The sequence below is a fragment of the Centropristis striata genome, chromosome 17 (genome assembly GCF_030273125.1).
Source record: "Centropristis striata isolate RG_2023a ecotype Rhode Island chromosome 17, C.striata_1.0, whole genome shotgun sequence".
Classification (NCBI taxonomy): Eukaryota; Metazoa; Chordata; class Actinopteri; order Perciformes; family Serranidae; genus Centropristis; species Centropristis striata.
In genome coordinates, this window is record NC_081533.1 from 31,332,943 (window position 1) to 31,404,737 (window position 71,795).

The window sequence follows — 71,795 nt, forward strand, 5'->3', positions numbered from 1 at the left end:
TTTTCCTTCTCCTCTTTCTCCTTCTTCTTCTTCTCCTTCCTCTCCCTTTTCTCCTGCTTCTCCTTCCTGACAGGGAAGAGTAAAGACACATGGGAAAGATGATTTAGACAGAGCAATGAAGGTGAAACAAGAGTTGAGATCTGACTGAGTAGTCAGTGAGAGTTAGTCTAAATTTCATGATTACAAAAGAAGAAGAAATAACTCTTTGTTTTGTCAATGGATGGAAAGTTTAAGAAGTTTACTTACTGCTTCTTCTCCTTCATCTCCTTCTTCTCTTTCTTCTCCTTCTTCTTTTTCTTCTTTTCTTCTCTACAAGATATCAGGAAACACATCACACAAACCACCCGTGTGTAGTTTCTTCTTTACATGTATGTTTTTACAATCAGAAGTTAATAAGAGGGTTTCTGTATGTAGTCCTGTTTGTTTGTTTGTTTGTTTGTCTGTCACAATAACAATGACCACTAGAGGTCGCTGCTTTACGATGGACAACCAGCTCCTCCTGGCTCAAATGATGTGTTTTTTAATCAATTTGATTGCATTTCTTTTGTAGATATAAATACAAACAGTTGGGTGTTTGTCTTACTCTTCTTCATTGTTGTTGCTGTTGTTGGCGTTGAACAGAATTCCTGGTCCGGCTCTTTGATCGGCTCTGAAACACAGAATCAGACAACAGGAGTCAGGACGGTTCACTGTTGACTGCAGTTAACTTTATCAAACACCACAAAACCTCCTTACTGACCTCCTTAAACAATTCATTCAAGAAGTCCTCAATATTTCATCTCTGCATTCCAAAGAACATCTCATTAACATAAATCTCATTAATGACCTTTGAAAGCACCCCTAGAACCTCTTCCAGGACCCATAGAACTTTCTCTGTGATCCTCTATCTCTTGGAACCTTTAAAATACCGAGAATCCACAGAAATCCTTCACAAACCCCATTAAACTTTTTTAAGGGTTCTGAGACCTCATTAAGCACCTTTAGAACATTGTAAAGGATGTGTCCCACTTTCTCAAGAGCACATAGACTCTTCACTAAGATTTGGACCCACAGAACCTCCTGAAGAACCCATAGGACCCACCCTGAGATCTCTGGAACTTCTTTGAGGAACCTTAGATCCTTTGAAGGACCCTTATAACAACTTCAATGACCTATAGAACTTATTCTGGGATCCTTAGTCTTTTGGAACTTTTAAAGGATCCATAGAGTCCACAGGACCTCCTCATGGACCCCTTAATCATGGCCAAGGACGACTGAGAAATTTTACGGCCCCCTAAACATCTTCACAGACCCATATAACGTTCTCAATGAGTCTTAGGTTCTTGAAATAAATACTTCACAAACTTCTCAAACCTCAAGGAACCTCCTCTGAAATCATAATGAACATTGAGATCATCTTCAAGGTCCCAAATCTCTTCTTCAAAGACCACTGGATCCTTGAGAGGACCCCCGAACCTCTTCTGTGACCCTTAGACCTTTCTCTGAGATATCTTGATCCTTTAAAAGACTCCAGATTCTCTTAAACCTCTCTACACCTTTTCAAGGACCATTATAACTTTCTTGAGAACATATATACCCGTAAAGAACCAAATAATCATAGATATTTGTTGAGAAGCCATAGACCCTTTAAAGCAACTTTAGGACCTCTTCAAGGACCCCCACCCTTCTCTACCTCTATAAGGACCCATAGATCTTCCTCAAGGACCCCAGGACCCCTTCAAGGACCCATAAAACTCTTTCTGAGATCTCTGTATCAGTTAAATGAACCCTAGAACGTCTTCTAGGACCCCCATCCCTTCCTCTGGGATCCCTGGACTCTTCAGGTTAGATTTAATGATCAAAAAGCTCCAAAAGTCGTTATTTGCTTTGCATTTTTTGTCCTTTGTCTTGTTTCCATGAGCACTCACCTGCCCCCCTGCCGAACTTCGTCTGGCTCCTCCTCCATGTCTGATAGAACGATGGTGGGCGGAGTTATCCGGGAGCTGGGGGACGGGTCCAATGGAGCTACTTTGGCCATGGAGGAATTATATCCTCTGACTTCCTGTTCAAACAGAGAGAGATTATCAGACAGCAAAGATAAATGTTCATGGTTGAAGGTGTGGTGGGGGGTCGGGTTTCTGTGAAGAGTTAGAGTCTGGGTCATGGTCATCTTCTTCTATTAACAAAGTCAGCGTAACCTCCAAAACACAAGCTGCAGACTTCAGACCCCAGGTAAACCACTGTGACGTCACCCATTGGTTTTTGAATGGCGGTTACGATGCCGACCATCACCATCTTGTTGTTTTGAGCCTGAAGTGAACATATTTTTGACAAGTTGGTGTAACATATTCTCACTCCCAACTTATCACATGCGGCTGCTTGATCCGGAGCTCAGGGGTCATCAGATAGACTTCAGCACATGTGAATTCACACAGAACTACATGTTATAAAAAAGGGTTGCTGTGTGTTTCTAGAAAGCATGTTTCTTGTGTTTGTTGGATCTGTCCATCCCCAATAGACCACCCTGGTTTTCTTCAATTTCTTGTTCATTTTATTGCCTGGTACAACTAAAGGTACATTTGTTTGGGTAAATATAATGATAACAACAAAAATAGCTGATAAGAGGCGGCACTGCATGGTCAGAAGGACGTTAAAGGAGTCCTGACCAAGCGTCTGCAGTTGGGAGTGAAACAGAAACAGGATGAAGGCCATCCTGTACCGGCCGTTTGACTTCTTTCTCTCTCTGGTCGAGTCTGAACTTGCATTTGTAGAACCACAGCTGAACTGTGTTTCCTGATGTGGTGATGTCTCTAAACGAGCATGTTGGTGTTTAATGCTCCGATTGTTTCAGTCCTGCTCCTTATGTGCAGAGGTTTCTCTGATTCTCTGAATCTTTTATGGATTGTAGAGGGTGAAATCCATAACTTCCTGCAGTTGAACATTGAGAAACGCTGTTCTTAAACTGGTAACAGGTTTTCACAAAGTGCTGAACCTCGTTCCATCCTTTGGAAAAGGATCTTTTTTCTTCTTTTTTTAAAATCAATTATCTTATCAATTAACCAGTCTTTTGTAACTCCTCTCCCAACTTTTAAAAATGATTTCCTGCCATAAAATTCAGAATTAGTAACATTTACAAAAAGGAATGAAGTAAATCAGGTAAAACATCAAATATGTTGTCTTCGTGCAGATTTCAATAGAATACAAGTCAAATACGTTGAGTGATTGATTACTTTCCTGTTACTCCGAGAGATCCTCAGTTGTCAGTCTGGTTGAAGCGTTTTGTTCTCCAAAACTAAACAACATCTGTTTGTTAAGAGGACTTTCCTCTCACACATCTGACTGGACACATCTGTGGCAGCAGATAATTATCTTTCTACTGTTTCTGTTGACTGTCCGTTGTGAATATATTAATCATAATAATTGCCCTTCATGCTTTATGTCCTCACTCACCTGTCAGCTGATAATCTGTCGCCTGGTTTTCGTGGCCTAGATCCACCACCCGCCCGTCAAACTCCTCTCCATGGAAACAGAGGAGTGTACCCTCCTACTAAAACACACACACATACACACACACGCTTGCCCACGCACACACACACACACACAGCTGACTCCACGTTAAATCCTGTAAAAAGTTTGCAGAGAAAAGAGGAGAAATGGAGGGATGGGAGAGGTGAAGGAGTGTTGGGAGCGGCAGCGTCTCGTCTGTCACCCTGACGAGGATAAAGAGATTAGAGGAGGATGATACGAGGTCTCACCTGCACTCAGGATCCTCTGCACTGCTCACCTGAGAACACAGAACAGACCAGAACACAGAACAGACCAGAACACAGAACAGACCAGCACCAGGACAGAAACCTCTCAGCAAAATTATCTTTTTAAACTATTTATATTATCTGATTGTGGATGAATTATTCTGGTCAAGTTATTAGAAAAACAAATCTTGCTTTCAACCTTGTTATCCTGATGTGAATGTTTGAATTCAGCTCAGCTCAAACTTTGAGAAGCTGATCATATTTACTGTTTTTCTGCCGCTCGTTGAGCAGCAAGGCCAAAACATAAGAAAAAAATACACGAAAATGTGAATAATAACCAGGAATGTTGAGCGAGGACTTTTCTCAGAGATTCGCCAAGCTGTTTTTGCAAAAATCACAAAAAAAGTGATACATTTCCCTATAGATTATATGGGAAATCGATGTGTAGAAAGCTCCAAAACACCCCTGTTTGGGCCCATTACAATTCACCATACTTAATGTAGGAAATGATCATGTGTGAACAGTTTTAAGAGTCAGGAGACTTGAATACCTGACTCTGTCACTGGAAACTGTTTGAAAAAGGTCGGACACCTCCAAAAAATACCTGGCAGGTGATTGGATGAACCATCTGCCAATCACAGTCTGAGCAGAACCCACTTCAGCCTGTTCTCTGATCTTCTGAAGCTGTTGAAGCTGTTGCAGCATGAATGCTAACTTCTTTAGGAGCCGCAATTATTGTTTTGAGCTGATAGTCGCCTCTTTGTGTCCTCACACATAATAATGAATAAAATTAAGTCTTCAGGATATAGATTCAACTGGGCAACTTCTAATTGTTCTTTCAAGTCAGAGGAAACTAAACTGATTAAATGTTTCAGAACTTTTTCAGAAAAAGTTTCCATCTCCTGTTTAGAGCATTAACTATTTTTATAAAAAGACAAAAACACTTTAAGACAGCTTAAAAAACTTTTGTGCGCATCATGAGAATCTAATAAATTTGCACAGAAATTTGTTGCTGGAAATAAAACTTCTGATTGATCAGAAGTTCCAAGTTCGTCTTGAACGCATCACCCTGCAACTCTCATGATTTCATGAGAATCCAGCTGCTGTGTGAGGTTAAAGACTTTATTGACCAAATGGACAATTTGATCAGGAACACAGTTTTTACTATAAAATAAGACAAGATCAGATATTCCTTCATTAGTCCCACAACGGAGAGATGTTCAGTGTTACAGCAGCTGAAGTGTTTTGCATCTAAACAAGGAATATTATTAACAATTTAATAAAGAAGAAATATAAAAATTAGGAAAACTATTACAATATAGACAGACTCTACAGTTGAAATAGAGTAGAAATAGAAGGAATATCTTATCTTATCTTATCTTAAATTGCACCATTAGACAGAGAAAGATGTTTATATTGTTCAATCTCGTACTCTTCATACTTTATTTTAGGGGAAACTGTGCAGGTCACAGACTTGTTACTGTCGAGTCAGAACAACTTTTCACAACTTTTTACTGAAGGAACATTTTCAATTCAGATCTTTAACTGAGACAGAGTGTTTTTACAGTGTGGTGTTAGTACTTTTACTGCAGTACTTGATGTAAATACTCCGTCCACCTGTGGCAGGAAGCTGTCAGAGAATAAAAAAACCTGACATAAAAAGAATTGACAGGAGAGAGAGAGAGAGAGAGAGAGAGAGAGAGAGAGAGAGAGAGAGAGAAAGAGAGAAGGAGAGGATTAATCCATCTGATCCTTCTGAGTCAGCACACACACTAATACACACACACACACACACACAGACACACACACACACAGGCAGCTTTGATAGGCTTATCAGGACTTAGTCTTCTCTGTGTGTAAGTGTGTTAGCTCGTCTTTAAACAATGTTCAACTCAAAATGTTCATTAAAATGACAAAACAAAAACATATATTATTATTATTATTATTTCTGTTTTAATGGAGTGAAACTCTTCACTGTTGCTGTCAGAGTTATTATCTGAGTTATTGAAGGATCCTGTTCATTTGTTTTGTTCCTTTTTATAATTGTTTCTATCTAATGTTTCTGTGAGGTTATTTTGTCATGTTATTGTTGTGTTTGTTAGTTTGTTGTTTTGTTTTGCTAGTTTTAAATAAATTCTTGACCATTTCTAAGTGTTGTTACATCATGTGTGGATGTGAGAGACGAGGCCCTCTGCTGGAGGAGACAACACACACATATTATTATTATTATTATTATTATTATTATTATTATTAATAATAATGTTATTGTGGATTGCTGGATGTTTTCAGCCTGCTGCCGGTTATCAAACAACACATACAGAAGTAAATCACAGCTTTCTCTATGTGGCTGTTAAAAAGTTTTCATTTAATTGCTTTTCAGGTAGCTCATACAAAGATACAAAATAAAATAAAAATACAAATCTTAAAATATTCATTCTGATTTCCAGAGTTTTTTAAGACATAATAATAATAATAATAATAATAATAATAATAAAAATAATAATAATAAAATAATAAAAAGATCAAAAAGATTATTATTATTATTTAAAAAAATAATAATAGTAAACATAAAAAGAAAAAGATTTTTCAGGAAGGTCCACAAAGATCCAAAAATTGAAAAATATTTAAAGAATTGAATAAATAAACAAACTATAATAATAATAATAATAATAATAATAATAATAATGATGATGAATGAAATAAATAAGAATAATAAAAAAAAGATTTAAAAAAAGATTCTTATCTCCAGAAGATGTACAGACAACCAATAAAATAAAAGTGGGTAATAAATGAAAAAAATGAACAAATCTGAATTCTAGCAGTTTTTCGTGAAACTCTTGCAGCACACGCACACACGCACACACGCAGACACACACACACACACACACACACACACACACACACACACACACACACACACACACACACTGAGCCTCTTGTTGCTAGGAGCGGCAGCCTCCCGCAGCGTGGCCTCTGATTGGCCCGCAGCTCCTCACCGCCGGCCAATCAGAGGCCAGTGCGTCCGCCATGAGAATCCATAATAATCCTCTTCTTCTTTATAATCAATACTACTGATGATTATCAATAACATGGTTCATCAGTAAAACTGAGGTTTATGAATAATAATCCGTCAGTGTGACGATGTTTGTTTGTTTGTTTCTTCATGTTGTTTATTCCTCTGATCAACATTTATCTCCATGTAAACATAAATAATATGAACATGTGTTTACAGTTTCAGGCTGAGCAGAAACATGAAGCTTCGGCAGAATAAATTATACAATAATCATAATAAAAATAAAGGTGTTTGTGTTCCACTGCGGCTCGTTGCTGTTACCGGCTGCTGCTGTAATGGCGGAACTGTCAACAAAAACTACAAACACTAGCAGCACTTCCGGTTCCACTGACGGGCTTCACTCATTTACAAAATAAAAGCCCTTTCTGTATTTTATTTTATTTTATTTTATTTTATTTTTAATTCTATTTATTTATTGTTGTTGTTTTAGAGTAATATATGGCTGGACAGAATCTGACAATTACATAAACATATAAATATATACATATATATATTTTTTTTCTCGTATGTGCAATATCTTTAAATCGCAAAGTCCTTTCAGGAAAACAAACAAACACAAAAAATATATATTAATAATAAATACCAAATAACAGAAATGCATGTATATGTTTTACTATTTATATTCTTTATTCTAAAGCAATAAATAAATATCGAACTATATAGAGAAATAAATAAAACAATAAACAAATAAATATGTAAATTTAGAAAAAAATTATAGAATCAACAATGTGGAAATGCAGAGAGAAACAAATATAATAATAAATAAATATTGAAATATAGGAATACAGTAAAAAGTTAACAACCTGGAAATAAAAAAATAAATGAATAAACAAAATAATTAACGTAATAAAGAAAGAAAGAAAGAAAGAAAGAAAGAAAGAAAGAAAGAAAGAAAAATAAAAAAATACATGAACAAGGTAATGAGAAGTGCCAGGAGAATTTTCTTTTAATACATTTATTTTATTTATTTATTTTTATCTTATTAAATAACACAAATAAATGTTTTTTGCAGCTTTTTTTTTCATATTCCAACATAAATCATTCAAGATTTACTTCTGGCCTACTTGTTCGTTTCTACTTACAAATGAAACTCCTTCGCCCCTAACTGTATGTGTGGCCAAATGTTGGTGTTTGCTTGTTTTAACTGGAGAATAAAGTCGCAGCTCCCAGTTCAGAAACGACCGGCTTTTATTTTGAAATCCTCTCTGGCGACAGGCCGGACGCGCCGTGCCGCGCCGCGCTGCTTGACGTGCCGCTGGCGCTGATGGCGGCGGGGCTGGCGGAGGGTCGCACCGAGGAGGGACAGCGAGGAGGCGGAGAACCGGAGCAGAGAGGAGAGGAGAGGAGAGGAGAGGAGGCCCCGGCGGCACCGAGCACCGACACACACCGACACACACCGACACACACACCGACTCACACCGAGCGGAGCGGCCACAGACCCGCGGCGGAGCGGCAGCGGCAGGATGCAGCGGTACGGTTGTTTTTGTGTCTTCAGATAGCTACCGGAGCTTTACCGGAGATATAAATACACCGAGAGCTCTCACGGTGCTGCAGCTACAGGCAGACGGTCATAGTGTTTAATAATATTTACACTATGGATGATTTTATTCTCATCGTAATAAACGCTCACTGCTGTGTTTATAATATGAGGCAGAATAATGGTAAAATGTGTAATATGATGCAGGAATCAACACATCTGTCATTTCCTGCACCGCTTTAATTGTTGCTCCTCAGTGTCGCCTGTCTGAGAACCCCTGAAGGGCCCCTGACCTTCGGTTAGGCTTTAAATTAGAGCAAAAATATCCTGTAACCATGACGATTTATATTAATAAGTAGTTTATATTTAGGATTTAGTTAAGAGTGAAATAATACAAATTAATCGACATACAGGCATTATTATTAGTTAAATAATATTATATTATATTATTAGCATTATATTAGTAATTATTAATGGAATATCACGATATCTCCATACGGGGTTAAATCACGATACCAGTCCGTCAAAATAAGAGCTTTTTTATTTCAATATTCTAACATAAATGATTCCAGAGGTACTTTTAGCCTACTTGTTTTCTTTGACTTAAAATAAAACTCATTCCTCCACCTCTGTATATGTGGCCAGATGTTTTGTTTTATAAAGAGAAATTAATAAATTTCTTAACATGAAGAGAAATATAAAATAATAATGAATTGATGTGGGTATAAATATAAATAAATAAATAAAAGAATAAATAAATATAGTACTATGTAGAGAGCTAAATAAAATAAAATAAAATAATAAATTAATTTATATGGAAATGTAGAAAAAAATAATAGAATCGACTATGTGGAAATGCAAACAGTACCAAATACATTAAAAAACAAATGGAAAAAGAGGAATATATTAAAGAGTTAATCTGGAAACAATAATAATAATAATTAACGTAATAAATTAAAATTAAATAATTCATAAGTTATCATATTATAAATTATCGTATAGATTTATCGTCCAGCCCTGTTTTGTTTTTTCAGGAAACTAAAATATACAGAGAAATAAATCCAGAATAAATAAAAATCTAAATATGAAAATAAATAAATAAAAAAGTTTTAAAATGTCAGGAAATATATACAGAAATAAATACTGAATAAATAAATATCTAACTATGAAAATAAATAAATAAAATTATTTTTTTTAAATGTGGAAATATAAAGAGAAATAAATACAGAATAAATAAATATTGAAATATGAAATTCAATAAATATTTTTTTTAAATGTGAAAATATATAGGGAAATAAATGAAATTATAAATAAAAGTATAAATGTAAATCAAAAAGATAAATAATAAGATTTAAAAAAGATAATTAAAATAATAAATAAATGTGGAAATATAAAAATAAATAAAGAAAATAATTAATAATTAATTAATAAATGTAGAAATGTAATGGAAAAAAATAATGCATATATATATATATAAAATTATTTTTATTATTATTATTATATAGTAACTTTCAGCGGTGTTGGGGCTTCGGTCCTCCAGCGCTGGCTCCCGTCTCCGTCACCAGAAAATTTACTTAAAAATAAATCTTCATTGACAAATAGATTATATACAAACTAAACAGTTATTTATACAGACAGAACAACATAAGTACCAGGAGGAATATAAATGGTTTTTGCAGCTTTTTAATTTACATTTTTTGACTTTAAAATAATTTTTATTTACCGTTTGATTTCATTTTCAAATAAGGATTTCATCTACAGGACCCAAATTGAAAAGTATGTGTTTATTACACTTATCTATCATATATAACATTATTGGCTCTGCAATATATTGCACAATGTGTTGTTTTATCACATTTAATCCTTATTAAAGTCGCCCACCAGTCTCCTTTGAGAAAAACAGTAATTTTACCTCACAAAACTGGTCCCCTGCTGACTCTGTTTTTGTTGTTGTGTGATTTTGTGAATCACACCAAACTCTGTAAAACACCAAAGTCACAAAATAACACAAACAAACAAACAAACAGAGGCATCTGTGAAACACCAACTCCTGTAATCTGCGAGGTAAAATGACTGTTTTTGTCAATGGAGTCTGGTGTGTTTGAAGAGGCTTCATCTCCTCTTTATGCAAAGTCACACATTTAACTGACAGCATCATGAAGAGGAGGAAATATTCTAAATAAAATAATCTGAACTATTCCTTTAAGTTGTGCAGTATTTCAGCTCAACTCTAAACTGTTTAGAGATATAACAGTAATATTATAAAGGGCTTTAAATGATGAACTATGAAACATCAGAACAAAAAACTGAAATTATTAGATTATAATTGTTATAAATCTAAGTGTGTGTGGTGCGTTCACTGACCACGAGCCACGTTTACTATGCTGTCATTTCATAGCAGCTCCCCCAGTGTGTGTGTGTGTGTGTGTGTGTGTGTGTGTGTGTGTGTGTGTGTGTGCAGCACTGCAGCATGAGGCTGAACTTGGCCCTGTGAGAAACTCTTCACAGACCACCAACGTTTCCTGCAGCGGTGTGTGTGTGTGTGTGTGTGTGTGTGTGTGTGTTTGGTGTTGTATGTGTGTGTGTGTGTTCTTGTAAGTCTATCATTGTGGGGACCAGTTAAGTTTTAAGGCGTTGGGAATGAGGTCATTACTGCAAAGAGAGGACGGGGCTGTTTGAGGGTAAATATTTAACATAACTGAGTCATTAAAGGGGAATTCCCCTAAACGTTAAAATTATATATAAATATTGAAGGACAATAAATCAATATATATTACAACAACAAAAACCTGTTTGTGTCTAGTTCTGTCACCATAACACATTTTTTAGGAAGATATATTTAAAAAAAAAAATCACGATAAACAATAGTATTGTTGTATCAATGTTGTTTTCATTTGTAATGATATTAGAGCATAATAAGTTCATCCTTTTCCACAGCAATTCATTTTTAAATCTCGAGAATATTAAACATTGGAATATAAATGTGGAAAATAAATATTAACATATCCTAGATAAATAAACCATGAATAAAAAAACTACAACTAAAACAAATAAAATAGACTTTCAGGCTCTGTTAACAAAACATTGCACTGAGATAATCATTATGTATTATATTATTTTATTATTAAAATAACAAACAGCTGGATCGGCTGCTTGGGAAATATAGTTTTTATAGTTTTTTTGGCAATTCATACTGCCTGTCAAACATTTGCAGCTTTACTTTAAACACAAAAAAATACAAAAAGTCAATATATTGAGTCCAGAAAAAAAAAATCTTGTCCATCTTTATATATTGAACGATAAGTGGATCTAGTAATTATGGTGACAGGCCTATTTGTGCCCATGATTAGCCCCTAATATACCTTCTTCATCTCTTCTCACTGTTATCACTTTAAGAATATTATTATTGCAGGTTGTTTTTCCTTTTATTTAAAGATATTTTGCTCTAATTTGGCAGTAGATAGTTGAGAAAGGGAGAAAAAAAGAGAGAATTATATGACAAACAGCCTCATCCTCGTCGTTGGTTGTTAAGTTTATATTATAGATCATTTTAAGTCATTTTTGATCAGTTGTTCTAGTAGTTTCTGGTAGTGAGGAGATGATGGCTTTCTGTCCGTTCTTCTAAAGTTCAGCCGAGGTTACTGAGACTCTGAATCAGTCCATCAGATTAAATCTGATTTCCTCTTTGTGTTTCCACAGACAGTGGAATCACTTTAAAACAGAATCTCTTTACTGCTTTTATGGACAGTTTGAGTTATTAGATTCACCAAGAGTGTTTTCAGAATACAGAACTGTTAAAAAGTCACTAATCTGCTGAGAGAGCTGCTCTGTTTATTAAATTGAGCTTTGATGCTTTTAGGTCGGAGAAAGTCTTCAACAGTTCAACCAGACGAACAACTGAACGACCAGGTTTTAGTTAAATTAGCATCCAAATGAGTGCCAGTTTATATTATAATAATGTCTATAATAAGTCAGAAATACCAGGCAACGTGTTGCTGAAGCCGAGCTGTTTGTTGCCGCGGGAAACACATGAAGCTTTAGTGGTGCTGCTGTGTTTGCTAGTCTATAGGTTTATTAACTAGCCTTGCTCTCCTCTGTTTTGTACAGGAAGTAGTTTTCACTTCAGAGTTGCTTTTAACCCTTCTGATCTTTTCAGTGCAAATAAAATCATTTTCCCCTGGGTTTTAAAATATATTGTTAAATTAGGAACGTAAGGTATTTGCGAGCTCGTTCGGGTCTCGAAGTCCAAACTTTGGATTAGAAATCGAAGGTTAGAATATGAGCTGAACGCACCATGGACTGATAAATGAAAGTTCAAACCCCCTAAATCTACCCACTGAGGGACATATATATATATATATATATATATATATATATTTATCATCATATTACTCCACTTATTCCACAGATCAAATCGCGCTGCAGGGTGTTTGGGGGCTCGTCTGGGATTGGATGTCCAAACTTCCACATTAGAAATCGCAGGTTGCACTTTTGTAACTGGATCAGGGAATATCAGCTGAATGTGTGGTTGTATATTGTACATTGAGTGTCACATCAATTACATTTTGCTGTTGTAACTTTCCCAACTCTGCTGAGGAACCTACAATATCTAGTTATTGTCATGAACAGTGTCCAGAATATATTCTGTTTGGTTCCAAAGGACCCACAGCACCAGAGAGAACAGTAAATCTTGCTGACTCAGGAAAGAAACTAACATTCAAATATGTCCAAATCCAAACAGAAAAGAAAAACTCAATTATTGCTTTTTATGTCTCCACCTCTTCCTCCATCGAGGTATATTTTAAGGTGTCCAGGAGTCTACACCAGATTAACATCAGAAATCAAACGTTATTCAATTCAAAACTACCTTTATTCTACACACGTATAAACATAATATTAATCAAAGGTTATTTGACGGGTTTGCACTTTTAAAATTGGGAAAACATGATGAAATTGTTGTCTGAACAATCTGAAGTGACACATTGAGGCTTTTTAAAATATAGAAAGTCATGGAAAAAATGATTAGACCACCCTTTTTCCACAATGAACAAGAAATTGAAGAAAGGGTGGTCTAATTTTTTTTTCCATGACTATTTTTTGGTCATTTTGCTCATTTTTGCATCTACTTTTTGTCATTTGTGTCTTTTTTGGTCATTTTCACATCTATTTTTGTCATTTTGTGTCTTTTTTAGTCATTTTTGCATCTGTTTTTTGTCATTTTGTGTCTTTTTTGTGTCGTTTGTGTCATGGAAACATTCTTGATAATAACCAAAATCATTATGAATAAAACCATGGAAAATGTCTAGATATCAGCTCTTAAATTAGACTCTTTTTGTTGTTATCATTATATTCATCCAAACAAATCTACCTTTACTTGTACCAGGTATAAAAAATGAACAATAATCTGAAGAAAACAATGTGATTTAATAATTTTTTCCATGACTTTATATTTATTTCCTTTCCTTGCAGTAGGGCCTTATGATGATTTTTTATTGATTACCTCATTTAAGGTTAAAAAGCAATGCCAGATTTGCGTCTGAGAACTGTAATGCAATACAAATAATCAATCAAATGTAAGTTAAACTGATGTTTTAATCCCATTTATTGCAGCTTTTAGTGATTATCTGGATAATCTTGGGAATCAAAGTTATTTTTCGGCAGCTCATATGTGAAAAAGTTATATCTTCTCATGAGTATCCAGCCGTGTGGTTTCACCCTCTTTAAGGTGAAGGGCCTGGGAATGCACCACGATGGAGGACAGACGTGTGTGTGTGTGTGTGGAGAGAGAGGGTGCTTTGTGTCGCTGGTGGTCTGAGCTGCTGCAGTGTGAATATTAAACAGGCTGTAGTAGTGTGTGTAAACTATTGTCTCTCTCTCTCTGTCTTCAGTTCAGGACCTTGTGTTGGCCGCCGGCCCGCCTCGCTCCACCGCCCGCCGCTCTCCTCCAGCTGCAGCACTCACCGCGTTTAGCTGCAGGAGTCAGCACTCTCACCTGAGTTCACCAGCCGCGGTGCAGCGACACTCAGAGCGCTCCTAACAGCTCTTTAACCTTCGTGCTGCAGCTCTGAAGACGAGGCATTTTGGTGCTAACTGATCTGGAACCACTGCCTTAGCTCGTTAGCTTCTAGTTCACCATGCTCCAAACTCTGGGCCTCTGAACTGAACATCCTGTCCTCTCGTTACGTGATGAGCTCACGTTTGTTGTCAGAAAAATGACTTTGAAACAGTGAAAGTCTCCCAGCTGCTCTGAAAATGTAGATTAGCTTCATTTGCAGCTAAACTCAGCGACTCTAACCGACCCGAACACTGTTCAGAGATAGATTCTGTTGGTTTCTAGATTATCTGAAGATGTAGTTGGACTCCGACTCCAGTTACGTGTTTGGCGAGCGAACAGCTTGAGGCTAGTGGCGTGCAGGTAGCGGTGGCACCGGGCTAGGTCCGGGCAGAGCGGGGGTGCGATGGAGTACCACTCCGGTGGCAGCCTGCCCCTGCTGGGGAGACCGCGGTACTGCCCCGGGGCCAACGCCAACGGAGGATACCTGTGTGAGACGGGACACTGCTGCGGAGAGACCGGCTGCTGCACCTACTACTACGAGCTCTGGTGTAAGTCATCAGGTTACAGCTAAATGTGACACTTTATATAAGCAGCATAGTTACAGTTTTATTATTAGACAGGGGGCTGAGCTCAGGGTATATACAGAAATAGTTAAGTTGAATTTAATACCTTCACAATATTTTTTAATACCAACATGACCAACATTGGTCTGCAACTGTAGCTGTGTAACTTTTAACTTCAGTGTTGGAGGAAACTAATTATAAAGCTGTAACTTATTCCTTTAACAAATTCCATCACAATTTAAAGAGATAACCTGCAACTAATTACTGTAACCATAATCATAGAACCCAGAGTCTCCTCTAGGACTTTTTTTCAGCAGCAGGTAAAGGGTTAACTGTCCCCTGGATGGTGTGAGTGTGTAAAGATCAATCAGCAATTTATAAAGTATAAAATATGACACTCGACTGCAAAAGAAGCTGTCGACCAGTGTTTCCTACAGGATGATCTGAGACTATGATGGGGGTCTACCCCTGAGAAATTGTTTCCCCTCAAAGCCTAAATTTAGTGCCTCTCTCATTCTAATGAACTATTCCATCTTAGTCATTGCGTATTTAAAGGAATTATTGTAAAGGAGAATAAGGGTTCATCTGTTTTATTTAAGGCATCTTATTTTTCTTGTAAATTCTGTGGTGGTCTCTGCTAACACATCCATGTGCTCTTATTTTGAAAGCTATATGTGTTTTATTTTGAAGGCGGATCTAACACATTCTTACCGTAAAGCTTAGTGAATACAAGCACCGGGAAAACAAGTTGAGGCTGACTGGCCGCAGCCATCTGCTCTAACAGGCAGTCTGACCCATATACCGTCTTTGGTGAAACCTCACTCAGAAACTCCAGTGATGCTAACAGAGTGTTTGTGCTGTTGTGGTTGTAATAACATCTCAACATGTTTGACATCCTGGCAGTTAAAAAAATGTGTTAATACCTCGTCAGATGACGTTTATTACTTTTTAATACTTTTTAATGGCCTTATTTTTAGCTAATTTCATTTACTTATAATATATTTTAAATAATTAATTAATAATGAATACCTTTTAAAACCCTGCAGCAACCCTGTAGCTAAATAAAGGGGACATGCCGGACAAAGGCACCACATTTTTTACACATTTATCACCATAAGTTTAAATTTTTGATGGGAGCCACTTCATCAAGACTGCTGATCAAAGATGGCAGCCATATACAATCTATGAGAATTATTAAATAAATAAATATTTATAAATAAAATATTATCTCGTTGTTAAGCAGGGCTTTAAAGTGGCTCCCTGATATATGCTCATAATACTTAATTTACGATACTGTACTTACTATACTTTTTATGCATTTTTTTATTCTAGGACCAAAATAATGATTTGTATAACAATCATTTATATAACAAAACATTGATACTTAACAATGTGTTTCAATAAAGTAGTGTGTGTGGAGTAAGTAACAAATCTAAAAGTTTTGTTAAAAATCTAAACGTTTTGTTAAAAATCTAAAAGTTCTCTTAAAAAATCTAAAAGTTTTGTTAAAAATCTAAAAGTTTTGTATTTGGTGTGATGTTGTGTTCAGGGTCCTAGTCTCAGTATGTGGTCTGTGATCTTGTGTTCAGGGTTCTGGCTGCTGTGGACCGTTCTGATCCTGTTCAGCTGCTGCTGTGCGTACCGACACCGCCGAGCCAAACTGAGAGTCCAGCAGCAGCAGAGACAGAGAGAGATCAGCCTGCTGGCCTACCACGGAGCCAACTCCTACCCCTCCTCCATGCTGGACCTCAGTGAGACACCTACCTATCTGTCTGTCTGTCTGTCTGTCGTTCTCTCTGTCGGTCTGTTTAATTCAACTGTCAACATGAAGACAATGAGGACAGCTCTTGTTTTGTCTTTTTGTGACGTGCCGCTTTTTTAATCTGTTGCTGTGACGACTCAGTGGAAATTTACAGATTTACAGCTCGGAAGCCAGCGGAATTTTCCTTAAACCGGGAGTTTCAGGGTGTTTTTGTCACATTTTACTTTCACTGTGTCCGCATTTTTTCACTACAATATATAAAATCTATATAAATCTAAATCAAAGTCCTAAATTAAAAGTCCTGCAGCTATAACGCAGTTAGAATGACAGGAATTAGAAAAATGTTGAATTTCTCTGATAAATTATTTTTTAAAAACTGGAATAAAAGAGAATTTATATATAAACACTTGAATGTTGTAAAAAAACCCTCACAAAATGACCAAAAAAAAAGACACAAAATGACCAAAAAATGACACAAAATTACAAAAAAGACACAAAATTACAAAAAAGACATAAATTTACCAAAAAAATATGTAAAATGACCACATTCTCACCAATTGTAAATATTGAAGTATTGTCATATTTCCAGCCTCTCCTCTCTGCTCTGTGTTAACAGCCTCTCCTGTCCTCTCCTCTCTGCTCTGTGTAAATAGATTTTCAGTGAATATTTGTCACTACCTTCAGAAATATTGACCCGGGTGAAGTCTACCTGTTGGAAACACGGAATATCAGATCGATTTAGTTCAGCTAGTTGGCACAAAATCAAACCAGTTCAGGCTTGTACATCAGATGGGATCAGTAAAACTGGAATTTGACCCGAATCTGGACCATAGTGGAGCATTTAGCTGCTAAAGAGACAGATATTTCCCTTGCGGAGCCAAAAACAGAGCACAAAGAGAGCGAATGGTAGAGTGACACAAACGTAAAGAGTCCAAATGAGTCATGTTGCTCCTTAACTAAATAAAACTATTAAAATGTTTCCCACTTGTGGCCAAAAAATGATTGCAGGTTTAAAGGAATCATCTGAAAACTAGAGTTTCAAACTGTTTGTTCTGACTTCGCTCTCCTCTCCTGTCTTCAGGTTTCCTGGCGTCCCTGAAGCTGCCGTCCTATGAGGAGGTGGCAGCTCAGCCCTCCACGCCTCCTCCGCCCTACAGCTCCGTGTTCACCACCCCACGCTACCCACAGCCCCCCCGCGCCGCCGACCCCCACCTGCTCACGCAGCATGACCCGCTGCTGCACCGGCCGCTCAGCGACGGGCCGTCCTCGCTCAGTTCCGACAACAGGTAACGCTGCAGCTCACCTAACAGCGAGTACTGGTGCTTCTCATGTTTTATTAAATCAAGATGAATAATAACTATGTGTCTTTCCTGTAGCTCCAGTTGTTCCTGTGACTCCTGCTGCCCCTCCTCGCCATGCAGCTCCTCCCTTTCGGCGCCCGTCACCTACGAGACTGACACGAGCCACGCCACAACGCCCAGCGAGGCCGCGCCCCTCGCCCTCGACGTCACCATGGAGACCATCACTGCGGCGGCGTCCTGTTTGGAGGTAAATGAGACTCGATTTGCTTCTGAGAGGACGGTCGCCGCAGTGGCCGTTGACATCAGTGACGAGGATGCCGCCGGATCGCAGACGTTTGATGCCACGGATCCGTCGGTGTCCCACCAAGCCGTTACCGTGGCGGTGGTTACCAGGGTGGCCTCCCCTCAGCCTCTGCCCTCTCCCGCTTCAGAAGCAGCTCTTCTTGTTGGAACTACATCTCCCATAAAGCAACAGCTTGCCCTTGCATTATGTTCCCCAACAGCCAGCACCGGTAGCCCAGTCACACTCCCCAGTCCAAGTGTTGATGCAACACTCCTTTCCATCCAAATAATAAGCACCGAGGGTCCAGCTGAGGGCCCCGAAACTGCTTGTACCCCCAAAACCACCTCAAGATCAGGCCCTGCTACCCCAACAGATGGCACTTCTGACAGCCCGACAGCCACCAAGACCCTCAAAACCCTCGATCCAACAAGAACTTTGGATACAACCCCCAATGTTCCCAGTAGCCCGACCTCAGAACCTACACCAGATGTTGGAAGAACTTTGTCCCTGATAACGGACTCAGCAAGTCTCCCAACCCCGGACCCAAACCCTAGCCTTGTGCCAATCCCAGCACCTTCAAACCATAACCAAGCTCCAGAACCAGTGCCCAAATACCTTAGCCCCCTTCCAGGCCCAATGCTTACAGACTTTCCCGAAGCCCCAGATACCCTTCCCCAAGTACCTCCAACCCTTACCCTGGTGGCAAACCTACAACCTAAAACAACCACAGTCCCGGACTGTGAAACTAAACCCATTTTAAAACCTGCACATTCTAGCCTTGCCCTTGCTACAGATACACCTTCATTAGCCCATTGCCAGACTCCAGACCTGTCGCCTGGGTCAGGTCTAGCCCTGGATCCTCCCAGCCCAACACCAGGCTCTGTTACTGTTCTTGTATCTTGTCAAGAAGCACCTGCCGATTCAGGTCCTTCTCTTGTCCTGTCTTTATCGCCGATCAGTCCTTTGCCATCAAATGTCCAGGCTGGTTTTAGTTCTGGTTCTGGATCAGATCCACTGACCGCTCCTGCCTCAGGGCTCTCTTTATCAACACCTGCATCCTCCTCCTCTACCTGCCCGGCCATAAACATAGAGTCTGAATCTTTCAGTCCCCCCCTGATCCTCTCCCCATCATCTCCCTCATCCCTTCCATCTCCTCCCTGCCTCCCCAGCCCTCCAGCCCTGTCTTCTTCTTCCCTCCCAGCCCCGGCTTTGCTCTTGGACCCCCTCACTGCTCTGCACCAGTCCAACAAAGGTGGATCTTCCTCCGGCCATGCTTCCTCCCTCTCCCCATCACCTCGTGCCACTCAGTCCCCTCCAAAACAGACTCTCTTCTCCCCTTGCGTGGACATCTTTGAACCGGGACCTCCCAGCTGGGATGATGGAGAGGAGGACCAGGAGGAGGAGGACAACGACGAGGACGAGGATGAGGACATGGGAGCCGACGAGAGCCAGTATAGACATCGGCGACTTACGGGCGACTCCGGCATCGAGGTGTGCAGGTGTCGGGTGGAAGAGGAGGAGGAGGAGGAGGAGGATGAGGAAGAGGAGGAGGGGCAAAGGGAGGAGGATGGCAGGAAAGGAGGAGGAGCAGGGGAGAGGGAAAACAAAGGAGGTGGAAACACAGGTCTCCATGACAGTGCGGACTGCCCTGCCCGAGGCCAGATAACCACAGGGGAGGGACTCATACTGTGTAGCTCCACCTCCACCGCCACGCCAACCTCCGAGGACAGCAGCGAAGTCGTCATCGTCATGGAGACTGTGTGACTGGCAGAGTTGGGCGGATCAAACCATTTGTCACCCAGACAAAGTCAATGATGGCGTCCACCCTTAAGACTGTTTTTCAAGATCGTTCTGTAACCAGGGAGGTTTCTGAACGCCGACGATCATGGATCAGTTACGTCACATTCACAGATGTTCAGCGCAGGTGTCGGATGTTGGAAAACCGGAAGCATTCGCTCATTACAACATGGTTTCTTTAACTGTGAGCTGGAATTTTAGTCAGTTGTGATTTGGACATTTCTACACGTAGAGGCGTTTACTGAAATTTAACATCACTGCACAAAAGAGCTGGTGTCAACAATCTGTCAAGAAAAATAAGGACACCTGATCCCAACTTTGACCCCAACAGAAGTTTAACATTTTACACAAGAAATAACCACCATTATGTAACTCTGGAGAGTCATGGCTACGAACTGAGATCAGCTGATTGTGTCTGTAGATTAATTTAGTAACGTTCTCAGTCAGAGTGAACAATCCATTGAGGTACAATTTGTTTAGCTGAGGTTAAGGCGTCAAAGTTAACCGTCTAATCTTCAGCTCTAGTCTCCAAAATACTGAAAGTTGACCAGTCGAAGGTTCCCTGTGGAGTTACACTCAGTGTTGCTCGCCAAAACACATTGCCATTGTTTCATGAGGTGGATTAAACACATTGTGTATCCTTGAGGCCCGGCAATGCTGTTTTGAAGAGGCACTACTCCAATTTTACACACATTGGTTTAGCTTAATACCTGTGTATCAAACAGGTGCATTTACCACAGAGGAAGCATCCGGTGAACGATGCTGTCTGTTTTTTTTTTAAAATGTTGACTTCAGTACTCCTTTAAACATGCACTGTTTACCTCCATATTTACTAGCTCGTTGTCTTATTCTCCCGCGTCTTCGGCTACCACATCGATATATTTTTTGGCCTGTTATTGCCACAAACGGTTGATCAGTAAAATTTGTGAAATCAGGGGATGTTATATAATATAATCTATACACACCTTTGATCTCGTCACCCACCTGCATGAGCATACCAACCATACGGGGAATTATAGTGTTGTTACTGATAAAAAAATCAGAGGGGCACTTAAGACTTTAGCCAGCAGGCTAATTAAGCCACTGAATGGATTTTAATGTTAACTGGCAAATGCTAGTTTCCAGTAGCTCCCGTGTGGCTTAATTCCTGTCACATTTAATAACTTCACAGTGGTAGTTAGTCGAAAAGATGCTTTGGCTAACAAGTACGCCAACCACATAAGACAAAAATTGGCCATTTAATTATTCATTAAACAGATACAAACGCAGTCCAACAAAGCTAATTCGGCGTTGTTATATGGGACTAACAATAATGATCCGTTAGAGAAATAAATAGAGCTCAGAGTCGTAACTGCAACTGAAAACCAACTTTGCATTGAATAATGCAGAAGGGCCAGAAAAAAAAGAAAACTAATTGATGCCTGACATCAACTAAAAACAACTAAAGGTAATTAAATGCTAATTTGTAGTAACTGTTTCCTAGATCGGCCTCTGTTAGGTACTATGTTCCCTCTCCGGTCACATCTGCAACGCCGCACTTTTCGGTGTTTTGCTGTCATTTCGAATAACATCTCCAACACCTCTGTAGGTGGAACTGATTTATAGATATTTAACAATCTACGTGTGAAATGTCATTTGTGTACATGGAGATTTAAACGTCTAATTACAAAAGAAGTAACTCTGATGAGAGAAAGCAGTAAGAACGCTCGGGCAACATCTGTGTTTTATTATTGTGAAGGACAAAAGTTTGGTCAGATGTTTAATAACGGTGATTTTTATTTGGCTTACCAAGAAACATCCAGTTTCCCCCAAAAAATCATCAGTCCCATTGTTTTATTGTTTTACAGCGAAGAGATGAAAGTGACCAATCCGGGCGCAAGCGTCCTTTTGCCGACTCCGGTAAACTTGAGGCTAACAGACACGGTTAAAATGCTATACGGTTTGAAAGATAAGAAGTTAGACTCTAGTTTAACACCACTTACTTAATTGGAAACATAACATGATCATTTATATGAGTAGTTAATTTGAAATTCCGATAGAATATTAGACAAAGCCGGCTGATGTAGGTTTCAGTGATGCTAATGGATCTATCTCTATATGTCCATCAGCAGTATCCTTTCTGCAGTTATACAAGTCTTGAGTGATCCAGTGACGCAGTTTGTAAACATGGGAGTCCTCCCCTTTGTTGCCTTCTGTCCTACATGAGGCTGCGTTATGCCATGACAGAAGTGACATTTTCTGTCTTACGTCCGTCTGTCACAGACAAGAAAAGAGCGACTTTAAATAGTCGAACATGTCTCAGAAGACGCTGCGCTCGTCTCGGGTGATGACGGAGGTTTTTGGGAACGTGCCGGGGACAAACGGGCTGTTTTGGAAGCTAAGAGTGACTGATGTAGGAGGATGATTCACTCTGACTGACAGAGGGAAGACTGATTCATTCATTAGAGGGACGTTTTGATGAAGAAGTCTGTCAGCAGAGCGGAATTAGTGGGTGAAACGGGAGAGACGGTTCCTCAAATTTGATGTGTTCGTGGCAACTTGATCCTGCATGGAAGGCTTCGGGGTCGGCGGTTCAGTTGGTTTTCTGTGCGTCAGTGTTGTCAGAAGAGAAAAGCTTTTTGCATAAATAGGAATAAACAATGGGCACTTTTAGACAGAAACAAAGCACCAAACAACAGTGACGGGAACACGTCATCGCTCCCGTCTTTGTCTCTTTCTCTGGATTTGAGGTCAGAAACAACAAAACTCCACACAATCTACATTCAATTTAAATATTCCCTTTCTCTATTCACATCATTCACAACCCTTAATTCTACTGATGGATTAATTGTTTAAGTTTACTTCCTGCAGAGCTGTTTCAGGACCTTGGAATGACAAATGTGTTCAACAACTGGAGAACAAGTGATTTGGGATTTATTTTTAGGGCCGTCGTTGTAACATAGTGATGTTTCGTACGCTGTCAGATTGATGGAGGTGTCGATATTGATATTTTGTGACAGAAAGACATAAAGGTAGAGTATATTTTGTCAATGATAGAGAGTTGCTAACATTTGTGTAGTACAAGATGGTGTATTCCAATCACTTTGGGATCTGTAATTAGTGAAGAGCAATATTTTTCATCAGCAAGAGTCTGTGTGTAAATACCCCCTCTCCCCTTTCAAAAAGAAGAAAACTGCTTCAGAAAGCGCTAGAGCAAAGCAATGTATTGGCACTCCAGATTAATTGGAATATTGCACAGCAGATCGGACAATTTCTACGCACCTTTACCCAATGAAACCTTTCCAAAACCCTCTGGACAAAGCAAAAACCTTGGAGATGTAAGGACAGAGAGAGCTGGTGCAGTTTTTAAGGGACAAGTCATTGTCAACAGGCTTCACAGAACGCCATCACGCATTTGTAAACTTTGTAACCGTCGGTCAAAATGTACGAAACAAAACATAGCTCGTCCTTGTCATGATAATCACTTGTTAAACAAAACACTCACAGACATTTTGTTGTACTTTTATATGAGATGAGATTTGTATTGATACCATAAACCGCTTTTTCAGAAATCCTGTTCAAACAAAAGAAGAATACACCTCATTGTTGTAGCAGCAGATGTGTGTTATTCTGAAAACCAGACGTGTTGGAAAGGACACCTGAGAGTAGAGTCTGACCTTTAAACTGACCCGTGTGCAGTGGCATCAGACTGTGGCGGACCGTGGGAACTTTAACTTCCTCTCAGGGAGTAAAGACTTGGAGCTCCGCGGTGGTGCAGAGAACTGGTCACCTGACGATTGTCTCAGTCAGTAACTCGACCTTCTCTGATGTAACAACGTCGAGTCTGACTGGTCCTTAAACCCCGTGTCCATGCTGCATCACAACGCGGACTTCACCCACTTGCTGCAAAGGATGATGGGTATACCTTCTGCTCATATGGATGCCCATGATGGACAAAGCTATGTTGGACTACACTATGACAGAAGCAATGTCCTGCCATGGAACGGATGAACTCGGCGAATGGCAGCAACAGATCGGACCGTTTCTGTGCTTGGAAACCGACGTGCACAAGATTGGATTCATACAAGGACGGATACAAATCCAGTATCTTGATTTTAAACCTTTTGTGGCTAAACTCAGAGGGAGGAATCTGGTGATGAGCAGATGTGGTTTCGGAGAGAGAGCTCAGTCTGATTCCCCCGGTGGCGTCTGTGATCAGATGGAGGTCGAGAACGACACCTTGTTCGACCGAGTCCAGGCCGAATCTACAGAAAAAGAGATGGTAGAGGCCAAGGAACCTCCACGAGAAAGCTCCAGGGTGATACAGAGCCGTTGATGTTGTGGTTGATGGTGTTTTTTGTTTACCTGAACTAATAAGGTTATATATCTCCATGGTTACAGAGTGCCATTTCTACTTGACAACTGTTACTACTTAGCATTAGATAGAGCCGTTCTCGCTCTGTGTGGGTGTGGAATTTCGACATGAGTGACTGGGGAAATGTCTTTAAACCTGTCTGTTGTAGCTCAGGTTCCCAAAGGCTCCGCAGCTCTGAGATCAGCCTTGCAAAAAAGGGACGCACAGCGGGATTGGTAGCATCAACAAATTAGGATTTTATCCAAATGTCCTCACAGGGCCGATAGAGTAGGGATGTCATGACCCCAGATACCAGTACCAGAGACATTCAGTGATTCTTGATGCCCGATTGACACTGAGGTGGAAAAACAGCTAAACGAAGGTTACGGATATAACTATGGTTCTAACAGTGCGTTCAGACCGGACGCGTAGCGAATATTCGCGTCGCGTTACTCGCGCGAATTGATACGCGCGAGAATTGAATTTAATTCGCGTCACTCGCGCGAGTAACGCGACGCGAATTTTCGCCCAAGAGACTATTTAGCGCCAAATAATTGCCTCCATTTCATTCTGTCATCAACCATGACAAGCATAGCGTCCCTGTACCTGCTCTGCCGTCGTGTCTGGGTGAGTGACATCATCCGGAGGCGCACTCAGCACGGAGAGAGGACCGCAGAGTACTTCCACCTTTTTCCTGTCCCTCCTGCCGACCCACTCCTCCTTCCTGCCTCTTTTCTCCTCTCTCTCATGTATGTATCTCGGACACTGTTGTCCAGAATCTCAACACTGATAGGCTGTCCCGACACAGCGTCACGCGAATATTTTGCCAAAGTTGAATTTATTGAACTCACGCGAATTCGCGTTGTTTCATTCGCGCCGCGAAATTCGTGTCAATCGCGGCATTCGTGTCGCGCGAAACCCGCGATTCGCGCCGCCGGCAAAAATTCGCGTCTATTCGCGTGTTTGCATTGACTTTGTATGTAATCTTGTCGCGCGAAATATTCGCTACGCGTCCGGTCTGAACGCACCGTAAGACTTTCTCCTGACCACAACAGATGGTTTAAAATTTCATGTAATGAAGAAGAATAAGGGTCTTTTGGTTCTGGATGACGGCCAGAGTTCTTTGTCATCCAGGTATGTCATACCATCTCTTGTGGTCAGGAGAAAGTCACAGAACCTAGGTTATATCTGTAACCCTCGTTTAGTGTGTTTCAATGTGGAGCAGAGAGAAAGGTGCAGTGATGACTCTGCAGTCCGCTAACATGTTGCTCTGCTACCAGTTGTCATTTTTCAACAATGTTAGGCAGAAATGTAACCATGATGTTCTGTCAGGATTAAAAGGGAAAGCCCAGTGTCTCTCCATTTCGCTGTCATTCGACGGACTTTAAGTGGCCTATGAGCGAGGCACTAGTCATCCCCAGTTTCCTGCGATACCTGCCTTACTATAGAAAAAGTAATACCGTAACATTTTCAGAATTTAGGCATCGACTCACTGAAATGTTGGTTCTTGTGACATCCCAACAAGAGACTGTTGACCTTGTCTGGAATGGTCGACACAAACTTTTATCTTAGTTTCCATGTTGCTCAGTTGGTTCAGTAGAGCACCTGCAGTGCCAGGGTCGGGGTTCAACATGTCAACAGTCTGGGTGTTCTGAGGCATTTAGGGTTTTTTTTAGTAAATTGACTGATGACAGCTTGGACGATGTCCCTGTACACGAGGCTGATGTCAGGGCCTGCCTGACGTTTGGAAACCCCGTCTTTATCTCCTTTTGTTGAGAAATTAGTTGAGTCAAACTACAGGAAGCTTTTCATCGAATGTCGGTGGACGAAAATATTCAAAAACAGTCCTTTAATCGAAGAGTTTCACACTGACTGGGTTCATGTTGATGCATCAGATTGGGTTTTAACAACAAAACTCCAGTATGATGTTGAAAAGATATAAATGATTACTTTTAATCTCGAAGTCTTGGATAAATCCTTAGATTATCTTTTGACAGTTAAAGGTGCAGTTTGTGATTCTAAAGAAAGATTTGGTTGATTGTTAAGTCTCATTCCCAGAACCTGCAGGGAATGACACTTACTGCACCTTTAAGGACTTCTTTGAGAATGTTTTTCTGGTGTGTCTATACAAACGGCAACACACATTTTTCGTGCAACACGATTGCAGATAAAGCCATTGCAAAGACGCAAATAGGGTGTTGTGGTGAAATTCCACGACAAAATGAGGCAAATAAGCAAAATTAGCAACCAAAAAAATGACAATGTTACATCAACAACAGTTAATGTACAGTTAAGTTAAACATTTCTCAACATTAACTTTTCTTTGCACACAGGACAGCCACACAGTCTCCTGGCTCAAAGTCCTGTATTTGTATTAGCCTTTTCATCCACCACAAACTCTGTCCTTCTTGGACTTTGTCGCTCTTTATACTATGGGACTCTGGTCATAATTACTATGCCCACTAGAGGTCGCCACACTAAAAACAGGAGTGTCGGTTTTGTTTTAGTGTCAGTTGGTTCATTTCTTCTCATAAAGCGACACAAAGTTAACATTAACCTTCAACTGACACCTAAATGTTTTCTGAGACCCCCTACAATTAAAATATCTGGAACCATCACTGATCTAAATGTGAACCCAGTCAAAGTTTGAGAAAACTCTGGATTTCGGCCTCATTTACCATTTTGAATCTCTGATGAACTTACAGAGTGGAAGCAGCTTCTTCTGTGGTGTTTGACCAGATGATTTACTTTACTAAAGCGTCCGTACGGTCCTATGGTAGGAGCCCCTCCCTCCGTGTTCTCTCTCTCCTCTGCCTCCTTCTGTTTGCATGAGGTTTCAGTCGGAGGAGTCGAAGGCAGCAGAGGAGAGACTGCTCTTTAAGACCCCTTAATGTTATGATGATAACAATGCTAATTATTAGTAATACTAAATTAATAGTGAGTGTGTGTGTGTGTGTGTGTGTGTGGATGTGTGTGTGTGACCTAACTAAACCAGCCTGTTCTAAAAGTGTGTGAAGATATACTGAATAAAACTGTCAAATCTACCAGCTGTGTGTGTCTCCTTTATAATCACAAAACTACTGCAGACCAATCATTATTTATTAATTATTAATTATTAAAAAACAATAATAATGTCAGTTTTCATTCCACCTGCTTCACATGTCAACAAAACACATTTTTTATTGGAAATTATTATTATTTTTAGAAAACTAGCTCTTAGGAGAAAAAATATTAATGTGAAATCACTTTTTTTACTTCCATTAAACACTTTAAACACACACATTTACTTCTTATTGTAAATAGATTAAACCTTAATTATATTCCACTGTGGATTATTAGGGACACTTTTGGCTTTTAAATGATCATTATAGCTTTTTAATTTGATTTATAATTATATTATTATTATTATTATTATTATCATATGTAGTATAGTCTGTGGTATAATATATAGAAATTAATTACATTTTTGTGTCTTTTCAGATGCAAATAAAAAATTGAAAGGGTTTACATTTTGAAAATTAATACATATTTGATATTTAATTCAGTTGATTAAAAAGATCAAACTCAGTCAAAGTGAAAAATAATACAATTATATTATTATTACAAATGTATTTATTTTATTTGCAATAAAACATTTTTTTTAATTGAAAGTTTGTTCCTAAATCAATTTTGTCTGATAAATAATAATAAGGACACAAAAGTAACTGATGTGCAGCTGTTCGATAACTCTCTGCATTTAAAAAAAATATTTTTGAATAATATTTTTACTGTTTTATTGCTTCACGCTTTTTATCTGAGGTCTGAGTCCTTACTGGTTAATTTCTTCTGTCCACTGTTTATCCATCAAAAAACTCGGTAAAAAAGATGGCTTTTTAAATGTATTATTATTATTAATAACTCTTTGTGTGACAGACAGGAGAAGACATTGTTTTCGGGTGATTCATTTTTTAGAATTTTATTTTTGTAAAATGTTATGGAAACAACCTTGTATTTCATGTTGCCCCGCCCTCCTACCCCGCCCTCGGAGTGACAACGACCTTATAAGGTAACGGCTGCAGAACCACGCCCAGCCGCCCCTGAAGGTCTGGTGGGGCGGCCCCGCGCGGCAGCGTGAAGCTCATTCTCTGCAGCAGCGATGACAGGAAGAGGAAGAGCTCCAGGCGGGCCAAGGACTCGCCCACACACACCCGAGGCCCCGCCCCAAACGGCAGGAAGCAGGGGGGCGTGACCCGCCGGCCGCCGCCGTCCAGGAAACGATCTGGAGAGGCGGAAAAACAGGGAGGCGGTGCGTTCAGGGACACTTTTAAAAGTTATAGGATATCTCTGGTGTGTTGACTGTGTGTGTGTGTGTGTGTGTGTGTTACCTGGGTTGAACAGGTCTGGTTTGTCCCAGTGTTCGGGGTCGTGATGAATCGACCACATGTTCACCAAAACACGAGTCCCACGGCTGACAGAGTGACCTCCGATACTGCAACAGAGAGAGAGCAGGTTAGTTATGGACTGTTATCTGTTTTAATGAAGGACGGGGAGATGTTTTGGTCCTTTTTAGGGGGAGACAGAAGGTCAACAGTAGACGCCGTTGAACCTGAAGATGAATCTGAGATGCAGCTCAGCTCTGAGAGTCATTAATCTGTAATAAACACGGTGATTTGGTTTATGCTGCTGTGGAAACAAGACTCTTTATATCCATTTGTTCGACATTTTGAACCTCCGTCCAGAGTTACAGCTGCTGAAATTCATAATGTAAAGGATGTGAGACGGAGGTGGTTCACTGCTGTACCTGTCTGCTGCACTGGGACCAATCAGCATACAAACTGGGTCAAGGAGTTAAAGTTTTTCAAACCAAGACACCAGAGAAAACGATCAAATCAACTCAATAAAAGCACGATAACAAAGGGTCATCATGGTTTTAAGTGTTTCAAGATATCTGCAGGATTTGACCTTTAATGGTGATGATTAAAATCAATGGTCATATGTTTGGACGCATTCCGCTGCAGGTGAGAGTCGAGGTCTCTTCTGACCGTCTTTAATCAGACTCACTGTGTCTGAGCGAGTCATGGTGTCTCACAGCTTGTTGCAGCAACGTTTGTGTTGATATCATTTGTTTCACAGATTTGCTAAATTTGACCCTTTTTGACCTCTGGAGAATGAAAAAGTGTCCCAGAATCCCACATTCAGACACCAAGAGACAAATACCCATGCTGTGATTTGGTTTCAGAAACTTTTGACATTTAGTAGATTTGTGTATTTTGTTTGTATGTCAGCACTTGTGTTGTGTTGCTGCTTATTGTGAATCTAGTGTGTCAGCCATCCATCCTCTGAATGCTCTAGCTCTCTAGTTGTGGTTGTAAAGTTTCATGAGGCTGTGATTATCCTAGAGGTCACAGCAGCTCATTTTATACACTGAGCTCAAGTTTCACTCACTAACATCATCACACATGAAGAACATTGGGCTCATTGAGAGCTGCATAAATCGGGTATGACTGGAAATCTGAGACTCTTGTGGACTGAGACTGTTTAGGGACCCCAGGATGCAGTAATATTCACATACAGTTAGCGAAAATAATGCATGAGAAAAACTGGGCATGTCTGTAATGAGACTTGTGTGTTCACATAGAGTCCATGTCTAACTTTGGTGAATTATTTCACCTCCTTCCCAACAAGATATCATGGTTGGTATAGATGTATTCTTTAGATCTTCTAGTTTCTCTGCTGCCTTAAAATCTGCTGCAACCTCCGAAATGCAGAAATATTCAAATACTGTAAGATAAAACAGCACATTTTACTGCATAAAGTGGGCATGTCTGTAAAGAGGAGACTCGTGGGGACACATAGAACCTGTTTTCATTCTCAGTCTCAGCTTTCCAGTCAGACCCGATTTATGCAGCTCACAGACTGTTTAGGGACCCCAGGATGCACAAAGATTCACATATAAGAGGACACAATAAAACATTTTACTGCAAAAACTGAATGTCTTTTGGCCAAAACTGTGTTTTTTAGCATAAAGTGGGCATGTCTGTAAAAAAAGAGACTTGTGGGTACACATTGGACTAATTTTCATTCAGATATCTTGAGGTCAGAGGTCAACAGACCCCTTTGGGGACTAACATCATCACACATGACGAACATTGGGCTTATTGGATCCACAAGAGTCTCAGCTTTCCAATCAGACCTTTTATGCAGCTCACAGACTGTTTAGGGACCCCAGGATGCACAAAGATTCACATACAGTAGGACACATGTTACTGCCTGTTCTGAGCGGGTCTTTTACCTGCTGTCGGTCATAGCGGTGTGCGGGATCAGCACCGGGCTGACCGGGCGGATCCTCATCCCCTCGTTGATGACGCAGTCCAGGTACGGCAGCCGGCCGCGGTCTGACACGCTCACCGCCCGATCGCTGCCCACCTGCTCGTCAAGCTCCTTCTGCACGCGCTGCTGGACCTGCAGGGGGCGGGGCCACAAGGACGCAACGGGTCAAAACAACAACAAGTAAAAATACTGTTTGGTATATATAATAATAATGAGACAAAAGTAACAGGATTTAACTGTCATTTATTAACTATTAACTATTTATAATTTTCTACATAAATCAAATACTAGTTATGTTTGTTTTGTGAGAAATGGATTCCAAACTCAACATTATTTCTAAAATATCAAAATTATTAACAAAACATTAAATATACAAATAATCACTTAAATGAAACATACAAAAAATAAAAAAAATATTATACATTTATAATTATACTATACAATTATTTAAAAAAGTGAATTAATAAAGTAATTTTAAAATAAATGTAAATTAATAAATTATTTCAAAATAAATGTACATTAATGCAATTATTTTGAATTAAATGTACATTTATAAAATAATTTTATATAAATAATTTATAAAATAATTTTTTTAATAAATTTTGAACGAATGACCTCTGACCTCGGGGTGGTGCAGCAGGTACGCTACGATCCACAGCAGCGTGGTGGACGTCGTCTCCACGCCGGCGCCGAAAGCCTCCGCCGCCGTCATCAGCACGTGGTCGTCCGTCATTGTCTCCTCCCCCTGACCCTGCAGCAGAGCATCCAGCAGGTCCCGGGGGTCCCCGTCACTCAGGGATGCCTACACACACACACACACACACACACACACACGTTTTCTGAAAGGTTTGTTTGCTTTATTTATCTTGACTGACTAGTTAATATCTAGTGTGCACTAAATAAAATAATATTTCATGATAGGGTTAGTCAAAAACGACAAAATAAAATCCCTCATGAGCTGCCTTAAAGCTCAGGCCTGATGTGAAAGTTTTTATGTATTTTTTTTTATTTTACAGTTGAACGCTTGAATTTACGACTCATCCAGCAGGACTCTGCATGACGTTCATTTGATAAAAATGACGAGTTTAAATCTTGTTTGACGAGTTTCTATCTTGTTTGACAAGTTTTTTTAATCTTGTTTGACGAGTTAACATCTTGTTTGATGAACTCGAAAAACCAAAAACATGGATTAAAGTAAAAAAACAAAAAACTTCTGACTGATATTTTTATTTGCACTACAGCCAAGTCACATGCATTGTGTGAAACTTGTTCCAGGTTAGGTTACTTGACACCTGCTTAAGAAATACTAATGCATAAGAATTCAGCACCAAATGCAGCCATCACATTTAGATGCTCAACCAAAACTGTTTTACAGGGGGAGGATTTTAAACAGTTGTTCTATTGCATCTATTCCATTTTTTTTGTCTTTTCAATTTTTTATTTTTTTTTGCAAAGCTTTTCTTTATTCTCTAAAATAATCAAGCATCTACATAACTTTTCATAACTGTTTTTATTTTCCTTATTACTTCAAGTAAACCTTTTATATATAAGAACATAGAAATAAAAAAAATACATCAACAGGATTAAATAACAATGGGTGCAAATCTCTAGTTTCGCAAGTGCTTTGTCTTATTAAAAAAGTTAACAACAAACAGAAAAAGCATCAAACAAACAACACCACAATCAAATTGCTAATAGGCTAACAGTTAGCTCTGTAGCAGTACAGTGTGTATGTGCTGCTGCTGCAGGAGGTGTTCACTTAGCGATCTCTGTTTGTTTACAACAAGCACCGGACACCCGGCGACTCTGTGCATAATTAGCCATGTGATCACGGATCACGGTCGAAACTGTCGCTAAGCCATTATGCTATGATCGAAAAGCATACCTCAGTAAATCCCTCTGGAGCCCTTTTTGTAATGGAGACACGCAGAGTGAGCGGACATTTGAGAGGGCGTGGCGTGAGACCTTCCCAGCGGCCACTCTTCCCCCTAAAGGAAACACAGCTATTGATCTCATAAGTGGCCTCTGCGTGAACTCCAAATGCCGGAAATCCGTCGTAGCGACGGAGAACTTTAATCCATGCAAAAATAACTAAAAATAATTCCCACATGAGCTGCCTTAAAGCTCCACCAGAGGGCCGATGTTAAAGTGTTGTTCTACAGTTGAACGCGCGTATTTACGACTCCTCCAGCAGGACTTAAACACAGCAAGTGATTCCGTCTGTAAATATGACGTTCATCTGATCAGAATGTATGATAATAAGTTCAGGAGCCTGCTGTGGTCATGTGATCGTCACCTTGTGCTCCTCCAGTTTGCGAGCCAGCAGTCTGTCTCTGATGGAGATACAGTCCTTCAGTCTGCTGAGACAGCGGTTAGGGAAGACCTGAGGGACAGAGACGGGGACAATTAGGACTGTTAGGACATTTTTAGTTGGCTGGTCCCCGGGTCCCGTACCTTCATCCATGGGTAGATGTCCACCAGTCCTCCTCTGGCGATCGTCTGCACGATGCCGTCGTTGTAGCGGATCACCTCCTGCAGCTCGGCGTCTCCGGGCTGGTAGGTGGCGCTGAACACCAGCGTGCACACCACGTTAGTGACGGCCCGAGTCACGGCGGGACAGGGGTCGAAGCCTCGCCGCCCGTTGGACAACAGCTCAGCACACAGACTGTCCACAGAGGACAGGACTGGGAGGACAGGAAGCACAACACACACCGAGTTAATGTCTTGTTTGTTTTATATCTTGTTTGACAAGTTTAATATCTTGTTTGATGAGTTAATATTTTGTTTGACGAGTTAATATCTTGTTTAACGAGTTTTTTTATCTTGTTTGACAAGTTTAATTTCCTGTTTGACAAGTTTTATTTCCTGTTTGACAAGTTTTTTATCTTGTTTGACAAGTTTTATTTCCTGTTTGACAAGTTTTATATCTTGTTTGACGAGTTTTATTTCCTGTTTGAAAAGTTTTATAACTTGTTTGACGAGTTTTATATCTTGTTTGACGAGTTAATATTTTGCTTGACGAGTTAATCTTGTTTGACGAGTTAACATCTTGTTTGAAAAGGTTTTTCTATCTTGTTTGACAACTTTTATATCTTATTTGATGAGTTTATTTTGTTGTTTGTTGAGTTTTATATCTTGTTTGACGAGTTAATATGTTATTTGACAAGTTCAGTTGTCTATCTTGTTTGACAAGTTTTATATCTTATTTGAAGAGTTACTATCTTGTTTGACAAGTTAACATCTTGTTTGATGATTAAACATCTTGTTTGATGAGTAAACATCTTGTTTGATGAGTTAACATCTTGTTTGACGAGTTTTGTATCTTGTTTGATGAGTTCCTGTCTGTGTCTTCATGTCTCAGCAGCAGATAAATGGAGGACAGGGGACGGAGTACCGATGTCCTGCAGCCGACTGGTTCCCTCTCCGAACAGAGTGAAGGAGTTGTGGACGAGGCGGCGGTGGAGCTTCCACAGAGGAGTGTAGTCTGAGAACGCGATGTCTTTACCTCCTCGAGTCAGCAGGTCGGTGGTCACCTGCACAGGAAACAGGACAGGAAAGTATCAAGATAAGAGCCAAGATCCATTGAGGGAAATAAACAAAACAAATAAACGGAAACATCTCACCATGCTGGGCCGCCCGGCGAAGTCCCTCCCTCTCTGCAGCAGCACCTCTCTGGCATGTTGATGGCTGTTCACCACCACCGTGTAGTGAGGACCCAGAAACAGGCTGAACACTGAGCCGTACCTCACACACACACACACACACACACACACACACACACACACACACACACACACACACACAATAGACATTTGTTTATAATATTCTGTTGAGTTATAAACAGACAGAAACATAATTGATTTGTTCAAAAGGTAAAAATAACAATAATAATAATAATAATAATAACAATCGTTTTTCAAAGTGTTTTAATTGTACGATCAGTACTGTAGTAACATTGTAGTACTACTGTAGTATTACAGTATTACTGGCTGAATAAAACTCATTAACAATAGCCTTTTCAAGTCTTTCGAAACACTAACAAGTTATTTTCAAACTTTGGAGGCGTACTTCCATAACTTAAAGAGTCCAAACTATAACAAGTTCTGAACACTGTCGAGTCCTTCGAAACATTAACGAGTCTTTACAAGACTTTCCAACCATTAATATTATGTTTTTGCCAAATATTAACAAGTCTGTACAAACATTAACAAGCATTCAAACATGAAGGAGTCTTTTCAAACATTTACGAGTCAAAAAACAACAACACAGATTCACAAAGTCTTTAACTTTGCTGAGTCATTACAAATAAAAACAAGTGCTTCCAAACATTAATTAAGTTTAATTAAGCTTTTTCCGACCATGAACAAGTCGTTCAACTTTGCTGAGTCCTTCAAAACATGAAACAAGTCCTTATTTCAAACATTTATGAGTCTTTACAAACATTAACCTCTTTAGGAGTCCTTCCAGTCTGAACGAGTACATTAACAAGTTATATTATCTCGTCCTTCAGCAACATTAGGTAGTTCTTTAATCCTTCTAAACATTAAAAATGGTCTTGCAAACATTAACAAGCCTGTCAAAATACAAGAGTGCTTTAAAAACTGAACAAACCATTTTAAATAGTCAAACCAAGCGAGTTAAACCGGGTCGATCCCAGTCCCGCTCGTGGTCTCACCTGCGGGCCAGCTGGGTGAAGAGCAGGTGAGGGGGGAGTCCTCCTCCCAGCCAGGGGAGGCTGCCCAGGACCGGGAGCCTCGGCAGGCCGGGGATGGATCCGGGACGGGAGGACGCCGGTCTGAGTCGCTGCGTCATCAGGAAGAAGACGAGCACGGCCGCGGCGAGGAGGACGAGGAGGAGGGAGGAGGGAGGGAGGGGGAGAGATGAGAGAGAGGACAGGAGACGGGAGGACATGCTGAGAGGAGAATGGAGACGGACGCTGACGAGCCCTGCTTTTAAACTGTCCGTCCCACATGGAGAGGCCTTGGAGAGGTCAGAGGTCAGGTGTGTGTGCTGTTGTCCTGACCCTGAGTGTGTGTGTTTATCTCCGTCAGCCAGCCTTGATGTTATCAGGCTGCAGCGACCTCAAAGCAGCAGACAGACATCACTCTCCACAGGTTAGAGACGAGACGCTGCAGGGGGAAGGAGTGTGAGGTGATGAACCAGACTCCGTTCAGAAAACCATCATTTTATCAGCAGTGTTCTTGTGTTCCTGCAGAAAGACCTGACGAAGCACCAATTCAGACTGTTTCCACATCAGCATCATGTTGGAGTTATTCAGGATCCTTTAGATCTGTTTATTCTCATTAAATCATTGATAAATCTCTTTATTTTGGCTTCAGACTAATTAATGTTGAAAACCCGTAAAATTGGTCAAATAACATGAAAGCATCCCTTAATTTACACCTAAAATGGTCTAAATTTTTCAGTTCAATTTTTGTAACATTTGTTTTGTGCTTCAGCCTCTGTAAAACTGTTCGACAATCCATAAGTAACTCCCTAATAAATTATATCCATTTATTTGGAACTCTGCTGCACCAGACTCCATTGAAAAAAGCATCGTTTTAACAGAAGTGTTCTTGTGTTTTTGCAGACAGTTTTTTCAGACTTTTCCCACATCAGCATCATGGTGTAGTTATTTCAGAATCCTTTCGATCACTTTATTCACATTAAATTACGGATAAATCTCTTTATTTAGCTTCAGACTGATGTATCAGTACTGTTCCAGCAGTCATCCAGACACAGCTCCTGTAGAAGATGATAATCAGATTATTATTAATGCAGACATGAGGCCGTTTGGTTTGGTGAATAAATAAATAAGTGTAATATTCCTTTAACTGCTGACAGTTTTCTCTGTCAGATTTATGAAGTGTGAGTCAGGCTGCAGATGACAGAAACTGAAGGCCGGTCAGAGATTTTCTGACGCTCTACACGAGTGTGTGTTTGTGTGTGTGTGTGTGTGTGTGTTATTTGTAACAGGTGGAGGGAACAGAAGGTGGCACAGCGCCATGGCAACAGTCTCTCTTACCTCACCCCCCCACACACACGCAAACACACACACAGACACATAGACATTCTTCCATCCTCCAGCTTGTAGATTTCGTCGTTTCAGAGTCGTCGTCCATCACACACTCGCTGGTCACATGGTTGTTTCTGTCAGACTCCAGCGTAAGCAGCACCAGAACACACACACACACACACACACGCACACACGCACGCACGCACACACACACACACACACACACACACACACACACACACACACACACACTGAGAGCTGGAGCTGCAGTTCCTCTGGTGGCCACCAGGTGCTGCTCAGGACTCAATAAATCCTCCCACGCTGAACTAAAAGTGTTTTTGTGTTTCTGGGTCGTTTTTTTCTGCTGTGAAGGTTTCAAATCTGCATCATTTTGATTTTTAATAACTAATAAAACAGTGTTTTGCATCCATCAATCACAGAATTCCCACAAAAAGAGTAAATACAGCAGAAAATACATTTAAGAGAAATAAATCAAATTATATAAATTATATATTATATAAAATATTATAGATTCAGTTGAAATATAATATTATATATATGATTTATTTGTTTTTATCCTTTTGTTGCTTCTTACCTTTTCCTTTTTTATAACTATTTCCAGAAATATATGAAAATAATGTAAGTGCCTATAATTATATATATTTATTAGTATTATTAATTGTATTATTATTAATATCATTATTGTTATTATCATTATTATTATTAATAATAATAATAATAATAATAATACATATTTATATAATATACAATATATTTACACTTTTTTATTTACTTATTCTTTTTTTGATGTATTTCTCTTTTTATTTTTTTACATTAATACATTTTTTTATTCTTATATATTTTTTAATCTATATATTTTCCCTTTTCATCTATTCATATTTTCGTGTATTCCTTTTTATATTTCCTTGTGTATATTATTATTTGTTTGCAGATTTATTATTTTTTACGCATCTCCTTTACTTTATGATTTTAATCTGTTGTTGATTATCACTGACTGATTTAAATTCTCCTGAACAGTTATATTACAGAAAATTGTTAAATTTTTGTGGTGCTTGTTTATTTTGTTTGTCAAATTAAATAAATAATTTAAATAATAAAAAAATATATAAATAGTTAGATTATTAAAACAAATTAATATCAGGACTGAGGCTGGTTTGAAAGATAACTGATTGAAAGTGAACAAATTGTCAATATATTTTTTATTGCTGTTTTAGGAAGGGGGCTGTTCTGTCCTTTAAGATTTATTTTCATTTTTTTTTATGTTTAATTAAATAAATTATATAAATAATAAAAAAAACGAAATAATTATTGTATCTACATGAAAATAAATTAATATTTGGCAGTTATCAGGACAGGTTAAAAAAAGTTTAACAATAATAATAAAATAATAATAATAATAATAATAATAATAATAATAATAATAATAATAATAGTAATAATGATAACAATATAACTTTAAGCCTTTTTCGGAAGGAGACAGTTTTATTTTATTTATTGACTATTTAATTAAAATTACAAATTAAAATTCTGCTGAGAAATTATTTTAAAAAATTAAAAAGACAAGAAATGTATTATTTAATTGTTATGATGAAATAAATAATTTAAATTAGAAAAACATCATAAATAATGTAGTAAATAAATAAATCTAGTGAGGTTGTTAGAAGATTAAACTCAGTAAAAGAGGAAAATAATTGAAGTATTCAGTATTTTTATTGCAGTTTTGTGACATATTTGTCCTCAGAAGACATCAGAGACTCAAGGTTTAATAAAGAACTCGAGTAAATTTACTTCGTTAACGTTACGGTGACGTTCATTCTCACATTAATAATAATAATAAAAATGATTCAGGTTGAATAGAAGAAAAGCAGCAGCTTCTATTTTCTGACTTGCTTTTTACATAACCTGCCCTGCATCTCCTCCGTCTCCATGGAGACAGCATTCCAGCAGCTGAGCGTGCAGGACGGCGGTCTGCGCGTGCACGACGCGATGTGCGCGTGCACGTGGCAGTGTGCGCGTGCAGGCCGGTGACATGTGTGTGTCCTGCAGCCGGAGCTGTCCGGTGCTGAACCTGAATCATCTGGTTATTAATATAACTCTGATTCTGTGAGGGAAACATGATGAAACTCGTCCCTGCAGGTTTCATCATCAGCGAGACAGTTTGAATCTACAATCTGCTGCTGAATCACTGGATGTATTTTTGACTTCTCATAGTATTATTAATAATCTTTCACTGCGATTAATCAGAAATCATCTTTATGTGATTAATGTTTTAAACTGCAACAGCTGTTAAAGGGAGTCAGATTTTTGTTTGTTTGGTTAGTCAGTATTTTTTATTTTTATTTTTAAATATTATTTACGTGTTGACTTTTTATTTAAGCTGCTGTCTTCTGACTGTTTTAATATAAATCTATATTTGGCACTTTGTTTGTTCTTCTGCACCACAGATTATTCTTTCTGTGCAATAAAATTATTCTGATTCTGATGATTCTTTGTGTGAATATTAAACTTCCCCATCTGATTATGTAGATGAAGATTATTACTTTTTCTGAAAATGTCATGTTTAAATATGCAAATGAAGCGTTATCTTATTAAATATTGATTTATTTGCATAGAGTTCCAGAACAGAATGAGAATATTGGATAAAACGGATAAGAGTCTGGGTTTTTTCACACTGTTTCTCTTTTTATCTCTCCATAACTGTCAATATGGCCATAAAAAACAAATTCACCATGTTTCAGAAATAACATGCTATATTAATTGTTTGTTAATATATGCTGTATTAATCAGCTCTGAATTTTAAAGGAGAAAAACTTTCACAAATCCTGGAGCTGGAACTCAGCAACAATTTTATTCTGAAAATATTATTATCATTATTATTATTATTATAATATTATTATTATTAATAATAATAATAATAATAATAATACAGAATTTTTATAGCAGATTTAGGAAGGCAGAAGATAATTTTTCCCTTTAAAGTAATAAGGAATAAGTTAAATTATTCAATGTAATAATTAAACATAACAGTGGTGTTTATATTACATAAATAATTGAAATAATAAATACATAATTACATTTAGAAAATGAATTAATATTTAGTGGTTATTATCAGGAACGAGGTTGGTTAAAAAAAGTTTAACAATAATAATAATTATTATTATAATAATATAGAATTTTTATAGCAGTTTTAGGATGGGGAAAAATATTTTAAAATTATTAAAAATATATGGTAATATAAAATGTGAAAAAATGTCATTTTTTGAGGCGTTTGTTTTTTCATAGTAATACATAAATTATTTAAATAAATTATTTTATTCTGAAAATTAATCAAATTAATATTTTGTAATTATGGAGCGCAGGAAAAGTTAAATAATAATAATTTTATAGCAGATTTAGGAAGGCAGAAGTTAATTATTTAATTTGATGATTAATTAATGAAACAGAACAGTTGAGTTATGTTTCATTAAATAAATAATTGAAATAAAAAATACATACTAATATTTTGAAAACTAATGACTATTTGGTGCTTCAGATCAGGACAGAGGTTGGTTAAATAATAATAATAATAATAATAATAATAATAATAATAATAATAATACTTATTATTATTCTATAGAATATTTATTGCAGTTTTAGGACGGGGGCAGTTTAGTCCTTTAAGGTAACAAGCTGTTGTTTTTTTCTGCACAACAAATAAACAGCATCAGGCTCGATGTGGATCATTCTGAAAATGTTTCTGTCTGTTTTGTTGCATCAGATTTGAGTCTCTGCAGGATAGACACAGACTGTCTCTCTCTCTGGTCTGATTTAACGTTTTCTGCAGAATCCTCCTGAATCAGGCGACACATGTAGGTATGAAGCTGCTGCAGCCTCGAGACGCATCAACCTGCTGTTGTATAATGAGTCCGTGCTGCCGCAGTGAAGGAAAGCCCTCTCTCTCTCTCCTTCTCTCTCTCCTCTCTACGTCGCTCTCCCGCCTGTCCTTATATGGTGCGGGGATACCCGCCGTCACGGCCGGATGCGGCCCATGTTTGGGCAGCTACGAAGCGCGCGGCGGGGGGAATCCCTCGCGCCGGTGCCGACCAATAAGGCAGGCCGGGAGTTACCTAGGAGACGGAGAGTATAAAAGCGCAGCATCAGCAGCAGATCCTCAGAGCAGCGGACTACCTACCGGACTCCAGATCCAGGACTAACACAGCACAGGATCTTTCCTCTCCTAACACACACCTGTCTGCATCTACCGCACACACAAATACTAATAACATGCTTCTGGAGCGCGGGGACAGCTTCATGTCGGAGTTTGAGGACGCGTGCAGCGCCTGGGTGGACAGTGTGGGCTCGAGCCCCAGCGACGGAGCCGAGTCTGACGTGGGCTCACCTTTCTGCCAAGGTGTGTGTCGCTATTAGTCAATAACAGATCAATAATGATTATTGTATGAATGAGTTAAAGGCACATCTGTTGCATGATGAATATCTGCAGAGAAACTAGAGCTGGTTTATTTAAATAAACAGAAATAAGAATAAAAAGCTGCTGCAGTGATGCACGCTGCAGATCATCTTCACTTCTTATTGATTAGCTGTGTGTGTGTGTGTGTGTGTGTGTGTGTGTGTGTGTGTGTGTGTGCGTGTGTGTGTAGGCTGCTGCTGCCCACTGACTGATATTATGCAATGACAATAACACCCCCTCCTCTCTCTCTCTCTCCTCAGTCTTCTCTCCGGGAACTGACGCCTCTGACTCAGATTTCTTCTCCGACTTCAGTGACTGCTCCTCGGACACGCTCTCCCCGTCCCTCGGCTACACCGGCAGCTTTTTCACGGAGCCGGACTCGGTCCCGGCAGCAGGATCCGGAGCGGGAGCAGCGGGGCTTAGCAGCACCGCAGACGCCATCCTCAACATGATCACAGAGATCGTCGGGATCTGCACCGAGATGGAGCAGCAGGGCGACACCGGCTCCGTCCGGGAGCCAAGCCCGTCCTCCGCTGCGCCCTCCCCGGCCGCGGCCGCCCCCTTACCCCCGCTGTTCGCTCCCTCCTCCGAGCTGAACCCCCCTCCCCTGGCCGCAGCCCCGCAGCTGCCCCCCGCATCTGTCTCCCACCCTGTGGTGGTGAAGAGCGAGTTTGTGAGCTCCAGCTGCAGCAGCGGGTGTGGACTATCCTCAGTGGCCGGGAATGATGCTCTGTACCCGGGCAGCGCAGAGACTCTCCTCCCGCTGGCCGCCCTGGAGCAGCAGGTGGACGTGGCGGAGTTCATCGACTCTCTGTTGAGCTCCGAGGCCGGCCAGAGCGAGCCGAAGCCCGGCTTCGAGGTGAAGCAGGAGCCGCTGGGGCTGGAGGACTGGCTGAGGGGGTTAACGGCTGCACCGGTGACCGGGGGAGATCCCGGTAGCTACGTCATCAGCAGGCCGGTTAAGACGGAGCTCGTAGAGAGCGGGATCAGCCCCCACCTCCCCAACGCCCCCCTCCCCCTCCCCTCCACCCTGGACGCGCAGCTGCTCTCCACGCTCCTGCAGGGCGCGTTCCCGATAGTTAACATCAGCAACGTGCACGCGCAGCAGGGAGCCCCCAAAGTGTCCCGCGGGGGCCGGAGAGCTCCCGCCAAGCCCGGGCTGAAGGTGAAGCCGTTCCCGTGCTCGGTGCAGGGCTGCGAGCGCCGCTTCTCGCGCTCCGACGAACTCAACAGGCACGTGCGCATCCACACGGGCCAGAAGCCCTTCCAGTGCACCATCTGCGCGCGCAGCTTCAGCCGCAGCGACCACCTGACCACGCACACGCGCACGCACACCGGGGAGAAGCCCTTCTCGTGCGACGTGTGCGGCAAGCGGTTCGCGCGCAGCGACGAGAGGAAGAGGCACGGGCGCGTGCACGTCAAGCAGCAGCTCCGCGCGCAGATGATGGCCGCCTACTCCCTGGCCCTGAACGCGCCCGGAGTCTAAAATGCACGCTCCCGTGTGATTTGAGTTGAAGTTGATCGAAGATTCTGGATTTGAACCGTCAACCGGAAACGCGTCAGAGACGTCTCCATGTGACGTCACACTGAAGAAGTTGACAGGTGTCCAGGGGACGTTACGTCCAAACACCTGGCTCCTCTCATGGCGCATGCGTGAGGTGACAGTCCGCTGCAGGAGGGTTCAGAGAGAAGGGGGTCCGGTCTGATCCGGACCAACTGGTCCCCCTGCGGGACCGCACGGTGCTCTGAACTGTTTATTTAAGGACAGTCCGTCTAATCAGCTGGTCTTGTATCATATTTATATTTTTCTGCATGAGGACGTGACGTCAGAATGTCGTGATGCTGTTTCTGATATTTTTATGTGAATCTTTATATTTGACATCATGTTTGTAACATATCTCTATTTTTATATCTGGTCGTCTACCTCCGTGTCTGTTTACACTGTAAATATCTAAAGTTATATTTATTAGAAGCCAGATTTCTATGGCGGGAACATTCATGTGAAGATGTCACTTTTCTATGATGATTGTAAATCCTCCGGATGAACTCTGGGTGGAGTTGGGCCCTGGTGCATTGTGGGATATGTTTGACTCACCTGGCTGTGCAGGTTGATGTTCTCTCGTTCTGCATGAAGCTGCTGCCGCTGCTGTCAATAAACAAACAAACAAATGAACAAACAAACAACGACTCTGTTTCTGCGTCCATCAACAGGCTGCTGTTGCCAGGCAACAGATGTTCTAACAGTTGGTCCAGTCTGTCGGTGAGCTGCTGTGAAGGTCACGTTGCCACGGCAACAGCAGCCCGAGTCTTAAAAAGAAGTTTTATTTTCACGGTGAAAAGACACGAGTCACTACTTATAACATCAGATAATACAAATAATATAATAACATAATAGATAGGCCTAATATGACTGATGTTTTTATATAGAAGAAGTTTGTTGGGACTATTTTTAGTGACGGGTTAATCCTCATGTTCAATCCTGCTCTATTCAGCTTTCTATCTTCTGTTAATATAATATTTAAAGAAGACTTTTAGTTCATGAAGTATTTTATTTATTTATTGTTAGAGGTCCTCAGATGTTTCAGGGCCCCTGAGGGCCCGACACCTTGCTGAGATGATTCTTTAATTTAAATGTATATTAGATTTTTAGGTGATTAGTTTTATTTATTATTATTTTTTTATTTGATTATTTAGGTATTTAATACAACCATTTCTATTATTATTATTATTATTATTTACCTATTTTTTATTTATAGAGTTTACTTATTTTATTTTATTTTTATATCATATTAGATATAAGTTAATTATTGATCTTTAATAAATTATTATTATTATTATTATTAATAATAATAATAATAATAATAATAATAATAATAATATTTTATTATTATTGCTATTATGGCTGTTGTTGATACCATATTAATCAATTGTATTTATTTATTTTGAAGGGTCACAGATTAAGCTTCTGTTCACCAAACTCTTATTAGAAAATTGAGAATTTTAATTCTGTGCCAGAAAAGTTGTTATGACGGAGAAGAAACTTAACAAATATAATACAACCTTTGCACAAATTCAGGATAAATATTATACTTGCATATATATTGTATTCTAAATAGGGGCACTGAAACAGTGCTGCTCAACCTGCAGAAGAACAGCAGCAGATTGAGCTGTAATCAGAAGGTCCGCAGGTCGTCTCTACATGCTATTAATATTATTTAGGTCATCAAGTGATTTATCTATTTATTGTTAAAGGTCTGAGGGTTTTTAAGGTCCCCTGGTGGAAATGTATGATTCTTAATTTAAATGTATATTTTTACAAGATTTTAGGTGATTAGTTTTGTTTTATTCATTTTATTATTTAATTGAATGTATTATTTTATTTTTATTTGTTTATTTTTAGTCTTGTTTATAATAATAATAATAATAATAATAATAATAATAATAATAATAATAATAACAACAATTATCACTAATATTATTATTATTCCAGCTGGAAATTATTGTCATTTATAAAGATATTTTTTTTGGGCATTTTGTAGCTTTTATTGACAGTACAGATATTAAGAGTGAAAGGGGAAGACAGAGGGGAAGACATGCGGGAAAGGGCTCCGAGCTGGATTCGAACCTGAGCCGCCCGCTTACGAGGACTGGGCCTCTGTGGTACACGCTCTACCAGGTGTGCCACCGGGAACGCCCCAAATTATTGTCATTTATATATTTTATTAAAAGTCAAAGGCCAGATTGAACACTTTGCTCTTATGATGCAATATGTTCATCCTTCAGTTTTAATGTAAATAAAAAGGAATAAAAACTTCATCATCAATAAACCATCCTTAATCAATAATTAGTGAAGTCAGTGTTAAGTAAAGTGACCACCTTTAATGTCACATTTTAAAGACGTGACCGGAGGAATAACCAAGTAATCCTTAAAGTAACTACATAATGTAATGTGATCTATTACTGCCAGCTGGACGTCTGTCTCAGTGTGATTTTATTCTGCTCTCTGTGGAAAAAGAAACGTCCTCTGTTTGAGTCTCAACATGTAGAAATATAAAAACACACACCTTTCTGCAGGCTGCTGCTGCCCCCTGGTGGTCACCAGGCTGCAGTGAAAACAGTCAATAAGATCCATTTTTACATTACATTACATTATTACATTACATGTCATTTAGCAGACGTTTTAAAAAAAACTCTTATTCAACTTTCTTTTCAGCTGAATGGCTCTGGATAGTTAATGGATTTCACCTGGATTTCACCTGTTACTGTTAACAGCTCCGGGTCCTCCCAGCCTCTCCGTCCCAGTCAAACCAGGTCCTTCCTGTAAAGTAAAAACAAAAAAATTGAATTTAGCATGTTAGCATTTAGCATGTTAGCCACATGTTAAAGTGCTGTTTTTTTAAATCAATCTTTATTGTAAATAGAAATCATGTAAAACAAAACAATATTAACCCTTTCGTGCATAGAGGTCACTACAGTGTACAGCTGTTAAAAAGTGCTTTTTCTCTATATATGCCTGTAATTTTGGGCACTGCTGCATATAGTCCACACTAGTGGAAGCTAATGCATCATCCCATACAAAAAATCCTATTGGCTGATCATTGCAATGGGGAAAAAGTAGTCAGTGAAACCAAGATGTCCGACAGACAGGGAGAAAGACCAAACACCTCGGCTATTTCGGTGTCTAGCTTCTATAAAAAGATACCACTGCAGGTAAAAAAAATATAATTACATCAAGTAACATCTAAGGTGACATATTATGTAAAGATTTTCCAAGTTTTGATTTTATATTTGGAGGAAATACAGATTAATCGTCTGTCCACTCAATTGTACATCAAGCATCAATAGCTATATTTCAACTTCAATGCAATGTCAATTACTACCAATGTTGTTCTTGAAAATAATTCATATTCTGTAATGTTTTGGTTGTAGATCAACTTCTTTATGTTTTTTATCATGTAATATGAGATTTTTTTATATATCCTTATATTTTGTAGAGCTCAAAAGTAGTAGTAGAGCTCGTGCTCTCATCAATGCAGGATCCATGAAAATACACACCAGAGTCAGACCCAGTGCCACTCCACCACTGGCAAAACAGAGAGCAGTGTCTAAGGCCACCCTTAGATCTGGTTTGCCCCCAGAAACCACTGGCCCCAGCTCAAGGAAGCAAAAAGTGCCAGCAGATGCCAAGATGCTGCATGCACACAAAGAACCAAGTAGATCTGCGTGCAGTGTCTTGCAGCTTTGTGCCCCGGATGCTTCAGCAAATATCATAGAAAATAGTCTAAATAATGAGCAACAAGCATGATTTGACAGGAAATATGATACATGCTATAAGACACTATGAGAGGATATGCTCAGTTCAGAGACTTAACAAGAATACAGTATGACATCCCTAAAGATAAATAAAAACGCCTAGTGAAAAAAAAAAGTTTTATGATTATGTTAACTACTATATTTATCAATAGAGCTCAAATAGAGAGGCCTACAGAGTAGTGGAGGAACCACCATTCCAACAGAATACCATATTACAACTGGATAACTAAATTACAACTATACCCATAGAACTACCATGTTATTACATTGATGTGTTTTACAGTGCAAAACGCATGAAGTACACTTGAGTGGACAAAAAAATATTTCTTTATAGAATACAGATAGAAATTTTTTTTTTTTCAAACCTTGTTTTACATCCCTAATGATGTATAAAAATACTTGGTAAAAAAATCCTGATCGAGTTTATCATAATTCATGCATGAGAGGGTTAATCTACACAAATTGATATAATAAAATAAATTAAATTCATTAATTAATACACACACACACACACACACACACACACACACACACACACACAAATATATGTGTGTATATATATACAATTAAAAAACATTAAAAGTATGTTTAATTAATTAATTAATTTATTGTAAAATATTCTACACAATCTTATTGTTCTAGTTTTATTAATTATTATATTTTATTGTTCTCTAATAAATTAATTATTGAAAATTTGTTTTATGAATTAATATGATTCATTTAACTAAAGGAAGATTTTCAGTTCTTCAATTGTATTTTTTATTGAAAGATTTTAGGTGATTATTTTTATTGTAGGCTATTTATTATTTTTATTTGGTCATATTTTAGTGATCTAACTTAGGAATTAAAAAAAAGATGTTTCAGGTCATTATGTTTGTATTTATTTATTTATGGCTAAAGGTCAGCAGGACGGTGTGTGTGTGTGTGTGTGTGTGTGTGTGTGTGTGTGTGTGTTTGTGTTCATAATTAAATCATAACTGTTAGTTGATTAAGCCCCGCCCTCCTCCGCGTCTCCACCTCAAAACTGACACGTCACGCGGCTTTTACGTCACCATCAGCATGTCTGAGCGCACACACACACATACACACAAACACGGAGCACCGTTACCCCTGCTGCACGGGACCGATCGGAGGATTTCCTCCTCCGGATCGATGCGCTGATCAATCCGCTGCTGCATGTGGATGCAATGAAAAGGGAGGAAACCATGGCAACGGGCTCCAGGTGAAGTTGAGTGACGCAGTGACAATCACCGAGAATTTCCGGTAAGACTCCCGGTATTACCGGATTATTATCATTATCTCTCTAACAGGACACAAGCTGGAAAAAATATATCTGATCACATATGAATTTATTTATTTATTTATTTATAATTATCCCCGCCAAAAAAGATCAAAAATAGTACTAATAATCCATTTGTTTCCAGAAAGGTTTTATTTTTGTAATGTTTGCATGTAAAAGCTACAAATGAAGAAACTTTATTATTATATATCATTATTATTATTATGGCAGATGACTGAAGCATTAGAAATCAATTCATAGTTTAATTTTCAAATCTTCAGACATTTTTTGATGATAAAAAGGAGATTTATAGTAAGAATAAGCCTGTCAGCTATATGCGGAAATTATTATTTATATTTTCCCACGTTATTTAAAAGGATTCTAAATTAGCCTGATGTGTTTAATCTGACAGCTGTATATATATATATATATATATAAACAGTCATGGAAAAATTGATTAGACCACCCTTGTTTTCTTCAATTTCTTGTACTAAAGGTACATTTGTTTGGACAAATATAATGATAACAACAATAGCTGATAAGAGTTTAATTTAAGAACTGATATCTAGACATTTTCCATGGTTTTATTGATAATAGCCAAAATCATTATCAAGAAAACCATGGAAAATGTCTAGATTATTCACACAAATCACGAGAGAATAACAGGCTCTGTTCCAGACCTAGAAATGTCCTCGCTCTCTAATGTTTGTGACAGTAAATATGACTTTTAGCTGTGTAAATATGTAAATATCTAATGTCAGCAGAATAAAATGTTCATAATCCCTCACAGAGTTCCCAGCAGCCCCGCCCCTCCCCTTCCCCCGCTCTCTGCTCTGGTTCTTCTAATTGAACCATAATTTACTAAATAAACATCACACTGTACTGAAGAAGACTTCAAACTAACCATTGAGACCATCTATGAGGATGTTTGCTGAGATTAATTTCTCATAGACTTCTATACAATCAGACTTCTTTCTGGTGGAGTCGCCCCTGCTGGACAGCACACAGACTGCAGCTTTAAGGCGTCACTGTTCAGACTCAGGGGTTTCAGCTGATATTCAGTCATTAAACTAAAGTGTTGGAGGCATCAGAACGTCGACCTGAAGAAAATATATTAGAATAAATTTGCGAAACATTAATGATAAGCCACCACATATCATCACGATGCAGCCGGCAGCTGTTGACATATTTCCCAAACAAAAGCTGAGAAGATTTCTTGTTCGGATCTCCCTCCAGGAAATTTACATTTTTAACAACAGCCGATCGACAAACACGAGAAAAGATGTAAAACAGAGAGAGATTTCTTTCTTCCTGCTCATCCAGCCATGTTTAACATTCCTCTACACACACACACACACACACACACACACACACACACAGTGCAGCATCAGCACGCCCCATCATATTTATCCAGTGTCACACACACACACACACACACACACACACACACACACATGCATGCACAGTCAGTGGGCTGGAAGATGCATGCTTCACTTAACAATTAGCCTTACACACACACACACACACACGCCCTACTAATGTCACATCCAACAGGCGTGTGTATGTGTGTGTGTGTGTGTGTGTGTGTGTGTGTGACATGTATTAACGTGACTAATTTTCACACATTTTACTGAAGATTTCCTTTTTTTAATCTGCAGATTTCACTCTCATTAAATCTTTATCTGCAAAAAAAAAATCAATTATGCAGGACACACACACACACACACACACACACACACACACTGACCTAGTTTCTGTTCAGGTTTATTCAGTCTTGAGGAGTGTGTGTGTGTGTCTTTATGCTCACAGTGTTTTTCTCCTGCAGTCTCTTCCTTCTTGCAGCTCCCTGGTGAAGCATGTCGTCCTCCTCCTCCTCCTCCTCTTCCTCCTCTTCGTCCTCCTCATCCTCGGAGCTGCCCTACTTCTGTCCTCGCTGCGGTGACGCTTTCCGCTTCCCGTCTGTACCTGAGCTCCGGGCTCACCTGGTCAGTCGACACACCTACGAGACGCTGCTGGTGCTGTCGCAGGTAAATCAGGCTCAAACTGAACCACCGGTCATCAATCTGAGCGTTTTCTCACGCTGAGTCAGCGAGGTGTTTGGTCACAAGAACAAGTGTCTTGTTCTGTCCGACCATCAGTGTTTATGTCATAAATGTAAAAGAAAAGCATCAAATCGTCTCATTTGAGTAGCTGGAACCAGAATTTTGGCATTTCTAACATGAAAAGCGACTCAAATCCTTTATGAAATTATTTCCATGGTAAATGCTGCTCAGTGTGAATAGATATGTGTGTTTTATTCCCACAACATCTGTGCTCCTACAGCTGTCCTGGTGAAGCACTTTGGTGCAGAAATCGGTTTGCTTTTAACCTCAGAGCCTTTTTCATAATGGAAAACTGTAGGAACAGAAATTCTCATCAGATTTTCAGATTTCTGTTGGTTCTAATGTGTCAACACATCTGTCAGAAAAAATAACAATTACATTGAAGTATTGTCATGTTTCCAGCCTCTCCTGTCCTCTCCTCTCTGCTCTGTGTAAACAGCCTCTCCTGTCCTCTCCTCTCTGCTCTGTGTAAACAGCCTCTCCTGTCCTCTCCTCTCTGCTCTGTGTAAACAGCCTCTCCTGTCCTCTCCTCTCTGCTCTGTGTAAACAGCCACTCCTGTCCTCTCCTCTCTGCTCTGTGTAAACAGCCTCTCCTGTCCTCTCCTCTCTGCTCTGTGTAAACAGCCTCTCCTGTCCTCTCCTCTCTGCTCTGTGTAAACAGATTTTCAGTGAATATTTGTCACAGGATCTGGTTTGCGCAAACAGTTTATTTTTATCAATATTTTAAGCTTCATTTTGGTCACTTTTTATAATTTATAATTTTTGTAACTTATGATCTGTTCAAGGACCGTCAGAAAGTTCAAACTCTGACGATAATCCTGGGTTCACATTTTATTTCTATGATAGACGGTGGATTTTGGGCGATTTTTAAAAAGAAAATATACTTTTAAAACCCGCTGACTGGTTTTGGGAGGCTCAGAAGACGTGTGATTCTGCACAAAGACATGTTTGAGTTCTGATTGTGCTGATTCCACAGAGCTGCATGACTGCATGACATGAATTTCATATAACACAGTGAGTAAAATGTAAAAAGAACAAAAAACGCCCTGAAACGGCTCGTTGGGGTTCAGAGGGTTGAAGTGATGTACAGTCATGGAAAAAATTATTAGACCATTGTTTTGTTCAATTTCTTGTTAATTTTTTTGTCATTAAAGTTTTTATTTAGTTATTCACACACACCTAAACATACAGTCAAACTAGAAAACAAACAGACACCAACATCGACAGACAGTATATCCAGCTTACAGCCATGTACACAAAAACCTCCTGTATATCAATATTTCCTCTACAAAAAAATAAGTTCCCAGGCCCTCCTAACATGTTCCTCTTCATTGTTAATTCTAGCCAACATGTGTTCATATGATGCAACTTCTGACATCATTTCCATCCACTGTTTAACATCTGGGGCGACTGTACTCTTCCATACTCTGAGGATCGTTCGAGCAGCTGTGATCATTCCAACTTTTAAAACCCCCCTTTCATGTTTAGGTATATTTAGCATTTCTGTTTGGTCCCCTAACAAACACAATCTTGGTGATACAGGTACCGCCACACCCAGCCACTTACTTACATGGTTCAGTACTTTCTCCCAAAACGGGTACACTAGTTTACATCCCCAAATCACATGTAAAAAAGTCCCTATTTCACTCTGACATTTCCAACATAAATTATTTCCTATTAAGCCCATTCGATGCAGCCTTGAAGGAGTGAAATAAAATCTATGGATTATCTTATACTGAATAAATTTCCCTTTCGCCTCTCTCATGTGTTTCCCTGTATTTGATAATATATTTAACCAGTCCTGTTCACTTAAATCACACCCTAGGTCTCTCTGCCAAATGATCCTCAGAGTTTCACATGTATCTTCTCGTAAACCATTAAATGTTTTGTAGAATATGGCTGCTCTGTGTGCAGTACTGGGTAGATCCAAAACTTCCATCAATGTATTCTTATTGTGACTAAATTTACCCTTTGTGATACAGTCCCTCATTTGCAAATACTTCCAAAAATTACCTTTATATTCCAGATTATATTTTTGCATAATATCAGTAAACGGCATTAATACTCCATCCACACACAGGTCACTCAGTTTGTGTATCCCTCCTACAAGCCATTTATTCCAATAAACAGATTTCTTCCCAATACGGATGGCTGGGTTATGCCATAGAGAGGCGTAAGGTTGTCTTAAGTGGGAGATACTATACATTTTATGAATTTCTCTCCAAACTGTTTTAGAGTAAGACAGCACTGGATTCGAAAAATAATTACGTCCTGAAACTGTTACACCATGTGAGAGAACATCCAGAGGTTCAAATGGGTTAGTTAATTCCCTTTCAATTTTGATCCAACTCAGTTCCTGATCTATCCCCTTCCAATGTTTTATCAATCTAGACATTTCAAATGATATATTATATAGCCTTACATTGGGTAGACCCATACCTCCTATCTCCCTAGGTGACCACATCTTTTTTATATTAATCCTTGGTCTTTTTTTATCCCATAAAAAATCTTTAATGATTCTATCGTAATGTTTAAACCACTGTGGCGCTATACTGACTGGTAACATCATGGAAACATAATTGAATTGTGGTGCAACCACCATTTTAATTACATTAATTTTTCCCCACAACGTGAGCTTCAATTTCCCCCATTTATCCAGGTTCATTTTTATTTTCTGGAGGAGCGGTTCCATATTTGAGAGCATTATTTCGTCAAGATTTGGGTTTAGTTGAATGCCTAGATATTTCATACCTGAAGGTAGAAACTTAAAGCCATAAGAAGTGATAACCCCAGAGTGACATGTATGTGATATTGGCATACATTCGGATTTATTCCAGTTTATTTTGTAACCTGATAATCTAGAATACCATTCAATACATTCAAGTAACACTGGCAGGGAGTCCCCAGGATCTTCTAGAACTGCTAGGATGTCATCGGCATACATAAATAGCTTGTGCTCTCCACCCCCTGCCCCCACACCCTTAATTCTCACCTCAGCTCTGATTGCTACCGCTAATGGCTCAAGTACCATAGTAAAGAGCAATGGGGAGAGAGCACACCCTTGTCTCGTCCCTCTGGAAAGACAGAAAAAATCAGATATCAGCCCATTTGTAAGAACAGCTGCTCTCGGACCAGAGTAAAGTATCTTCACCCAGTTACAAAAGCCAGGACCCAACCCAAATTTTGAAAGAGTCAACCTGAGGAACTCCCACTCCACCCGGTCAAAAGCCTTCTCAGCATCAAGTGAAAAAGCTGCTACTGGTACCGGGTTAGAGCGATTCATATGTATTAGATGAATGAGCCTTCGCATGTTATCAACCGAGGACCTTTTTTGAATAAAACCTACTTGATCCCCATGTATAATGTCTGGCAATATTTTCTCTAAACGTGACGCCAAGGTCTTTGTCAAAATCTTACAATCCACCCCAAGTAGACTCACCGGTCTGAAATTAGACGGATCAGAGGTATCTCTGTCCTTTTTAGGAATAAGAGAAATTAAAGCATCATTAAACGTACCAGGTAGCGAACCCCTCTCAAATGCTTCCATGTATACCTTATGCAATATAGGGGCCAAGATATCAATAAATTTCTTATAATATTCAACCGGGAAGCCATCCAAACCAGGTGACTTCCCGGTTTTCATGGATGAAATGGCAGCCCTAATCTCTTCCTCTAATTTCTTGTTAATTTTAATGCCTGGTACAACTAAATGTACATTTGTTTGGACAAATATGATGATAACAACAAATAGTTTAATTTAAGAGCTGATATCTAGACATTTTCCATGGTTTCCTGATCAGGTTATGGTTATTATCAAGAAAACCATGGAAAATGTCCAGATATCAGCTCTTAAATTAAATTATTATGAACTATTTTTGTTGTTATCATTATATTTGTCCAAACAAATTAACCTTTAGTTGTATCAGGCATTAAAATGAACTAGAAACTGAACAAAGCAATGGTCTAATCATTTTTTCCATGACTGTATCATAAAATATACTTAATTTATGTTTCAGGCTCGAGTTAGGAGCTCCAGATCTGGCGTCCTGCTCCCCCTCCCTGGTCAGGCCGTGTCCCAGACACAGAGCTCCTCTCTGGGCATGGAGGCCTCCAGCCTCCCCCTGCCACTGGCCTGCCTGGACCTGGCCTCGTCCTCCGCCTCGATGCAGCTGCTCAGGGGGATGTTCGGCCCTGCAGGGAGAGCTCTGCCTTCGTCTACAGGACCTCCAGAGGAACCCTCCACGGCTCTGGCCCTGCCCGGCTCTCTGGGGCCCCTCCCCGTGACCAGATTGGGCCCTCTGGGGGTCCAGCTGGGCCTAGAGCTGGGGCTGGCAGTGGGCGTGGGGCTGGAAGAGCGGCTGGGGCTCGGCCTGGACCGCAAGATCGCCCGGACATTCGCGGAGGTGGAGGAGAGGGTGAACCGCCGCGTGGGCCGGCTGAGGGCGGAGCTGCACAAGAGGGAGGCGGAGCTTCAGCGGGAGAGGCGGAGCGGCGAGCGGCTGAAGAGCGAGAAACAGGAAGTGGAGGAGAGGGCGGCGTACCTGTCCAGACAGGTGGGTGGAGGAAACATCCTGACTCTAGAAAGGATTCTGATCTGGTTCTAGACCTTTATGTGGTGTTTGGTTTTACCCGTCAGGTGTCTGCTGCTGTGGAGATGATGCAGCGACTGAAGAACGATCTGGAAGGAAAAGAGAGAGAGCTGAATGAACGACAACAGTCAGTATCTCTGGTCATTATTAGTTCTGTAGTTATGTCAGATTAGAGTAGGTTAGGGCTGGAGAAAAATACATCCTTGATGGTTTCGCAATATTTTCTTGCCTTGTTTCTGTTGGGGACAGTGGATCTTTAGGGGGAGACAGCAGGTCAACTGTAGGTCACATACGTCACTTTTCCATGAACTAATCTCTCTTTTTATGCTGGCTTGGGGAGACAGAACACCTGCTGGTGAATATTTAACCTGCTTAGACTAAAATATGTCAACATCTGGTGGTGAGATGTGGTTCATCAGTCGTGTTTCCTGTCATAACTTTAAGTGACTTTTCATTTGGCACCATCATCAGGTTACTTTAATTTGGCTCACACTTCGGGATTCTTTTATCTCCTCCTACTATAAATTATTCTAATTATATTATTAATCTTCAGTGTTCAGCAGCAAGGTGGACCACAAAAATAGAAAGAAGCATCGGTAAAATAATTAGAAATAGTTAAACAAACAAATAAATAAAAGCAATATAAAGCAGAAGAAATATAAAAAATATTAACAAATTAAATCAAAGGAAATATATATATATAAATAATAAGGAACAGTATATATAGAGATAAACACTGCACATTAAGTATCAAACATTATATTATGTATCTCTCCTCTGTTATAATCAAACAGTGTCATATAGTTTTTATGCAGCATGAACACTGTGATCCTGTCAGAGAAAAAACATGAAGCTCACAGAGGACACGTCATGTTCAGTCTGCATCACACACACACACACACACACACACACACACTCAGCTGTGATGATAAATGTAAATGGCAGCAGGCCTGAGGGTGTTTATGTCTGTGTCTGCGTGTGTCTGTGTGTGTGTGTGTGTGTGTGTATGTGTGTGTGTTTGTGTGTTTGTGTCTCTCTGCATGTTTTTTCTTTTTTGTCATGCTGCTGAGTGATAACATAAAGCTCAGTTATTAATCACTATTTGTAACAATTATTATTAGTAGTATTATTAGTATCATTAATAGTATTCAGACCTACTTTATACTGAAAAGATGTTGATTTCTTTATATATATACACACTGTATGTGCTGTGTGTGTGTGTGTGTGTGTGTGTGTGTGTGTGTGTGTGTGTGTGTGTGTGTGTTTTAGGGAGATGGTGGACATCGAGTGTTTTCTGAGGGAGACTGCAGATAAAGAAGCTGAGGCCAAATCCAGACTGCAGGTAACAAACATCTTTCCTCTTTCTCACTGGAGCCTGAGTACTATACATGTATATATTTACAATATTTAACAACCCGGTCTCACCAACTCTTTTACAAATAACACGACTTTAACTTTAAATTACGTGTAATGCAGATGCCAAAATCCATTTCTGCTGCCTCTGCTCCTCTGTGTCTCTACACAGCTCCCATAGACTCCTATGAGAGTCTCTACCACAGCTCCCATAGACTCCTATGAGAGTCTCAGTACATGCTAAGGTTCACTGCTGGAGCCAAAAGCTTTGGTTTGGTTGAATTTGTGCTCTGTCAGCACTTCTCTAAGGTTAGGGCCAAACAGTTCCTGGTTTGGCTCTAAAAGACGTAAAATCAAAGATGTAAATCAAGTAGTTAGGAGGATGGCGTGACTATAGGAAGTGACATAGTTCAGTCAAAACATGATGCAGGAAGTTAAGAGACGTTTGAATCACATGCTGCACTTTGGTAAAACATGGACACCAACACTGTTCTACTGGGGAACAGTTAAGGGCTTTAAGATGGTTGTTTGGTCAGTCCGTGCCTTTTCCAGTCTTTTTTGGTCATTTTGGGTCTTTTTTGTCTCTTTTAGTCATTTTATGGCCTTCTTTGGTCATTCGCTGACTTTTACAGTCTTTTTTGATCATTTTAAGTATTTTTGGGGGGTAAATTTTTATTCCCATTGGTAATGGTCTTTCTTTTTGTAATGTGTCTTTTTTGTACATTTGATGCCTTTTTCTGGTCTTTTTTTGGCATTTTTTTTGTCTTTCTTTGGTATTTATGTGTCTTTTTTGGACATTTGGGGCCTATTTTTGTAATTTTTTTGGTAATTTTACATGAATGAAAGACGCTTCCACCTCCCCTCTCTCCCACCCTAACTGACACTTTGTGCTTTATACTTAGCCTTGCCTTCATTCACAATCACTACAGCCATTAGAGGGCGCCACTAACTCCAAACAGTGACATGGGGAAGGACAGGTGATGAGATGCAGCAGGATGGATTCTGGCATCTGCATTAGTCATCTGAAGTTGTGTTTTTTGTTTGCAGATTGGTGGGATTGGACAGCTATTTAAACACACTAAATATCTTTATTGCAATAAATTAAAGGTGTGTTTTCCTTCAGGTGTTCATCGAGACGCTGTTGGAGCGAGCCGACCGAGCGGAAAGACAGTTACTGTTGCTCGGCTCACACACACATCCAAACCACTACACACACACGTACGCCGACCCGTACACACTCTCTGACGGGTACGCACCTGATCCGGGCCGGGGAGGGCGGAGTCTGGATGCCAGCACTGATGACATCATTGCAGACAAGATGCAGGGAACCATCGGAAACCGGGTGAGAAAACACAAACATATTGTTAACATAAACCCTTGAACCCCAACCAGCTCTTTGGACATCTACTCACTGTGCTTTTGCTTTTCACTGCAACATGTAAAATCTATATAAATCTACAAGTCCTGCAGCTCTATGGAATCAGCACAATCAGAACAACTCAAACACGTCTTTGTGCAGAATAACACAGTTAGAATGACAGAAATCCGAAGAGGAAAAACATAAATTGGATTTCTCCTTGTAAACACATTTTCAGTGAAAATTTGTCACATGATTTACACTTGATTTACAAAATGTTTCAAATAATTGAATCACTTCCTTTATTCCTCCAGAGGAGTTACAGTGTCTCAGGCTCCTACAGACTGGGAGAGCAGCTGTACAGCCAACATCACTACAGGTACCTGAACGCATCATAAAATCTGAACTTCAGAGCGTGTAATTGTACATTTTCTTCATAATCCTGTTGGACTTGTGTTTGTGTCCTCTGTCCGTCCCTCAGCGGTCTCACTGGTCGTATGAGGACGATGTCTCTGGGTTCAGGGGGCTGGGACGGTGAGGGGGGGCTGGTCCACCCCCACCTGTACGCTCCAGCCTGGAATGGACGAGGAGACGGGAGGAGGCAGAAGACCTTCTGGTATGTATTTGACCTGTTCAGACTGAAATGTGTTTTTGATGAAACATGGTTCATGTGGTCCATCGCCATATTTGTTTATCGTCATCGCCATATTAGTCCAATTGCCATCGATATATTGGTCCATCGGCACATTGGTCCATCGGCATATTGGTCCATCGGCATCGATAGGTCCACCGCCACATTGATTTATCACCACATTGGTCCATCGCCCCATTTGTCCAACACCACAATGGTCCATTGCCACATTGGTCCATCTCCACATTGGTTTATTGCCCCATTGGTCCATCGCCACATTGATTTATCACCACATTGGTCCATCGCCCCATTGGTCTACTGCCACATTGGTCTACTGCCACATTGGTTTATCGCCCCATTGGTCTACTGCCACATTGGTTTATCGCCCCATTGGTCCACTGCCACATTGATTTATCGCCACATTGGTCCACCGCCACATTGGTCCACCGCCACATTGGTCAATAAAGAACTACAGGTGATTTTGTGGTGTACTGTCCCTTTAATCTGTTTCCCTTTCATCATTTTTCCATTTTTCTGTTCATGTGATCCTCCTGTTTTCTCCTCCTCCTCCTTCTTCTCCTCCCGTGTTTGCAGGGTCGGAGATGGAGGATGTGGGAGAACATGGAGCAAAAGAAACCGCCGCCACCACAGCACCGAAGAAGAAGAAGAGGAGGATGAGGAGGAAGAGGAGGAAAATGAAGAGGAGGAGGAGGAGGAGGAGGAGGGGTTCTGGAGCAGTGCTGAGATGAGGAGACTCGTGTTCGCCAGGACACACACACCTGCTTCAGGTAAACTGTCTCTGTGTCTTTTCATGTCAACACTTCCTGCGGTTCCTTCACAATAAAAGCCTCTCTCTTCCCCCTACAGAAGCCCCCTCCTCCCTGCGCTCCACGCCATCCCGTCGGCAGCTGGGGGCGGAGTCCCTGAGGCTGAGGGCGGGGCTGTTCTGTGTCTTTCCGTACCTGGATGTGCGCTCCTTGCTGCGAGCGGCCGAGGTCTGCTCTGATTGGCGGTTTGTGGCCAGGCACCCGGCGGTTTGGACACGCCTCCGACTGGAGAACGGCAGAGTGTCGGCTGAGGTAGAGCACGCCATCCAGTTATTCTTCTGTCATCATCTAATTCACTTCACTCTTTTTTAACAATATAAGCTGCTACGTTTTTCAAAGACGCTACTTTCAGAACGTCTTTATTTAAAGATAAGGCTGGTTTTATTTTCTGTTTTTGTCATTTTCAACCATGAAAAAAATCTCATGCAAGAACATTTTCCTATTTTTATCCAACACATGTCTAACATTTGTCATAGTTGTCGAATGATCGATCTAATCATTAGCATAATTTATTATTTATAATTCCCGCCACCTTTAGCTCTTCTTATAATACTTGGAATATTTTATATTATTTTTGAAAATATTTTTATCTTTTTTTACATTTTAATTACATTTTTTTTTTAAATAATTTTCTTTTAAATACTATATATAATACAGTTAATAAAGTATATAAGTAATAATGCGGAGGTTCAGTCTGTTGGCAATATAGTTTAAATTATACAGAATTATTTTGTTTTGTGCTTAATATTTTTTTAATCTTTAATCATGTGAAAGTCTAATGCTCAATGATTAAGATTTATTTTTCAAATTTATAAAAGTAATAATTTTAATACATTTTGGTTCACATATTATTATGTCATGAATAAGGCATATTCATGTTTTTCTGTGTGTAGTTCCTGACCACCCTGTCCCAGTGGTGCACTCAGACTCAGTCAGTAGCTCTGAACAACCTGAAGCCTCGAAGCCGACGAGCCAACGAAACGCGAGAAGATTACCATAAAAACACACGGTAACACATCTGCTTGTCTAGCTGTAGCTGTAAGGACCAGCTTTAACATTCCCAACCTCCAACCACACATATATAATACTACAAACAGACATTTCTGCATTGTGAGGAACGAAATGTCCTTATAATGCAGAAAATGTCCTCACTAAGATGGCTTAAATCTTACAATGGTCCTCACAAAGACAGGAAAACAAGCCTCTACACACACACACACACACACACACACACACACACACTCAGGTTAAGACTCAGGAGTGATGCACTCTGGGAAAAAAGCTTTTCTAATCTTAAAATGAAAGCTCGCCGTGGTAACAGCTTCTAATTCCAGTCCAGCTGCTGTCTGATTGGCTCTCTCCAGGTGCATTGTGGGTACTGTAGTTGACGTGTACTGTGTGTCTCAGGGGCGGCGTGGAGGCGGGGCTGGAGGCTCTGCTGCGGTCAGCAGGGGGCAGTCTGCTCCACCTGTCTGTCTCTCAGTGTCCTCACATCCTCACAGACAGGACGCTGTGGCTCGCCAGCTGCTACTGTCGCAACCTACAGAGCCTCACCTACAGGTGACCGACCTGTCTGTCTGACCACCTGTCTGTCCATCCACCTGTCTCTCTGATAACCTGTCTGTCTGTCTGTCTACCAGTCTGTCTATCAACCTGTCTGTCCATCCACCTGTCTCTCTGATAACCTGTCTGTCTGTCTGTCTGTCTACCAGTCTGTTTATCCACCTGTTTGTCTGTTCACCTGTCTGTCTGATCACCTGTCTGTCTGCCTGCAGGAGTTCATCAGATCCTCTGGGTCACGAGGTTCTCTGGGCCCTGGGTGCAGGCTGCAGGAACATCAGCAGCCTGCAGGTTGCGCCAGCTCACCCCTGGTCAGTACACACAAACACACACACACACACACACACACACACACACACACACACACAAAACTACTTTTATTCTCCTCCCTGTCTCTTCCAGCCAACAGCCGACTCGTTTTGGGAATCGCTGCCTGCAGACGATTGGTCGATGCTGGCCACACCTCCGCTCGCTCAGTGTGGGCGGGGCCGGCTGTGGGACTCAGGGATTGGTCACTTTGTGTAAGTTAAAAAAAACCCAGCATGACCTCCTCCAGGGTTTACCTGAAGCAGATAATAATAAAAGGTAAAATCATGGAGAAATGTAGCAGCTGATGATTTATAGTGTGTGTGTGTGTGTGTGTGTGTGTGTGTGTGTGTGTGTGTGTTTGTGCAGTGCGGAGCTGTGCTCACCTGCAGCATCTGGAGCTGGAGCGCATCACTGACCTCGGCCTGCAGGCGGCAACAGAGCTGTGTGCAGCAGGGCTGCAGCACGTGGAGACTCTGATCCTGACACACACACCTGTCAGCGGTCAGGCCATCCTGCACATACACAGTGAGACACGCACACACTGAACACACACTGAACACACACACTCATTATTACCAGCACACCAACATGAAGGTGACATATATATAAATAAATATACATATGTGTGTGTATATACGATATAAAGGGGTGTGTCTCTGCAGGTGTGTGTGAGAACCTCAGGTGCATCATGGTCGAGGTCTCCGTGTCGGATTACTTTGAGGAGCCGGACACTCCGGAGGCTCGGCATCTGTTCAGAGAGATCGTCGACACGCTGAGGGTCGGTGTGAGTCTCACAGAACAATAACACTCCGAAAAACTTCTGATTGAATAAGAAAACGTCCTGCATTTATAAGTCCCACCCCCTTTAGCTCTGTACTTGTAACTGTAATATATTATTATTCTATTTAATTATTTAATTATTCAATTTAATTATTTAAATAATTGTATTTTAAATACTATATATATATATATATATATATATATATATATATATATATATATATATATATATATATATATAAGTAATGTGAATGTACATTTATAAAAGAGTGTAAACATTTTATTTAAAACATTTAAAAATTCTACTTAACTGCTATAAGTCCTTTATGTAGACAGTAACTCTGTGATTGTTCTTCAGGCAAACAATGATCAGAGTCATAATCTAAAAGACAACTAAAACTAAAAAAATTACTGTAGTTTTTCTATCATGTGATGTATAATTATAATATATAACATAAAATCATTGTGATATGTCATTGAAATTGTGTTTTTTGCTTTTTTTACTCAGGTCCTTCAGAAGCGTCCTGGACTGTGTGACGTCCTGCAGGTGAAAGCTGAAGGATCCTGCTGACCTCAACACAGACACACACACACACAAACACACACACACACACACACACACACACACACAGTGAGGACTTCATAACATCATGATTCCTTCGAGCCTCGACCCTGAAGCCAGGGGTCTAAACTCAATTTTGAGGGATAGAAAACGGAAAATCCTGTCAATATTAATGCAGTTTTAGGTGTTTTTAATTCATAATTTTAATATGTTTGTCTGCATTTATCTCTTGTTACACAAACATTTGCTCAACAATTATTTTATGAGCTCTCCTGAACCTTATCGCCCTCACGTTAGCGCTCACTTTAGCAGAGAAAAACTGGGGAAATGGTGAAAATCTGTTCTGTGGTGGTTCAGTCAAGGCTTCATACATGAATATTCACCGTCAGTGTTGCTGACAATAATGCCAAATAATGCTGCCTCCATGTGCTGTGGGAATATTCAGGATTTTTTTCTTTATTTCTCCTACAACTTGGGAATGTCAAGTAAGGTTTTAGCACTCAAGGTGACTTCACATAAACAATCCGGACAAAATCTTGGGTTCAGGGTAAGAAAGTTTGTAATAATATACAAGTAACCACAAAAACTTAGCATCTGTTACTACAGACACCTGAACTAACACCAGAAATTTGATTTTCCCAATGTTACTACGGACACCTGAACTAACCACAGATACTTGACTTTCCCACTGTTACTACAGACACCTAAACTAACCACAGAAACTTGATTTCCCCACTGTTATTACAGACACCTGAACTAACCACAGAAACTTGATTTTCCCACTGTTACTACAGACACCTGAAATAACCACAGACACATGCATAAACCATTACAAATTATTTTGAACAGTGTTAAGTTATGACTGTTAGATCAGTTAGAGTAGTTATTTATTTGCAAAATAGACAAGTGAAGCAAAGCAACATTTTGATGGTTTTAGGAATAATGAAATACTCTGAGCAATAACAATACAACACAAATTGTTTGTAGCTTCCACATTTTGACCTAAAGCCAAGATAAAACAGTTTGGTATTAATTAGCTGGTTATTTACAGACAATATTTAGCCAAATGTGATCCAATAAAATATGCAAAGATTTCCTAATAATCACTATATGAAGATTTAACAGGCTGGATACAAAATAATTATTGAACATACATGTCTGACATGTATGACAAATGTTTGTTTAACAAGAGATAAATGCAAAAAAAGTTGTCATAATCACACCTGAAAATGCATCAAATTGCATCAACATCAATGGGAATTCTTCTACCTCCCAGAAGGGGGCGCCACTTAGACTCTTTGTACTTACTTGTGCCTATTTGTGTGACATATTCCCAGTGGTGAAACATGACTAAGTACATTTACTCGAGTACTTTACTGATGCCAAGTCTTTACCCCAAAAAAACTGCGGGGCCAACATGTCCTCACTGCCACAGTCTAAAATGCCGGTCCTCACAAAGATAGACATACAAGAAAACACACACATTTTGGGAAAACGCCTTCTTACCGACTTTCAAGGTGGAAATGAACACATCAGGCAGATATTAAGTTTCTCCAACAGTGTTGTAAATATTCTGTTCCTGACTCTGAATTTAACCCTTTACACATTATTTCACTTTAATGCTTCACAAACTATTTTTTTCTATCACACTCGTCTTTTTTTGCACTGAATAAAGAAAATCCTCTTTCCTAAACCTCCCCAACACAAACCTTTACCTTTAAATCTTCTTTTCTTACTCTATTTTTAATAAAAACCTAAAACTTTCTTAACAAAAACCTGTTTTCTTTTTTAACGAAGCTGAATTCACAGCTTTACTCCCCCTTAAAGTGATCCGTATTCCTCACTTTATATTCCCCTGGCTGCTCCTCAAGCTTTAAAAAAAAAGTCCAGCCTGAAATATTAGCAATTATAATTTTAGGAAAATCCTCATTCTACCTTAAAAAGCCATAATTGTTGTACTGAAGTCAAAGAAACTTCTTATTTTAGCTTTACAAGAAAAATAAGCAAAAGCACGCGTATGCACGGATACATTTGCACATTGACTCGTACACCAAAGACATCAATCAATCAATCAATCAATCAATCAATCAATCAATCAATCAATCAATCAATCAATCAATCAATCAATCAGTTGATCAGATGTGTAGGAGTTCATCATTTGTCTTTTTATGCAATTTCAAAGGTGCTACATGTGTCATTTTAACATCAATAAATCATTTTCTCACCAGTTCTGGAGACTTTTGTGTCGTTAATGAAGCACTCAACCTTTCCACGGTTATTAAAAACACCTGAACTCACCACAGAAACTTAACTTTACAATGTGTGTGTGTGTGTGTGTGTGTGTAATAAAACAGATAAACAGGACGAAGGTGAAGTGCAAAGGTCGTTCTGAGTGTTTGTCCTTCTGGTGCCTGAGTGAACAAAGAAGAGAGAGACAGAGAGAGACAGAGAAAGACAGAGAGACACAGAGAGAGAGAGAGAGAGAGAGAGAGAGAGAGAGAGAGAGAGAGGGAGCATGTGATGACAAGTGACGGCTTGTAAACAATGTCTGTTTGTTTTAACCGGACCAGTTAAGGTGAGAGCGTGTGTGTGTGTGGTGGTCACCATGGTTTTCGTCAGACGGACGGCGCTGCTTCGCTACCTGCTGCTGTCGGCCATGTTGGCTCTGCTCCTCTTCGTCAGCTCCTTCTGGCTCCGTGAGTTTCCGTGTCAGCCATGTTGGCTCCACTGCTCCTTTTCTCTGCCACTTTCCATCCAGTTATTCTCTGATTCTGCTTCAACAGTGCTTCACACTGCCCATACTGCCCTTTCAGCACCATAAACCATAGCTTAAAGTAATGTAATATACAGTATATATAATACCTGAATGAAACTCCTACAACAGTTCTGGACTGCTTGTAAATGTGATTGAGCCTGAAAGAAAGAGTCACAATACAACTTGTACTTCAATGGAAGCAAAACTATGTCACAAAAAACTCGTGAGCTAAATCCAAGTCTCGTTAATCCAGTCGTGTGCTCATAACTTTGCAAACAAATTAAATTATCTAAAATCTTACTTTAAATCAGCTCATTTTCTAAAATCTGCGAACAAAAAACACAACTTTAGACCTTCAAATTATGTGCAACTCAGACGCCAAACTCCAGTCCTGCTGCATCTGATCTCCAGTCCTTCTCCATGTCTCTGTTTGGAGTTCGTGGTGCCTTTCGCGGCCGTGGTAATTGTGAATGACTGCGAGATGACCGAAGACCAAAAAAAGGACATAAAAGACCAAAAAAGGACATAAAGTGACCAAAAAGGACACAAAAGACCAAAAAAAGGACATAAAGTGACCAAGAGAGACATAAAGTGACCAAAAAAGACAAAAGACCAAACAAAACCCTGAAGTGACCAAAAAAGGACACAAAAGACCAAAAAAAGGACACAAAGTGACCAAAAAAGACAAAAGACCAAAAAAGGACATAAAGTGACCAAAAAAGGACACAAAAGACCAAAAAAGAACATTAAAGACCAAAATGGACATAAAGTGACCAAAAAAGGACATAAAAACCACCAAAAAAGGACACAAAAGACCAAAAAGGGTCATAAAAACCCCCAAAAAAGGACAAAAAGACCAAAAAAAGGGACATAAAATGGCCAAAAAGGACATAAAAGACCAAAAAAAAGGACATAAAATGATTTCCTGCATCACAGTTTTACTGAACTATGTCACTGTTACCTGTAGTCACATCGTCCTACTTCACTTCCAGCATTTACATCATTTATTTCCTCTTTCGTCGTTTAGAGCCTAACCAGAAACTGTTTGGCCCTAACCTTAGAGAAGTGCTGACGGAGCACAAATTCAACAAAACCAAAGCTTGTTGTTCCAGCAGTGAACCTTTTAGAAATGCTCCTTTGAGTATAAGACGCAACAGGAGGGAGTTTGGCGTCTGCTTTGCACGTAATCTAAAGTTTAAAGTTGTGATTTTTGTAGCAGATTGGTGAGACAATATATTCTCTCTGCACAAAGTATGAGAAAAAGTTTTCTGAAAGAATCAAGGTAAGACAGGGCGAGTAACTGATATACAAACAATCCTTTTGGGGGTAAAATATTCCTTTAACAAGAAGTTTATTTGTTTCTCTTGTAGCTCAGGGTGGAGGCAGAGACTGTGGCAGCGCCTGGCAGCCATGTCTGAGTTTTTTCCGCCGAACAGTAAGACACACACAGTTATTCTAGAACTTCTATTCATATACAGTCATGTAAAAATTATTAGACTATTGTTTTCTTCAATTTCTTGTTCATTTTAATGCCTGGTACAACTAAAGGTACATTTGTTTGGACAAATATAATGATAACAACAAAAATAGCTCATAAGAGTTTAATTTTAGAGCTGATATCTAGACATTTCCATGGTTTTCTTGATAGTAACCAAAATCATTATCCAGAAAACCATATCATTATCATTATATTTGTCCAAACAAATAGTTGTACCAGGCATTAAAATGAACAAGAAATTGAAGAAAACAAAGGTGGTCTAATCATTTTTCCCATGACCATAAGGACTCATATAACAGTTTAAACTATTGTCAGTTTTACCCTTTTAACATTCACTGTTGAATAAGCAACAATTTTGTGGGGGAGAACATCCTTTTCTTTTGAGTTTAACACTGAAAAACTAATCTCAGACCAATGTCAAATATAAGGACCAAAAAAGAAAGAAAAATCTCACACAAGATAATTGTTAAAACTTTGGAAAAAAAATTGGTATTTTGTTTAACTACAACGGTCATAAAAAGTAGCTTTTTAAACGGACAAGTGCCCACTTTTTCACTTTCTAAACTCTATAATTAAGAGTGGTAATTACATGGAGAGCTTAATACTTTATTTATCTAATTTATTTTTCAGCATCATAAACCATAGCTTAAAGTAATGTAATATGTATACACGTGAATGAAACTACAATAGTTCTGGACTGCTTGTAAAATGTGATTGAGCCTAATAGAAATGTCAGAATACGACTCGTACTTGGAAGGTGGCAGAATTTAACAAGGTAAAACTGTATCACAAACAACTCGTGAGTTGACCAAAAATAGGACATAACATAAAGTGACCCAAAAAAAGGACATAAAAGACCAGTAAAAGGACATAAAAGACCAAAAAAGGACAAAAGAGACAAAAAGGACATAAAAAACGACCCAAAAAAGGACATAAAGTCACCAAAGAAAAGGACATAGAGACCAAAAAAAGACATAAAAGACAAAAAAAGACATAAAAGACCAAAAAGACATAAAATTACCAAAAGAGGATATAAACTGACCAAAAAAGGACATGAAAGACCAAAAAAGTATGATACAAGGTCTAAAACTATAGTCCCCACAAGGACATAAGAACAGGAACTAACTGGCACAATGTTTCAGTTACATGTTGCCTCAGCAGCATAAAATAGATAAGTTATGTGGAATGAAACTAGTACTTTATCATCAATGTAGCTGAGATAATTCTACAAATTCATTGACAAAATAAAGTTATATTTGTGTATTGAGACGTATTTGATATGTTTTTATTCGTCTTTCTTTCAGCCTGAGCCTCGATTGGCGCCTGAAGAAGCCCCGCCCCTCATTAAGGAGTGTCCCGGCCAGTCGTTTCAGGCGTGGCGTCTGCTGCAGCACCTAAAGTCGAGCCTGGCGGAAGCTGACGACGTCCTGCTGGAGCCGTACCTGCAGAGCTGGGACCAGCTGCTCAAGTACACCACAGCCTTATCCACAGGGAGAGTTAGACCCAGCTGGGAATAGTTTCCATATAATTCAGAAGTCAATAACCAATGACTGCAGTTACAACATAACGTCAATTTGGGTCCTTTTTAAGTAAAAGTTGTGTTAAAAAAAGTTACTTATTTTGTCCAAGAGACATACATTATTAACCGTCTAACCAATGTCCCAGTCTCTCTGTAGATATCTTTATATATATATATCATATTTTCTCCCCATTTATCTCATTTCCAAGAATCCTGTGATAACAAGAAGTCATAAGACAAAAATAACTCTCCCTCCCTGGGTGTTAACTCAGTTTTCAGATAGTAACTGCTTGTCTAAAGTCGATCTCACAACTCAGAACAAGTTTTAGGAAAGTTATGAACCTGAAACTCAAGCACACAACTTCACACTGTTATTATTATGTGCCCAAACATCCCCAAACTATTTTAGTGATAGTAAAGTTTGGGCTAGTCCCCCTTGTGTTCTTTATAAATGCGTCTGTATTTCAATGTTTTTTTCCACCATAGTTCATATATTTTGGCCGAGACCAAACTATATCTCTCCTGTCCAGATTATAGCTTGTGTGTTCTATAAATATTGTAAAATACAATGACACATTTAGAAATTGGAGGAACGTCAGTAAATAGTGATCACATTTACACATATGTTTAGTGAGCTCATGTTTTATTGTAGTATTTAATAATAATGATTACATTTTAAATTAAAATTATTAAAACAAAGTATTTTAGTTTTTACGGTTGTTGAAGTTGGTCAGTGTGAGATATTAAATCAATTTTTTTAGATCTGAGTGTGTTTTTTAATTTGAATTAAGATAGTTTGTTTACTTAGTAATAGTGTTACAAAAGGGTGGAACATTTCTGATAAATTTCAAGAAACTTTCCATGGGAAGCTAAGCTGGGGAATTTTGGAAATATTGAAAAATGGGAATTATGGACATTTATGTGAAATTTATAGGAATTAACTGGAAATTGGGGGATATTTAAACAAACTGTTTTATATCCAAACGTAAAGATTAACATTTTGTTTTGTCATAAGCAAAAAAACACAATTAAAAAACATTAACAGATTGTAAGTAGAACTATATCACGTTTTAATTATTTCACTGAACAACAAAAACATGAATGTTCAGTTAAATATTACTCACCCCCCCCCCCCCATTAATTCCCATAAATTCTGTTTTATTCCCATGGAAAGTTTCCAACTTTGAAAAATCCCATATATTGCAACCCTACTTAGTAATGTCTCTGACACTTCAGCCTATGAGAATGTTTCAGCCGAAAAGCAGCAGACGCTATGCTGCTTCTTCATGGTTAGCCTGTTAGCCAACATGCTAACATTAGCACTAAAGGAAAGAAAACAGGACTCACAGTTTGAAGACTCGGTCCTCAGGATAAAAACATCTCTTTCAGTTTCATGGAGTCTCTCGGGACGATGGTCGGCTTCTTCTCTCTGAAGGTGAGGGAGAAGGTTGTCCTGATACGGGAGCTGTCACTCAAACACAGCACTGGGGCTGATGGGAAACGCGGTCCGTCTGACCAGTCAGGACCACAAACCCCAGAGTCGTTTGGACTGAAACACGGGGTGAGTGTCGCAAAACAAACGGCTGGATTATGATAAGTTCTCGACTGATTTTCTTTGATTTTCTCCAGGCGTACCGCTCTGTCCGCTCCATGGTGGAGGCGGAGCTACAAGCGGGCGCGGTCAGCTTCTCCCGCCGTACAGATTCAGGCTGCAGGACGCTGCTGCGGCTGCATCGATCTCTGCTGTGGCTGAAGCTCATGTTGGAGGGTTTGGCTGAAGGACCGGACGCCCACGGACAATACAGAACCCCCGGAGAGCTGAGCAGGTAACGGAGCGAGGCTGAAGCTAAAGGGCCCAGGCAGCAGCGAAACCATGGAATTAACGTCTGTAGATCAAAACAAATGATTTGTTTCACCGCCAGAGTTTGAGCCGTTGGGTCCAAAAATGTTTGTAAAGTCTACAAGAGCTGAAAGATTAAATCCTATTATTCACATTCAAATTAAACAGGATTATTTCTAATTTTATCATTATATTTCTTATATATTATTTTTTACTGAACTTTTTTCAATTCATGTGCCATTGAGCAACTTTCATAGGATTGAACAGAGCTCCACCTTCCACACTGTATCGGTTCTCTTGATACAAACATGGTCCCAGGTTGTGAAATCATGCTAACAGGCTAAAGCTAGCAGGTGCTTCTATCTCAATGAAAAGGTAATTTTATATCTTGATATCAATAAATCATATATAGCATGTAGTCAAGCAACTAATCAATTAACTAGAAAAGTTAAGTTATTAAAAAAGACTAAAATGTGGACTTTAACAACTGCCACATAATTGTTATTGACTAAAACTATAAAGGATAGAAATTAACGAGCATCTAAAAACAAAGTTGAAGTGTAAAAGAAAAAGCAGCTCTTCTATAGTTCGATCCAGCTTCACGAAAAAGTTCTGACCTATGATATAGAAAAATATCTACAGACATTTTAAAAATCATATCTTAAGATATATATATTGTGAATAAGGGCGTCTCAATTTTAATCAAAAAACAAAAATCGATCAAAATGAGCTTCAATTCCACGAATGGAGGAATCGAAAAATTGGCCATTCGTCCCGAGTTTAGTACATTCCATTATTATATGATAGTTATTTCATCCCAGAGTCCATGTAGCCTCTTTTTAAGAGTTAAAGACAGTTTTCACGGCAGAAAAACAAAGATCAGTTGATCTTTAGGAATCAAGTATGATCGTCTTTTTATGACACAAATTTCAGAGCTGAAATCTTGGATTCGTCAGCATGGATTTGGATTCTCAGGTCATCCCATATTTTCACATCGTAGAGCTGAAGTCCCGGGTCGTGATGTCATATTCATTTCCTTCCTCTTCCCTCAGGGACGCCTACCAGGTGGCGCTGGCCCCCCACCACCCGTGGGTTCTCCGTCAGGCTGCAGAGTTCGTCTTCCTCGCCCTCCCAGACCGACGCTACTTCCTGCAGCTGGTGTGCGTGCAGAGCCAGCAGGAGGCGGTGCCCGTCCTGCGCACCATCATCCACGCCCTGACGCTCGTGCACACGCAGACACAACGCATCCTCGCCAAACACGACATGCTGGAGCTGCCCTGAATGCAGCACGCCCACGGTACAGAAACAAGAGCTGAGAAAGTCCTTCAGCGGTGCTCAAACACCACAATGTTTCTGCATGAGGATTCTCAAAATGAGAGGACAGAGTCGAGTGTTTATCTCTGCCGAGGAGCTGATGGTTTCAGTTTGGTTTGTTTGTTTGTTTGTCAGCAGATGACACTTGGTTTAAAGATGCATCAAAGGCCGAGAAAGAACCCAATACATGTGGGAGCAGATCCAATATTTTCCACTGGGTTACTACTGTGAATAATTGGAAAAATGAGCTTCCAACGCAGAAAATCAACATCAGAACAACTCGGAAATCAAGACAAAAAGTTGAATAAATTGTTGGGTTGATTGTAAGAACTGTATCACTTTATGCATCATTTAAACATTTTATACAAGTTTCTGTTAACATAAAGGGATCAAGGTCGACTGGAATCAAGAGAATCAAGAGGTCAATTTCCTGTTTGTTGTTTTCCTGGTCTGGTTTTTGAGCTAAATCACACTCGTATACAGAATACTGTACAGTCATTTTATAATTTTTACATTTAGGCTGAATCCCATTACCACCCCTACCCCTCCCCCTCTGTCTGGGTCTTCCCCTTGCCCCTCAATACAGAGTTGATGGTGGTAGGGGTCAGAAACAACACACCCCTCCATCATCATCACTTTACACTCGCGGACTGTTGCATCAACAGAGGCGGCAATTTTAGTCACGTCAACACAATCCAAAATGCCATCCACACAATAGTAATAACCACAATATTTCACTTAAAATCTCAACTTGTCAGGTCAAGGGTTATCAGATATCTTATCTCAACAAATATAGATAACAGCTAGTTAGCCACCTAAACGGAAGGAGCGCCGGAATATTAGCATCGTCCATGACTAACAAGTGACTCAAAACAAACTTGAAAATTTAAAACTACTTGCACATAGTATCATTACATGACTGCCGTGATCAAAATGTTGAAAATACTAATATTTGTGTGTCTCCTTGGCTTGAGCCATCGCTGCCTAAAAGTTTGCCGGACGGCTTTTAACTTCGGTGAGAAGTGACGCGGGGGTTGCT

The 71,795-nt window shown here is 39.6% G+C and overlaps 5 protein-coding genes across 5 annotated transcripts in view; 3 read left to right on the top strand and 2 right to left on the bottom strand.

The window, feature by feature from the left end:
• Positions 1-4,359, bottom strand: part of cnga1b (cyclic nucleotide gated channel subunit alpha 1b) — a 12,189-nt gene extending 7,830 nt beyond the window's left edge. The window contains exons 1-6 of the mRNA XM_059354468.1: positions 4,336-4,359; positions 3,735-3,763; positions 2,646-2,652; positions 1,908-2,041; positions 584-649; positions 1-66 (exon numbers count right to left, since the gene is read on the bottom strand). The exon at positions 1-66 is cut by the window's left edge and continues 57 nt beyond it. Of these exons, the coding sequence (XP_059210451.1) occupies positions 1-66; positions 584-649; positions 1,908-2,041; positions 2,646-2,652; positions 3,735-3,763; positions 4,336-4,359 (326 nt within the window). The remainder of the gene's footprint in view (positions 67-583; positions 650-1,907; positions 2,042-2,645; positions 2,653-3,734; positions 3,764-4,335) is intronic.
• Positions 4,360-28,381: 24,022 nt separating this feature from the next.
• On the bottom strand, positions 28,382-43,777 carry LOC131989983 (steroid 17-alpha-hydroxylase/17,20 lyase). The gene is made up of 10 exons (XM_059355364.1): positions 43,264-43,777; positions 35,360-35,813; positions 34,308-34,428; positions 34,079-34,217; positions 33,139-33,368; positions 32,981-33,067; positions 31,307-31,486; positions 30,647-30,816; positions 28,740-28,843; positions 28,382-28,633 (listed from the first exon to the last, which is right to left on the bottom strand). The coding sequence occupies exons 2-10, from the start codon at positions 35,593-35,595 to the stop codon at positions 28,386-28,388; spliced, it is 1,515 nt and encodes a 504-aa protein (XP_059211347.1). The 5' UTR covers positions 35,596-35,813; positions 43,264-43,777; the 3' UTR covers positions 28,382-28,385.
• LOC131989984 (early growth response protein 4-like) lies at positions 40,836-43,331 on the top strand. The gene is made up of 2 exons (XM_059355365.1): positions 40,836-41,111; positions 41,429-43,331. Exons 1-2 carry the CDS (start codon positions 40,985-40,987, stop codon positions 42,652-42,654), a joined length of 1,353 nt encoding a protein of 450 aa, XP_059211348.1. The 5' UTR covers positions 40,836-40,984; the 3' UTR covers positions 42,655-43,331.
• Positions 43,778-47,563: 3,786 nt separating the features above from the next.
• Positions 47,564-64,052, top strand: LOC131990007 (F-box only protein 41-like). Its single transcript, XM_059355393.1, has 17 exons — positions 47,564-47,744; positions 49,586-49,787; positions 53,879-54,415; positions 54,499-54,578; positions 55,721-55,793; positions 56,928-57,146; positions 57,476-57,540; positions 57,643-57,777; positions 58,387-58,580; positions 58,660-58,871; positions 59,513-59,628; positions 60,027-60,179; positions 60,395-60,490; positions 60,582-60,700; positions 60,855-61,013; positions 61,151-61,266; positions 61,777-64,052. Exons 2-17 carry the CDS (start codon positions 49,617-49,619, stop codon positions 61,837-61,839), a joined length of 2,508 nt encoding a protein of 835 aa, XP_059211376.1. The 5' UTR covers positions 47,564-47,744; positions 49,586-49,616; the 3' UTR covers positions 61,840-64,052.
• A 311-nt stretch (positions 64,053-64,363) lies between these two features.
• LOC131989990 (ceramide-1-phosphate transfer protein-like) lies at positions 64,364-71,300 on the top strand. Its single transcript, XM_059355374.1, has 6 exons — positions 64,364-64,526; positions 65,956-66,020; positions 67,388-67,551; positions 68,992-69,163; positions 69,232-69,428; positions 70,495-71,300. The coding sequence occupies exons 1-6, from the start codon at positions 64,436-64,438 to the stop codon at positions 70,721-70,723; spliced, it is 918 nt and encodes a 305-aa protein (XP_059211357.1). The 5' UTR covers positions 64,364-64,435; the 3' UTR covers positions 70,724-71,300.
• Positions 71,301-71,795: the final 495 nt, after the last annotated feature.

Bases quoted from the DNA above. Each gene is read 5' to 3' on its own strand.
- LOC131989984 (XM_059355365.1), top strand. From the start codon at position 40,985: ATGCTTCTGGAGCGCGGGGACAGCTTCATGTCGGAGTTTGAGGACGCG. The intron at 41,112-41,428 runs GTGTGTGTCGCT...CTCTCTCCTCAG, and splicing joins GGGCTCACCTTTCTGCCAAG to TCTTCTCTCCGGGAACTGAC.
- LOC131989983 (XM_059355364.1), bottom strand. From the start codon at position 35,595: ATGTCCTCCCGTCTCCTGTCCTCTCTCTCATCTCTCCCCCTCCCTCCC. The intron at 33,068-33,138 runs GTACGGGACCCG...TCTGTCCCTCAG, and splicing joins ACATCTACCCATGGATGAAG to GTCTTCCCTAACCGCTGTCT. The intron at 31,487-32,980 runs GTGACGATCACA...GTGTGTGTGTAG, and splicing joins GCAAACTGGAGGAGCACAAG to GCATCCCTGAGTGACGGGGA.
- LOC131990007 (XM_059355393.1), top strand. From the start codon at position 49,617: ATGTCGTCCTCCTCCTCCTCCTCCTCTTCCTCCTCTTCGTCCTCCTCA. The intron at 57,147-57,475 runs GTGAGAAAACAC...TTATTCCTCCAG, and splicing joins AGGGAACCATCGGAAACCGG to AGGAGTTACAGTGTCTCAGG. The intron at 58,872-59,512 runs GTAGAGCACGCC...TTCTGTGTGTAG, and splicing joins ACGGCAGAGTGTCGGCTGAG to TTCCTGACCACCCTGTCCCA.
- LOC131989990 (XM_059355374.1), top strand. From the start codon at position 64,436: ATGGTTTTCGTCAGACGGACGGCGCTGCTTCGCTACCTGCTGCTGTCG. The intron at 66,021-67,387 runs GTAAGACACACA...TCTTTCTTTCAG, and splicing joins TGAGTTTTTTCCGCCGAACA to CCTGAGCCTCGATTGGCGCC. The intron at 69,164-69,231 runs GTGAGTGTCGCA...GATTTTCTCCAG, and splicing joins CGTTTGGACTGAAACACGGG to GCGTACCGCTCTGTCCGCTC.